The sequence below is a fragment of the Salvia miltiorrhiza genome, chromosome 2 (genome assembly GCF_028751815.1).
Source record: "Salvia miltiorrhiza cultivar Shanhuang (shh) chromosome 2, IMPLAD_Smil_shh, whole genome shotgun sequence".
In the NCBI taxonomy this organism is placed as follows: Eukaryota; Viridiplantae; Streptophyta; class Magnoliopsida; order Lamiales; family Lamiaceae; genus Salvia; species Salvia miltiorrhiza.
Window position 1 is genome coordinate 32,969,839 of NC_080388.1, and position 59,059 is coordinate 33,028,897.

General features: G+C 35.8%; 3 protein-coding genes and 1 long non-coding RNA gene across 8 annotated transcripts; 3 read left to right on the plus strand and 1 right to left on the minus strand.

The window, feature by feature from the left end:
- The first annotated feature begins 1,136 nt into the window (after positions 1-1,136).
- Positions 1,137-12,491, plus strand: LOC131012064 (increased DNA methylation 1). 5 transcript variants are annotated; one of them, XM_057939975.1, is made up of 10 exons: positions 1,291-1,586; positions 2,067-2,131; positions 3,721-5,991; positions 8,253-8,376; positions 8,829-8,911; positions 9,473-9,717; positions 10,183-10,269; positions 11,353-11,452; positions 11,534-11,735; positions 11,819-12,491. In XM_057939975.1, exons 3-10 carry the CDS (start codon positions 3,769-3,771, stop codon positions 12,397-12,399), a joined length of 3,645 nt encoding a protein of 1,214 aa, XP_057795958.1. In that variant the 5' UTR covers positions 1,291-1,586; positions 2,067-2,131; positions 3,721-3,768; the 3' UTR covers positions 12,400-12,491. The 5 variants fall into 5 exon arrangements, with proteins under 5 accessions (XP_057795955.1, XP_057795958.1, XP_057795956.1 ...); XM_057939973.1 differs by having other exon boundaries at positions 2,067-2,120; XM_057939974.1 differs by lacking the exon at positions 1,291-1,586 and adding an exon at positions 1,707-1,771 and having other exon boundaries at positions 2,067-2,120.
- Positions 12,492-13,255: 764 nt separating this feature from the next.
- On the plus strand, positions 13,256-17,897 carry LOC131012065 (probable beta-1,3-galactosyltransferase 14). Its single transcript, XM_057939977.1, has 7 exons — positions 13,256-13,956; positions 14,459-14,611; positions 14,690-14,772; positions 14,861-14,960; positions 15,690-15,803; positions 17,038-17,180; positions 17,564-17,897. Exons 1-7 carry the CDS (start codon positions 13,616-13,618, stop codon positions 17,656-17,658), a joined length of 1,029 nt encoding a protein of 342 aa, XP_057795960.1. The 5' UTR covers positions 13,256-13,615; the 3' UTR covers positions 17,659-17,897.
- A 17,482-nt stretch (positions 17,898-35,379) lies between these two features.
- On the plus strand, positions 35,380-40,614 carry LOC131012066 (TPR repeat-containing thioredoxin TTL1). Its single transcript, XM_057939978.1, has 7 exons — positions 35,380-36,685; positions 37,458-37,653; positions 37,756-37,940; positions 38,514-38,847; positions 38,943-39,147; positions 39,232-39,338; positions 39,835-40,614. The coding sequence occupies exons 1-7, from the start codon at positions 35,799-35,801 to the stop codon at positions 39,985-39,987; spliced, it is 2,067 nt and encodes a 688-aa protein (XP_057795961.1). The 5' UTR covers positions 35,380-35,798; the 3' UTR covers positions 39,988-40,614.
- Positions 40,615-50,396: 9,782 nt separating this feature from the next.
- Positions 50,397-54,404, minus strand: LOC131012067 (uncharacterized). The gene is made up of 4 exons (XR_009097178.1): positions 53,885-54,404; positions 52,640-52,832; positions 51,116-51,210; positions 50,397-50,506 (listed from the first exon to the last, which is right to left on the minus strand). It is a non-coding gene; the product is annotated as an uncharacterized LOC131012067 (long non-coding RNA).
- Between the last annotated feature and the right edge of the window lie 4,655 nt (positions 54,405-59,059).

Below are 59,059 nucleotides of genomic sequence, written 5' to 3' on the forward strand. Positions count from 1 at the left end.
AAAAAATCAACTCCACGACTCACCTTCCTTCGAGAACAACAGTAGAATCTTTTCTCCGGATTCTTATGAGTGTGTGAGGTCTCCTCGATAGCTGCGGCCACACAACTTTTGAAATCCACTTGCGTCTCTTGAGCTAGATGAGTTCGACATCATACTGAAGCTCTCTTTCCTCACTAACCTACTCCCTCATTGTTGCGAACGAAATTCCCCTCGAAATTCCAACTCCCTTACCTCGATAATCTGTCCCTGCGCGTGTCTCGTATGTGTTCATGAATTAGGGATTTAGGGGAAAAAATCGATACTTTGGATTATTATAAAAAACGACGTCGTTTTGTATTTAGTAAGTACGACGTCGTTTCATTCCATCGTCCGGCGTGTCTGCGTGGCATTTCCAACATCCACTTCAATTTTGCGTTTGGAGATTCAATTGGTCGTTGGAAAAATTAGAAAATAAACAAAGGTGATGTATTATGAGATTAATTTTAAAGGTGACGTGCGATACCATAATTTGGCAAAATTTAATGTATTTAGAAGTAATTATCCTTGTTACTAGTTATGCTTCTTTAAAATCTATTATGCAAGTATTTTGATGCAATTGTATGACAAAGTATTTATCGATATACCCAATGGATACGAAGTGTGCTAAATCAGTGGATATAAATAAATGAATTATAGATACCATACCATGATATACCAATCCTCCCAAATTCGTACGTACTTGAAGAGCTAACTAATGCAACGGTTGTTTCCTTAATTACTAAAAATAGCCAAATAGGGATTACTTTGTGCTTACTCAACAACAAGATCAAATACGTATGTAAAATTATACGTATCAAATTTATACAAACTTTGTGCATTTTGTTGCTTCACAAATTTTCATATCAGCCAACGTCTGTAATAGCATTAAATTTATACAAACTATACATCGGGAAAATCTCTAAAAATATTATACAAAGATTTATTTTCTTACTATTAACTACAAGAGTAAATGTCAAAATTGACCTCCAAAGTCATCATCAACCAAGAGTGCAAAGAGAAAAGACGAGAGCCAAAAAAAGAAAAATATAAAAAAACAACACCAAACGCTACTAAAATTAGTAATATCTGTAAGAAGCTGGGCTTCTATTAATGGGGGAAAAATTCAATGGAAAATAAAGAAATACGTAACGGAAATGGAGGGAGTTTTAAACCCCAAAAAGAAATAAATTACTGTAATTAATCTGAAGATAAGGACAAAAGAGGTTAGAGAGTGAGGGTAGCAGCTGAGGGGGTGGGTGGGGGTAAGGGTGGGGGTGGTTCCTGCTTGACAACTGTACTGAAATGAAATTGGAGCACTATTCGGCCATCCCAAAGCACCCTTTTTTTATTTTCTGTTTCTTTCTTTACTGTTTCTTTCACACACATTTTTGGCGTGTATGTGCGTGTGAGAAAAGAGTGTGGGAGACCCACTACAATGGACCCATTTCTTCCTCAGCCTTCGACGATTTTATACGTGGATTCTATCGCATTCTCCTAGCGCTCTGCGGTCCCTCCGTTTTAGATTCGGATGAACCCTAATTTTCACCGCGGCTGATGCAAATGTACAGGTGAGTTTTGTTGTTTTGAGCTGTGTTTTAACGGACACGGCTTCGCGGAGCTGGAATTTTGTCGAGTTGTGTTTGTTTATGATTTTGGTTGTTTGCATTTGTGGGCTCTGATTAGGAATGTGGGAATTCTGAGGTGGGATTCGCTGTTTTTTCCTTCTTTGTGTTCATTATGTGGCGCTTATTTGGTAGGTTTTTGTAATTGATCTTCGTTTCGTGTTTTTGTTTTTTTGATCTCGTAACTGTATGCGCGTGCGCAGTGTATGCATGAAAGTCCGTTTTTTTTTTCCCTCTCTAAGATAAAAGGGGGGAATTAGTGTGAATAAGCTTAAGAAGGTAAGCATTTCATGTTATGGCAGTTCACGTTGCCGTGTAGGATTGGATTGCCTTCCTAAATTCTGTAAATTTTGTAAAAAAATGATCTTATGTACGAAAAATTTGACGATTGGCGGCGATGATTTTATTGGTGATTGGTTACTTCAGGATCGAAGCACATTGCAGGCTAGATTGATGCGGGGGTCCTTGGAAATGGCATTGGTTAGTCTGACATATGTTTTCGTTTCTAGCATATTACTCTTGATGATGGTAATTGTGATACTAATAGTAAATGTGCGCCTTTGCTTATGATGTCGTGAATTGGATTTATTTTTGTGTGGCGGAGATTACCCTTTTAGTGGCTTTGTTGTATCACAGTTTGACATCAAAGTAATTCAATGATATTTGTGATAGTATTTATTAAAATAGAGTTAACTGAATTGATAAGATTACATTTATGGGGGTAAGAACATCATCCTATAGTGATCAGGTCTTAATTGCTAGATTTATAAGAATCCACTCGTAGAAATTTTAGACCGGTCAATTACGACTAAAAAGTTGATTTGGCTTGGTAATTGGAAAGTCAACCATGATGACATCACAATAAACCCGAATACTGAAAACGTGTCTCCAAAAATAGTATATAATTGTGAAAGCACCATCTAATATGAAACTATCAGCTGCCTTGGTCAAATGGTTGTTTCTCCTGTTCTGATGTTTGGTTTTACCTTCATGGATTACATGGACTGCTTATTTTAGAGCCTAAAAGGGCCATATAGCGGGACATTCCCATTGTGTGTATTCTCAAACTAAAATATTATGACATGTCAAATTAAAGTGAAACCTCTGTAAAGTGAGTGGTATGCGATTTGTGGTGATTGACTGAATTATTTTTCACTTTAATGAACACATCTATTCCTAGTGCACCTTTTGAATAGAAAATCAGTTCTTAACCGTAAAAGAGAAAAATTAATTACAACCAAGGAAGAGTTATTGTTCTCATCCTTTTTACTGTTAATATTCTGAATTGTTTAATACTTTTTGTCAAAGTTTTCTGGTCCCTGTTGGCGCATGCGCATCTATGTTGCGACTTAAAGAGGGCTGCTCTGTTTTTGGAAAAGGCTAGCCTGCAGTGTGTATACCACCAATTGCACTTATACTCCCTCCGTCCCAGCTTTTAATATCCAGTTGAGAGTGGCACAAGTTTTAATAAAGTAGTTGGATTATGTGAGTGTTAAAACAATTAAAATGGAGTAAGGGTCCGACCTACTTTTACTAAAAATAGAAATGGATACAAAAATATGGGACATCCAAAAATGGAAATATGGATACTAAAAGTTGGGACGGAGGGAGTATTAGATTAGCACATTCATCAGTTAAGCAGGCAGTAAGTTACATAAATAAACTGGTAGTGGTCGCTGTCATTAAACACTCACCAAATACAGAAACCCAATAAGTATCGTGTTCTCTTCTGGGAGAAACAGATTCTGATTTGTAGCAAAGTGATTCTCTTGACTCGTAAAGTTCTCTGTTGTAAAGTGAGGAACTGCGAGGATTAATGTAGGTTCCCCATTGGTAGTGGTCCGTTGACCGCTCCTTACTTTCCTATGCTGATTTGATTTTTCTGTCTGTGTGGATAGATTTTAGAGTTTTCTTATTATATAAATTTGTTACTTTAACTGTTTGGATCCTCCATGTTTTCTTATATTTAACCTTTTTCCTATTATAGTATGCAAGGTGTGATTTTTTTTGACGAAATTATCTAGGTTGTTTAACATTCTTAGTTCGGTTGCATATTAAGGGTGTTAATGTAATTTTGCAGTAAAGTAGCAGTTCTTTCTCTCCGAACAGCTATTTACTGAAGATTACAATGAGAGACGAGATGATGGTTGAATCCTCAACAATGTTATTCAGCAGAGAATTTGAGGATTTGCATGATGATGGTTTTGATGGATCTACAGATGAGCAAAGAATTTTCAGTGAGATCTTCTTTGGAAGTGATGGTAGTAGGAAGAAAGGATTTATGGTTTCTGAGGCTACTATTATACATTGCGACTGTATAAAGGGAACAGACATGTCACTTTGCTCAAACAGTGGAAAGTCATCATTAACCAGTCACAATTTTTATGCAAAAGAGGATTTTTCCAGAAAATGTCCTTTGGAATATCTATCGTCAATGAAAAGTAACCATGAGGTGAAATCATTAGTTGAAGATCATCCAGATGTGAAACTAGATTTGGGGGATACCTTGTGCGCTCAAGCTCCCTCAGAACGAGTGGTTTCAGACATATCTTTGGAAAACTCTATTTCTGCAGGTCACACGTTAACATATCGTGTAGTTGAATCGTCTGGTCAGGGTGTTATGTCTGGTAGCTATCAGCTGAAGCCGATTCCTTATCAGGGAAAAGTATGTGAACTTAGTGGTAGAGGTAGCTGTAAAAATAGGGTATCTAGCTTAGATCAAAATGATCAGAAGGAAGCTGTACATATAACTGTTACTTCTCCTATTTCTCAAGAGAGCTACGCAAGCAGGCTCCTAGCTACCGATCCATCTACCTCTGTTGCAAACAGAATTGGTACTCATCGACTAACTAAGCCTAAATGGAAGGATGCCTGCTTTTTGCAACTAGATGAAGATGAGTTGGCTATGCCAAAGGACATAAAAAATGATCCTCGCCCTCTTCTTCGTTATCACATCTATCGTTTGCTTAGAGCAGCCGGATGGCTGATTGGGAGGCGTAGAAGGAACAGTAAATATAATGGGATTGGAGAATACGTCTATAAGTGTCCAGGAGGAAGACCAATTCGTGAATTTCATAGGGCTTGGAATATGTGTGGTGAGAGTTTGTTGACTGATGCCAATTTGTGTTTGCAGACAAGTGATTGTATCCAGTGGGCTGATATGACTGAATTGTGGACTGATTTATCTCGTATAATACAACAAATTGATGATAAACTAAATATTTTAGAAGATATTTCTGCTATGGCTCATTTGTGGTGCCTTCTGGATCCTTTTGCAAATGTAGTTTTCATTGAGAAGACAATTCGTTTGCTGAAAGAAGGAATTACAGTAAAAGCAAATAGAAGTTCAGTGATTACTTCAGGTGCTGGGTCGGTTGTCAAATACCGGAAAATCTCCAGTTCAGGAAGAAGTTGCGTCGACCCAATGTCCCTTCAAAATTGTGGGTATGATGAGAGTAATCAAATTGATGTTGGTCTGTTTGATGTTCCAATCAGTTCTGGAGGGCTTCAATCACTTGAAGAGTTTGAGACTGTTTTCACTCACCAGGACTGCAGTACAAGTTCCCCAATTACTGACCAAATAATAGATAAGGAAGAAGTTGTTTTTGGCCAAGTGAGAAAGAGTCACAAAAAATCTAGAAAAATATCTGAAATGAAACTGAATGGATCTCATTTAAATGGTCAACCTATGGATGAAATAAATAGTGTTAGATGTGGATCTAAGAAATCAAAAGCATGTCGCCTTAATGACGATGATCTCCTAATTTCTGCCATTATGAAAACTAAAATATGTCGAACCACCAACAAATGGTCCACGCGCAAGTCTAAGCCTCTGAGGAAACGCAAGACCCGCAAAGGCAGCTGCAGGTTGCTGCCAAGGAGCCTCAAGAAGGGTGCAAAACATATTCTAGAAGGAAAGTGGTCTGCTGTTGGATTAAGAACAGTTTTATCATGGTTGATTCATTCTGGTGTTGTTTCTTTAAGTGAGGCAATCCAGTACAGGAATCTAAAAGATGATACCGTGATAAAAGATGGTCTAGTTACCAGGGATGGGATATTATGCAAATGTTGCAACACGATCTTTTCCATCTCAAAGTTCAAGATTCATGCTGGTTTCAGGTTAAATCGCCCTTGTGCCAATCTCTTCATGGAGTCTGGTAAGCCATTCACCTTATGCCAGCTTGAGGCATGGTCAGCTGAATACAAGGCAAGAAAAGTAGCCCCTCAAACTGAGCAAGTTGATGAGATGGATCAAAATGATGACAGCTGTGGGCGCTGTGGTGATGTTGGTGAATTAATATGTTGTGATAACTGTCCATCAGCATTCCATCAGGCATGCTTGTTTGAACAGGTTTGTGTTTGCTTTTCTTGACAGTGTCTTAATATAATTGATTTTATCTGATTTATTTTCAATTTCTATGAATGTCCTGTTTTGTTTCTTACAGGCATACTTTTATTTCAGTAATGATGATAATTTCTTAGTTGTTTTCCTGGAACTCAAACAAACATACTTCAATAATGTAATATAATTCAATAATGTAATATAAATGGTTAGGTAATGTCAAGCATCTTAGCCTCTTAGGTAATAATGTAATATAATTCAAATGAGTGCAGGCATTTATAGTATAAAATAATAACCATTTCAGCCTTCAGATCATGAGATGTACAGTGGATTCATGACTTTGTCGAATGAAGTCATGTTCCATGGTTCGAATCCCGTAGGTGGCAAAAATTCCATTTTTTTAATTCATACTTTTTCACAGTGAATTCATAATGTTTCATGGCGAATCCAGAGTGAACTCATTTTATATGATAAGTATGGTTTATATAATAACCACTCCCCCTATATATATGCTCTTCTTTTCCAAATCCTAAACGTAATTTTTATCATACTGTCATACATTATTTGAATATTTGGTCATATATTTTGCATTCACATTCCTTTTTGGTCGAATTTTGATATTTGTTACTTATCTCATAATTGCCTTTTTGATTTTGTCTCTTGAATAGTTATCATTCGAACTGAAATGAAATGAGTACTTTCAATATCATCATGGTTTTCCATCCATGGAATTCAGAATTTGGCCGCTTATACAAGAAAATAGGTATTAAAAAGTAAAATATTGTCATTTAAATTTGTTGAGGAAAATGATGCATGTAATCTTTGAAATTGTTGCAGCTCTAGAGCTTTGCACTACGGGCATGCTTTAGGAGTCCTTTAGAAGTGTTATGCCGATGACCTTCTGGATTTACTCTCTTACCTGCTTTTAACTTCTTAATACGATCTCCTCGTAATATACTTCTTAATTGCTTCTGACATGATGGCTTTAAAGAGCTCACTGTTGTGATGGGTGTCAATCTACCTAAATTATCTACTGTTAGAATAATTATCGTAATGAGCATTGGGGATTTGGCTTGTAAAACCTAAAATACGTACGAGCAAGATTTTTTTTTTTAAAGAAACTTAGTTTAAAGGGACATATTGCTTAAAACCTAGCAATCTAAACAATCGACATTATTCAATAGTAGAAGATGCTCTAGTTATTTCACCTTGATCAGGCAATCAATTGTTATTGCAAAGATAACTCATTTGATTAATTGCTTCCCTAACCGAATACCAACCCTATAGGCCCCATAACATTTAGTGATCCAACAATGTTAAGAATTAGGAAGATCAAATTCTTACTAGTGGACAACATTGGGTTAATCTGAGGTAGATTATCTATTGTCTTGGTGCGGATTAGACCGATTTACGAGGTGATGAAATTATGTTAATTGCTCTTTATGAAAACTAACAGACAATTACATGTTTCATGTTTTCATTGGCCATAAATATAATAGGATTCTCACATATCACCCAGGTACTTAATACCCTAGAATAATTGATACACATTAAATACAAGAAATTGATAAATACCTACGAATCATACAAGCGTTGGAAAAACAACTAGACTTCCCACTCAAATAGAGATTTCAGAATTCCTTATAAACAAGAAAAAAAAAATAGCTCCTAATTAATTCTTAAAAGTCTTCTAGACTGATTTTACCAGAAAAGGGAAGAAAAGTAGCCTGCTGCTCGCTGCCGCCATTGTAGAATTCTTTCCAAGATGGAGATGAAAGAGACAATTCCTTCTTTTTTCTATTTTCCTTGCGAGATATATGCAAAAAATTAATATTCCTTCAGTCTTTATTCTCAACCAAGCCTTTAATCCAAAGCCCAATATATCTTCTTCCTAGCAGCCAAAAAAAATTGATTCTTCAGTTATGCTTTACATTACCCTGCTTTTAGCTCAAATTGTCCAATTTTGGAAAATAACACAATACATAGAAAAATGGGTAGATCAAGCTTTATAAACATAAAAAATATTTGGGAAATTGATGATGTAACTCATAAAATGACGCTTCATGCTGTTTATTTCCTGAGATGCTTTTCTTTTGGTTCATAAAAATTGTGGTTTCATGCAAACCCTATCCCTCATTTTAACAGCATACCTGTTGGTTGTATGATTTGTCATCATTCTGCATGAGGAATTTTTCATTTTGTCCCTCTTTATTGTGCCTGTTGTACTAAGGTATAAACATGAGTAAGCTGATTGCTGCGCATTTCTTCAGGAGCTGCCTGAAGGAAATTGGTACTGTCCCCAATGCCGATGCCAAATTTGTGCAGATGCAGTCAGCGATAAAGAATCTTCACAACTCCATGGGGATCTGAAGTGCACTCAGTGTGAAGATAAATGTAATTTTCTTTAGATCTTGTGTGTGTTCTCTTTTATAGATTAGCCTGTGCAGGTTTAATCAATTATATTCTGATTATCCATCATTCGCCGTAGATAAATTTGGAAATTTGATTGACGGTTGTAGTTGCCAAAACCCAAATTTTCTTTTACATTTGTTTTTCTTTGGTTTGAAAGAGATTTCAATTGTATGATTATAATTAGACCTGTATATATGGTTAATTTTATAGCACTTATGAGCTTTCCTAGTAGGACTCTTGTGTAAATATAGGTGCATTGATCAGTCAATGAAAATATCGGAAAAGCTTTTCCCCATTATGTTTCTACATCTGATTTAACAAATAACAATGCTTATCACATGTCTGTTCGTTGATCTATTTCAACTTGTATTTGTGTTTTTCTGTTTGACTTTAGCTTGATTCCGAGAACATAATAGCTTAATGCTTCCAAACAGATCATGAAACTTGCATGCAGAGGAAGGGTATGGGAATTGGGTTGGTCTCAGACACCTGGTTTTGTGGAGATGGCTGTTACCAGGTAAAATATGTCCATTTGCTAATCATAGCCTGATCGTAGGTGGACATTGTGTATGGAGTGAACTGGTAATACTAATCTATACTTCTGCTTCACAAAGAGCGAGAAATTGAGAATAAGATAGAGTATATGGAGGAGGCACTAGGTTGTATTTCCTGTAGACATATCAGATATGGTTTCTTCTAGAACAAATTTGCAAAAGTTAGTAACAGAATACCCAAGTACCTTTTCAATTTTCATCCTCCTCACTTTCCGATTCCACTAACATGAAACATTCACCTGGACATCTCTTCAGAATGGCTGTAATAAAAACTAATTATTGTTAGATATGAATGCATTATTATATGTCTCGTATTTTGTGATATCTTGTTGAAATATCCATGCTTTATTTCTGTCCGAAGTGATCATAATTTTAAATTTAAGGTGCTATAGCATTAGTGAAGACATTGCAAGTGTTTAATCTACTTCAACTCTGAGCCTGCTTGCTTGGAGTTCTGTTTACCAAAGAAAGAAGCAAACTTTTATATTGCACATCACCAGTCATGTTTTGGTTGTTCAATGCAGGTCTACAATAGTCTTCAGTCACGTATTGGGTTGGAAAATCTTCTCTCTAATGGCTTCTCTTGGACGCTTTTGCGATGCATTCCCAGTGACCAAAAGGTTCATTCTGCACAGCGAGTTGTGGCTTTGAGGGCAGAATGCAACTCGAAGTTGTCTGTTGCAATCACGATCATGGAGGAATGTTTTCTCCCCATGGTGGATATAAAAACAGGGATAGACATGATACCTCAAGTAATATTCAACTGGGGGTAAGCACTATTATGGGCATACACCTGTCATCTGCAGTTACACATTTAGTTTCACTTTTTATTCCGTTTCCTGCATCTGCCTTGGCCACTCCACTGGTAGATAACGGGAATTCGAGAATCTTATACTGATACAAGTGAACTGAAGGGTGAAGATAATTAATAAGTTTGATTACGTTAATGTTATTGGTCCATCATTGTATTGTGGAAGAATGCTATTTGTTATTACACTTACGAGATGTTCTCACAATTATATAGTATCTGCTATAAAGAATCTGTATCCTTGAACTAATTAGATCAGTCTGTGATGTTATAATGCATTCTTACCATTCTTTTAGGTGGTTCTAGGTAATCTCGGACCTTAAAATATTATCTTGGGTGTTGCTCTTCCTTGAGTTAAAACAAAGTAGTATATTATTGTTATTATTATTGAAGTTCAAACTGAAAACTATGACTTTCTTCTTTCAGATCACAATTTGCACGTCTTAACTACAGTGGCTTCTATACTGTGGTTTTGGAAAAAGATGATGTTGTCCTGTGTGTAGCATCCATCAGGTAAAACTTTCTCTGGATTCTTTGGTTCTGGCATTTCCATCTGAAACGAAGTGAATATAACCATATTTGATTCGTATTCATGAAAATATTGTGATATTCGATTCAGTATTCAATTCGATTTGATTTCCATTTCGAGTTATTCAATTTGATTCGAGTATTCGATTCATTTTCCATGCTATTCGATTCGATTTGAAACTATTCGATTCAAAATTCTCAAAGGAAAAATATGTAAAATAATATTCTAAATATATTTACATTAACAAACGCATATCGAATCGAATATCTACGAATATCGAATGGAATATCATGTTTTCATATTCGTATTTGAATACTAATCGAATTGAATATTTGTAATCGAATACGAATATCGAAATTTCGAATCAAGCAAAAATGTTTGATTCGTTTACAGCCCTACCTTGGAGGGACTGTTTGACAGTGGTTATTAATGCAGCAACATGAAAGATCTATTTCTCGGCCATTCATTTCATTCTGTGCCAATCCTTGGAAAATGTAATCAACTTCAACTGTATTTACCAATCTCCCTGGTGTTAAAGCAATGTCAACTTCCTATATTTTGAGTCAGCTGCTGCTGTTAGTTGTTATACATGAATCCAATGCGATGCTCAAAATTGATGAACTTCAACTTTTATGTGGCGTTTCAGTTTGACTCTTATTTCCATTCTGACGATGTGAGCCAAATTCATTTGTCCTTGTCGATTTTTCAAATATTTTCAGAAAGTGAATGCTCTAGAATGTTCCATTCCTGTTGTAGACACCACTTTGGCTCCTTTGCTATCAAGGGATTTCATAAATTGATGATGCTCTTGACATCTTTTTGCAACTTTCGCCATTTAAAAACAGTCATTTTAATCTTGTCTGCTCACTTACGGAAAAAACATCATACTCCATATGTCGCGACAGGGCTTCATATTGCTTATCCATGATAGTTATCAGCCCAATATTATTGTTTCAGAACTCATCTTTGATATTTTGCTAATCATGTGCTGAATAATATAGTTCTTTAAAACGAAAAAAACTACGATCACAATTGCTATCTTCTTACAAGCTTTGACCTTGATGTAGAATCCACGGGGTGAAGGTTGCAGAGCTGCCTCTAGTTGCCACTTGCAGCAGATATCGTAGACAAGGAATGTGCCGCCGCCTAATCAATGCTATTGAAGAGGTAAGTTGGTGTGTATTTCACATTATTATCACAGTAAAGTTGACCAAGCATGGACTAACTTGACTCAATTTTGGGATTTAGATGCTTAAATCTTTGAAGGTTGAGAAGCTTGTTATATCTGCTATCCCCGATTTGGTGGATACGTGGACCCTGGGGTTTGGCTTCGAACGTTTGGAAGAGGAAGAGAGACAAAGTCTCAGTAAAACCAACCTTATGGTTTTTCCTGGAGCAGTGTGGCTGAAGAAGATGTTGTATGACAACTGCAACATGGATGAGCGAAATGGTGAGTTGAGCTTCATCAATTTTTACAAGCATTATTTTTGTCTCTCAAGCAATTCCACAAACCCCCTATTTTGTACAAATCAGGATCAGATGATTTGGATTCCATCCAAGTGGGAGCTCACGAAAGAGGATCAAATGCAGAACAAGAAGATTCTGTTGATAGCTTTGCTGCTAAAGAAGACTGCATCACGACAGCAGAGGCCTTGCAGTTTTGCAGGGGAAACATTCTAGACATTCTGCAAAATCCACCGTGCAGTACCCTCTATTTCGAGGGTCAAGATTCAAACCCACCAGGCCATAATTCTTTTGTCGAAGAAGCCAACAACGAGGCCGGACCTATTGAGGAGATGGAGCGCTGCATCTCGCTGAATCAACCATCAAGACTCGATGAACATCACAACTCATTCCTTGAAGATGCATGTGTTGCTAGGGATGAAGATCCGGAGAAGGCGCAATCTGGAAGAAGGCGGAATCCAGTAGTTTTTGTTGAGGAATTTTCATCGGAAGAGTCGAATTTGCAAGTGAGTAGCATTTTGTGTAATCCAGTTTTGAAAGTTTCACCGGAAGATCCGGTTGCCGTGCCGCCGGGTGGTAAACTAGATGTAGGTTGTGGGACAGAAGCTGAGGAAATTCATTCTGTTAGACAAAATATTGTCTTCTTGTAAAGAGTAGTAGTGCATTTATTAGAGCAGCTTAATTTATAAAAGTAGAAAAAATTGTCCATTTATTTATAAAATTAAAAATTAAATTTTCCGGAGATGAATTGCAGTGAATTTTCTGGATTCTTCAGTTCTTTGTAAAACAAAATTACCCGTCAGAATAAAAATAATTTCTCCTTTTAAATTTCTTATTTCTTTTTCCTCATTTTTATAAAATAAAATTTTACTTTTTTCTAATTTTTACTTTCACTTCAATAAGAGATAATATTATTTCTTCATTTTTATGATAATATTATCACTCTTTGAAGTGAAAAGAATGAATGAGAAATGGTCATTTTTTTATGAAGAAAATGAGGAAAAATAAAAAGGAAATTTTCACTTTAAGAAGTGATAATATTATCATTTTATTTTTGGTGTGACATCCCTCTTTGAAGTAAAAAGGTATGGCTCCTCCTTGAAGTGAAAAGGAGGAAAGAGAAATGGTGAAATTGTCTTTTGTAGAAAATGAGAGAAAAGTAGGGAATTTTTGTTATTCCTCTTTCTTTTATGATGACACAATTTTAATCTTTGATCTACCAAGAGACCTTTGATCAATCTGCCAAAGATTGATGGCTCCATTCACAGCTATCATCAAAGTTGTGCATGTACAAGTCCTATATAAGGGGAGATGCATCCCAAAAATGTGAATTAAAAATTGATGAAATATGGATCCAAATGATGTCAACAAAAACCTGTGTTATGGAGATGGTGTAATAAACATTCATACACATTGAAAACACACAAAATTCTGCACAAGGATTAAGGGGCACTTCTTCTGTACTCGGAAATTTTCTAGGTTTTTTTTCACTTCCTCACTTTTGTATTTTTCCTTCCAACGACTTTGTAACTGTTGTAGTAATGCGATTTTAACGTTTTATCTTAAAGTCGCTCAACTTCCCAAACCGCTTTCCCGTTCATTCCAACTCCCAAGATACAATTTCTGTAGCCTACAGCCTCTGCTACTCTTCTCCACTTCCCACTCAATTCTCTCTCTGTATCTACGTTAGAGGTTTCCACGGCAACTCACATTCCGTATTTGTGATCCCAGTTTTACCTCAAGTAGCTGCTTCACAGATCAGGGAAATCTGAAACGCAAACCCAAAACCTCCAAATATCAAATTCCCCTTTACTAATACAAAAGAAAAGGGAAAAAGGATAACACGTTCAATCTCCCAGCTCCAAAATGCCGTCTTCTCCCAAGGCATTCTACGCGCGCCCATCCTCCAACAACCGCAGATCCACGCTCATGATCATTATCTGTCTAATTCTCGGGCTTTCGGCCGTTATCGGGCTGTACGGCATGGTGCAATCGGGCCGGAGCAATGGATGCGGTGATGTTAAGCCGCTATCAGTGTCTGTGACGTGGGATAAATCTTCCTCCCACAGTAGTGGCGGCGGCGCCTTGCCTCAGAAGCGTCACAAAGTTATGGGATTTGTGGGTGTTCAAACCGGGTTCGGATCGGCGGGCCGACGCCGGTCTCTGCGTAGGACTTGGTTTCCCTCTGATCACCAGGGGCTTCGACGGTATTCACTATGATTTCCTTTTTATTTCGTGTTCAAGTTGCATTTTGCCCTATGATGCCTGCATTTACCGTAGAACCTATAATGAGTACTTGGAGTAATCGTTTTCTACTGAATGTGTTCCTTCCAGAAATGGATAGCTTTTCCTTCTTTTTTATAATTATTGTTTGTGCTTATGGTGTTATCGGTAAAGATCGGATCTGAGGAATTTAGTCCATTCTATGCAAATGTGGAAGAGGCACACTCCGGTGCATCCGCTCTAATTAAATCATGATTGTTATTAATAAATTCTAATTGTGGATTAAGCTAATTGGGGTTGGTGAACCCTAATTGGGGTGGTAGTAAGTACACAAGTTTTTGCCAATGTTGGAAAATGGTTATTCTCATTGGATGCGGCTGAGGAGCCAGTATTGCGGAGAACACTCTGATTTTTCCCATTGGGAGTTGCTTCTCTTTATGTTATACAAATTGGTTGTTTTGTTACTCACTTGGGATTTAATGGTAGGTTAGAAGAAAGCACCGGTTTGGTTTTCAGATTTATTATTGGTAGAACCAACGATAGATCGAAGATGTCAGCTCTTAAGGAGGAGGTCACCAAGTATGATGATTTCTTGCTGATAGATATTGAAGAGGAGTACAGTAAGCTCCCATACAAAACGTTAGTTCTGACTTATTACAATGGATTCTGAGCTCGTGGACTGTATGATTGATCTGATTTTTGTCTTTATTTTCACAGCTTGGCTTTCTTCAAAGCTGCTTATGCTCTTTATGAGTCTGATTTCTACGTCAAGGCTGATGATGACATATATTTACGACCAGGTGAGTAGTTTCAGGAATCTGAGATAGGCATTTTCAACTCTTGACTTGGTGTAGACAAGTTCAACTTTAGCTTTTGCTTTTCATGCAGATCGTCTTTCCTTGCTTCTAGCTAAAGAGCGGTCTCATTCACAAACATACCTCGGGTGCATGAAGAAGGGACCTGTGTTTACTGATCCAAAGTTAAAATGGTTTGTTCCATATTTGTTATCAATTGCTCGTTTGATCTGAATGCTGGGTTTCTTAATGCTATAATACTGTTTTATTGCTACTAATAGTAATGTATCTCGTTATTCAGAACATAATACCTTCATACTAGCCTAGTTCTTACGTTTAAGTATCCTAGATGATTTTGATGAATCTGCATAGAGAAGGAACATGAAAGTTGAACAACTATTGATATGTTGTATCACTATGTGAATGTAGACTAACAACTATTGTTGTAAATAAGTTGGTGTATTATTTTATTCCCCCAACTTCTGAGCCTTCTAGCTGAAGTGTCCCTTTTACTTATAAAGATAATAAATATGTACTTCATTATTTTTGTATCTTTGAAGTTCGAAGGATTATCATTAAGTTTTCTTGTTATAAGTTTCCTCTGGGTACACAAAGACAGAATCCTCTATGAATTGAAGTTCTTAATGAGGTTGGCTGCATGTAAATCAAGAAAGTCTGAGAATAGTATGGGGGGGCTAAAGAAGGGAAAACAAATCTTATTCTCACTGTGTCAGTGTTATGGAACTTTGCTACAGAATATTATTTATACATCCAAAGTTGTCATGCCTTTGTTGTGAACCTTGAAGGGATCCGTATATGCGACAGAGTATTTTTTTTCCACTACACTCGTAACGTAGATATAAGGAAATAACTATAAGTTTTTCACTGTCAATATAAGTAGTTTGATCTCTTTAATTTTACAGGTATGAACCTCTTGGACATTTGCTTGGGAAGGAGTACTTTCTTCACGCATATGGTCCAATTTATGCCCTTTCTGCAGATGTTGTCGCAAGCTTGGTTGCATTAAGAAATGACAGGCTAGTGCATTTCCAACTAATTTCCATTTTCCACTAATACCTTCTTCAGATATGCATCTAAATTTGTTGTGAATCTTGTGATATAATGTTATACTCCCTCCTATTCAAAATATATGTCTTTCTAGCTTTGTGCACACAAATTAAGAAAATTCCTTTCTGACCAAAATTACCCCTAATAAATTATGAATTTGTAATTAATGAAGAGTGAAAAATGTGAGTTTTGAGGTGAGCTACTAAGGGGGAATTTACTTTTGAAGATTGATAGATAAAAATAGTTAGGATAATCCTTTGTTTACTTAGATGGATTGAAACTTTGGGATATCCCAAGGCCCTTGATTATTTCTATCATTTAAGCTAGTTTTGCTTGATTCTTATCCCATTGAAAGGGTGGGATTGGAGAAATCCTACTATTGAGGATAAAAATACTCAATCATGCATTTTATCAATCATGCAAAGTAAACGCCCCTAAGAGTAATAATGGAATCAGGATTGAAAAAAACTTAGAACAATGTTTATTTTGAAAAAAATTGAAAATGTCCAAAATGGCATTTATTTTGAATAAGGAGTATAATATTTTCCTTGTTTTCCTTTTTAGCATCTCTTTTACATGTAAACTAGAAAGATGGTGTATTCCTGTGTGTGCATTGGGGGATGCGGGTGTTGGTATAAGAGAATTCGCCTATAATGAAGAGGAAAATTTGCTTAAAATTGTTTATATTAGATGATTATAGTATGGCTGGCAAATGATTTAAGTGACAAAACTGCTGCAACTTTGTTGTCATTCTTGCTACCCAAAAGATGTGGCAGTTTAAAATTGATTATTGAATAGGACATTGCCATCTTATTGAGATATATTCTTTTGTCTGCTTAACCCTAGTTAAAATTGGGGAATGAAGAAGTCTCCTTGTTTTGTAATTTTCTTCAGTTACTATCACAAAGAACCGTGCACAGATGTAAGGTCTGCAATACCAACTCAGTATTGAAAATATAATTAAAATTTAGGAGAAATGTGAGAGTAAAATGAGATCCGACCAAGGGGGTGTGTGGAAGCACATCAAAGAACTATACTGGTTATATACATCTGCCTGGTTGAGTTGAATCACGAGTACCAATCTTGCAATTGAAGCCTACTTTGTCTTATTTGCTTTATGTGGAGATCCATTTAATTAATTACATAAGTTAATCCTTTGTATACCACAAAAGTTGACTTATATAAATTTATATGTGATTACAGTTTCCGAATGTTTAGCAATGAGGATGTAACCATTGGTTCGTGGATGCTTGCAATGAATGTCAATCACGAGGACAGTAAGCTACTATGTCAGGCGGAGTGTACGGCCTCATCTATTGCTGTATGGGACATTCCTAAATGTTCAGGTACGTACATTCTGGGAGGGCTACCTAGAACAACGTTCTTTTAAGTTCAACTGACTAGCTTTAAGCTTCTTAATTATGACTCTACTTGAATGTTTGATGGTTTTACTGGTTATGCATCACATTTACAAGCGTAACAAATATTGCTATAGATTTCTGTATTAGATGACCACCACAGATACATATTGCTCTTCTTATGTGAACTTCACCGAGGCATTACATTTGGCAACACCGCTTTCTTGTGTTTGCTCATGTCTCACCTGGACCTAATGCCATAGAATTGATTACTTATAAATTCTTTTTCAGTAAACTTTAATAACGCACGAGGGTAAATTACATCTGTTAGCACGACCATTCTTGTTTATGGCCGTAATTGTTGTGTGTAGGGTTGTGCAATCCCGAGAAGAGGATGCTGGAACTCCATGAGCAAGACACTTGCTCGAAAAGTGCAACTCTCCCATCCGATGAAGACGAAAAGTGATGTTCTTCTACATACAAAATTCAGATGATGACCTTGTGCAGCTCTGTACCATATATTCTGCAGAAAAGAAAAGAAAAGCTTCTGGGCCGTTGATTGTCCTGATGAAAAATGAGAATTTTTGTCACAGGATTTTTACATTGTTAGAAGATGTAGGTGGTGGTGGTGGTGGAATTGCCCAAAACTTTCATTTGTATCATATTTCACTCTTTCTATGAAAATACTACACATTTTCTGGTCAACAATCATCATCACTTATGACAGTCTACCTCTTTCTTAGATTTCTTCCACTTGCTTCACAAAGTCGAAACATTCTTATCATATATAATTAAGAGGTACACTCTAGTGCATGAGGATGCACGGTGCATCTCTTCTAATTAAATCATTGTTTTTATTCATAAAAATCCTAATTCAATATTAATGCACCCTATATCTAATTCAATATTAATGCACCCTATATGTAGAATTGTAAATGAATAGAGCTACTCACAAGCTATTCGAGATTTAGCTCGAGAAAAGCTCATTCGGAGTTTGATTCGATAGTAAACAAGCTGATGATTCAATAGTAAACAAGCCGAGTTCGACAATTTTATCCAGCCGAGCTCAAGCCTGACATCACTCTTCTTGTTAAACTCGCGAACATGTTTGCGAGCCTGTTCACAAACCTTCAATCGAACCTTCAATCAAGTTCGTACACGAGCTTTAAACGAGGCGAACTCGAGTAACATATTAATTAAGAAGTTTTTCCTAAATTTTTAACCAATTTAAGCTCGAACATCATGTATATGAACATTTAACGAGCCAAGCTTGAGTTCAAGCTCGAATTCAATATTATTGAGTGTCACACGAGCTGAACTCCAACCGAACTCGAGCTCGGTAACTGGGTGACGAGCCGAGCTCGAACAACAAGATAAGAGCTCGAATCAAACTCGAGCCGAGCTCGAACACCTGAAACACCCGAATATTTAAAAGAGCCGAGCTCGAACCCCCCAGTATTCGACTCGACTCGACTCGTTTACAGCCCTACCTATATGTGATCAAATAAATGATATAGCTGATGAGTTTAACCTTTTTTTTCTTTTTATTATAACTTTTTTCAACAGCAACTTACAAAAAACAAATAGCATTTTAACTATGGAGCTGCATAAAAAAGAAAATAAGAAACTGTATAAATATAAATCTCCAATTCAATTTTTTGAAGAAAAAAAAAATCTCCAATTCAATATTCATTAATTATTCAGCCACTTAATTCGTGGGCCTAATGCTCTAACGGCCCAATACAAAACCTAGATTTGGGCCGCAAGCCCATTATATAATGCATCAAAATCTGTAAATTTCTTAAGAAATGTGGATATAAAATCTAGAATCGTTCGTCACCAAAGGTTGGGACCCCTTTTGGTGATGGCATGTGTGTGAGACCTCCTTTATAAATTGAATCTAAAAAAAGTTCCAGAACTGTCAAACAAATTTCATAAAATATAGTTTTATTTATTACTAGGATAAAATCTAAGAAAAGAATAATTTTTTGAAAAACAAAACTCCCATCCTGTATTGTTGAACAGTAGGTATTGATGTAATGGAAAAGTATCATCAAACTCACAGTCACAGTAGTTGATTTGTATATTTTTGAGCGAAGTACTTGAATGTGTTCAAACTTTCATTATCTTAATTACATATATTAACATGCTTACCACTAATTAGCATCAAAATATATAAGTTAAATATTACAAAAATATTAGTAATATATTTTTAGTCTAGCTCTAGCTCACTCATTTATTAACGAACTTGTTTATGAAGTAACATACATAATAATATCAAACTCAGATTGAACCCGTAATGTATATGTAAGTTTCGTTAAACAAGATCGAACAAGTATTTATCAAAACTCGAAACATAAATAGTTTGTGAATAACTTGACTCAAAATATTTACATCTCTATTAACGAATTACAGTAAAACTTTTATAAATTAATAGTCTTGGGACTTAAAAAATTACTCATAATTTAGAGAAATTTTAATATATTGATAAATTTATAATAATATTAATTTATAATAATATTAATTTATAAAGTACTTTCTTAATTTTGTGTATTATGATTTTAGAACAAATTATAATGTGTAAAAACAAATAATAGTTAAATATTTAAATGTATTTAAATTAAATAGATTCATGCATGTTTAATTAAATAAATTCATGTATCTATCTTTTCATTGTCACTAATTAAATTTTTTCTTGCATCAATCGATCAGTATCTAAATTAAATATTTTCATAAACCTGCAAATTCAATGTAACTAATTAAATATATTCATATATCAACACATACATTATCTAAAAGTTTTAACAAGTTACCGTAACATTTATAGCTATGCTCAGTTTTCTATCCCATAATGACTCACTTTTTTTTTCATTTGTCTCATTAATAATATTTTTAGAAAGGAAAATCATCTTCTCTCACAAAAAATTATGGGTTCCACCATTTTCTCTCACTTTTATCCTTTAAAGTATTTTCTTCCTAATAATATTTGAAATAGTAATGAGTCATTATCAATTAGATGGATATAGTAGTATTTTAAGAAATTTTGACATGACCTATAAATTTATTATGGGATTTTTTAAAAAGTTATTATTTTAATATTTTATTAAAATTGATGATTTTTTATACTAGTTCAAATCGAAATTGAAGAAGTTTATTAATTTAAAAAATTAGTACTAGTATTACATAATTCAATATTATTTTAAAAAGATTTTATTGTATATAGTCTAAAATTAAAATTAAGAGTAAAATTTTGAAGTAGCCAAAATGAAGCATAAAACACAATTTATGGCCACACAATGAAAAAACATAAAATTTGGCATTTTTTATTGATTTGGACGTTTTTACCCTTAATGAGGCGGACCGGGTAGGATCAGGCGCGCGGGTCGCGTGCCGGGTCGGGTTAGACACTTATGGCACTATTAGTGCCATAAGTGTCAAGATTTTACTTTGGTTTTATTTTGGATTTTCGTTGGGACTTTCGACACTATTAATGCCAAAAATGCCAACAGAAATCCAAAATAAAACCAAGTAAAATGGTCATTTTGGCACTTATGGCACTAATAGTGCCATACATGCAACAGAAACAACAGTAATAGAATCAAGAAATCATCGAATACTCTCGGCCACAATAATCACTAGGTGGGGTGTGTGTGTGGTTTGTATTATTTATAATGTAATTTCATAAAAAAAAAAAAGAAATCATAAATGGATTATCTAAACCCTAAATGGATAATCTAAACCATAAATCGAACATCTAAACCCTAAATGGAACATTTAAACCCTACGGGGAAGTGTTTAAAATGATTCTTTTGGCACTTATGGCACTAATAAGTGCCAACGAAAATCCAAAATAAAACCAAGTAAAAAAATGATGCGTGCGGGCGCTGGCTTTTCCCCGCGAGCGCGCAACTCACCCATAAGCTTCCAACGGCCGCACAATCATCTAACGGTCACGCAATCACCCCAGCGGCCGAGTAAAAATGGCAAATTAGGCATACCACCTAATTAATGGCCATATTTTGATGTTTTAAGATTAGGGGCCAAAAATTAAGTTTCAATTTTCATTATGACCATTTGACTACATTGTTTCTTAAAATTAATGTGGTGTAGAAATGGGCGTCCGCAACACATCTACTGCTTTCACGTGCTCCATTTCCGTCTTTTTATGTTCAACTGTTGAGGGGATAATTGTTGCAGACGATCTAATACTAATAAAATTTAAAAATTAGACCTATAGTATCTAATTAGACATTTTAATACTCCCTCCGTCCCATTCATTATAAGTGAGACTTTTTTTTGGCACAAAAACTAAAAAGATGTATTTTGTGTGTAGGTGAAAAAGTAAAAAAGTGTTTAAATGATAAAAAATTTACCCGAAAAAAAAAGAGTCTCACTTATGGTGGGACACCCAAAATAAAAAGAGTCTCACTTATAATAGGACGGAGGGATTATATACTAATGTGAGAGTGTGTACATGTTTTTGTGATAAAATCATGGAGTATTTTCTCACCCCATTTGACATTTGAGATAAAGTCATGCTCTTTAATTTTTTACAAATTAGTACATAATGTCCTTAAGGGACACCAACGTTAGTGCGAATTCTTATCTGTGAACAGTGAAGTTTAGGGTTCAAATCCATCCTCAAATAAAATAAAATAAAAATAATATATTATATTTTAATTTATATTACGAGGCTCATATTCCGACGATGAAGAGTCCAGGTGGCACACCAGGTTTAAAGTGACAACACTACTATGAGGTCATACGTGTCTTTTCACACCAAATTCTTTATATCATGTGAATTTTTAAATGTAAACTAGTATATGCCCATTCGTGCGATGCACGACAGATATCGAAATTAAATGATAAATTTAAATAATAAATAAATAAATAAAATAATATAATAATATAAAAAATACAAAATATGTTTTAAAATAAATTATAATAATTCACATCAATTACTCAATAAAATTTTGAATTTAAAAATATAAATTTTCAATTTATACAAAGTGTACTGATATTATAGTTATTAAATAAATTTCAAAATGATTCGATAATGAAAATTTGCATTATGCATATTATTATATAGCATTATTAATCATAATAAATATTTTTCACATATAAACATAAATAAAAAGTTGTAAATTTTTAATGAGGAGATAGAAAATAAAATATTTTAAATTTTTCATAACTTATTCATTTTAAATTCATTTTTGATAATTTTTATACTATATTAAATTTAAGATACATATTGATTTTTTTTCATGAATCAAATTTGATGATGTTTAGAAAAATAATTAAATTATAAAAAAAATAAAAAGAAAAAATAGTAAAAATTTTGGTGGAAGAAGAGAGAGAAAAAGAGAAGGAAAACATGGAGGGAAAAAACTCCTCTTTTATATATTATATAGATTTTAGAACTTGTGATATTATTGAAAAATATCATAATGTAGTGTATGAATTTATTAAAAATCTACATATATATATATATATGGAAGAGTTCAATGGAGACCACTCCCTATATAGAGAATGAAGACCAAATCAGAGTCATTGATCTCACCAAAATCAATGAATCAGATTCATCCGAATTCTTCAAATTTAGAAAATCCCGTAAATTTCTCATTTTCCAATTCTGGGAACCAACGAACATTACTATGAACTTACGAACATAAATATGTTTATTTGTATGTTCATTTGTTTTTAAACGAACATATCGACGAACATTAGTATGTTCATTTGTTTTTTTATACGAACACATCGGTGAACATTAGTATGTTCGCAAGTTCATAATAATGTTCGTTGATTCCCAGAATTGGAAAATGAGAAATTTACGGGATTTTCTAATCTTGAAGAATTCAGATTAATCTGATTCATTGATTTTTGTGAGATCAATGGCTCTGATTTGGTCTCTATTCTCTATATTGGGAAGTGGTCTCCATTGAAGCTTTTTTTTTTTTTTGATCGGACAAAGTAATGTTAGAAGTTAGCAGTTAGTACTCCAAACAATCCAAGAAATCACCAAGCCCACCTTTTTTTTTTTTTTTTTTTGATCAGAAAAAATTTCATTAAGATAACTGTGGTACCAGGGGTACCTAAAAATTCAAACAAGAAGAGAGAAAAAAGGAATCAGAACACCAAGAAATGAAGCTCGATTCCTTTGCAACAATACCAAAAGATTTATTCCAACTCCAAATTCTTCCTTTAATTTCCAGCATCAAATTTTGGATCCCCCACGTTTTCCCTTCAAATCTGCTCTCGTTACGTCGTTTCCAAAGAAGCCACACCGTGCAAATCCAGACCGCCTTGAGCATGTTACCGCTCTTCTTTCCTTTCCCAAGATGAATGAACCAATTGTAGTGCTGCTCCAGCTTCATGGGTCTCGCTGAAAAGATACCAATCCACTTCTGGATCTCATCCCACACTTGTTGAACTTTATGACAGTGCAGGAACAAGTGGTTTACTGTCTCTTCACTAGCCACACACCCATTACACCAAGACTCCTCAACATTCACTGCCACGTTTCTCTTAATCAAATTATCACACGTAGCTAACCTGTTTCTCAGACATCTCCAAGCGTGGACTTTGGCCTTATGAGGGATGGGTGACTTCCACACCGTTGCCAGAAGATCTACTGGAGTGTTAGTTGTGGGCTCTTCAATTATTGTAGGTGCAATAATTTGATACGCAGATTTTGTCGAGAATTCTCCATCTTTAGTCGCCTTCCAAGTCCACTTATCCTTCTTACCTGCACAAGGAGCAAAATCAGACAAGTACTCGCTCAAGGACTCGATCGCCCCCCTCTCCCTCTCAAACAGCTCCCTACGCCAAAGAAACTCCCACTCCCATTTACCCTCAACCCACCTGCCCGACTCCCCGATGGACGCCTCCTTATTACCACATAACTGGAACAATCTAGGGAAGACAAAACGTAACGGTTTTTGTCCCACCCACCTGTCTCCCCAGAACTTGGTATCAAACCCATCACCCACTAGACGTGATAAGTTTTGAACAAACCAATTCTCGGCCGACCCCCCACAACCTTCAACAATCTTTGGCCACCATCCCCCTTTCGGATGCCTCTTCCCCAACCTCAACCTACCCTCTTCCCCCCACTCCACCTCCCCAAAAATAGATCTCACCACCCTTGCCCACAGAGACTCCCTTTCTTGAAGGTACCTCCAAACCCATTTCACCACCAAGACTCGATTAAACTCCTCTAAATTTCTAAAGCCCAACCCACCTTCATCAAATTTAGAACAAAGATCACTCCATTTAATCCAAGCCAAAGACTTCGATTCACCATTCCCTCCCCATAAAAACTTGACAAAGATAGAATTGACACGTCTCACGATGGTTTTAGGCATGAGAGAGAAGGAGAGCTGATAGATAGGAATGGCTTGCAACACCGCTTTAACCAAAGTAATACGACCAGCTAAAGACAAATTCCTCACCTTCCAATCTACCACTTTTTTTTTGATTTTATCGGCAATGTTATTCCAATCACCGACGTTATTGCATCGGCCCCCGATTTTGATACCAAGATACTTGAAAGGCAATGAGCCAACTTTGCATTCCAGAATATCAGTCATCCTTCTTACCTTCACCTCCTCGACCCCCACTCCAATCAAACTGCTTTTTTCGTAATTCACCTTCAACCCCGAAACACCAAGCCCACCTTATCTCTCCAAACACCAAATTCGCTTCCAATGGGGATCGAACCCGAGTCTCATCACCGAGTCTCAACACAATGGTCTTCATTGAAACTGACCCTATATATCAAATTATGGTATGTTTTTTGAATATTATTTTACTATATATTTGAACGATGTAAAGAAGAAAATAATTTACTATTGAAGATGTTAGATTTTGTGGGTGTCTTGATCTATTCATGTCCTTAGTATTTTAGGTTAAATTTTCATATTTGAGTTCACTATTACATAATTTTGTAAAATATTTATTCTTCATGCCAAAAAAAAAAAGATGTTAGGTTTTATAGGATAAATACTGAAAAGATAAGACAAACTGAAATACTGGACCACCTCAGGTGTACTTATGATTATGAATGTTAAATTTAAGAGTGAATAGTAAGAATGTGAAATAATATAATTAATTTAATAGGTAGTATAGGCTACGATAACTCCACCCTAGCTATTTATATTCTTGTTGTGTGGGGGCGTTACGGCTACTCAATTCGTGTTATTAATGACAAATTTTAATATCAACCCTCGCCTTATAATTTAGAGTCAATATGATTTGCTTAGAATAATATCCTTGAAATGCATGTGTTGTCTAACATGTTGATATGACTCTAATTTGGAATTGTATCGAATAATGCTACTTTGATGAGTATGAGAGCATTTCGAGCGAGAGCAAATTTGTTTAAAAAATTGAATTATTTATTCTAACGAAAAAACAAAAACGTCTAATCCGAAACAACTAGACCACCCCTAGATAGATAGTAACATCTTATAGATACATGATCATTTAGAGAGTAACATAGATGTGCACAATTTTGTTTTAAATGAACAAATATCCGTCCAACTATAAGTTAGATCCTTTTTTGAACATAAGAATTAAAAAAGATGTATTTTATATATATGTGAAAAAGTGAAAAATGTGTTTGAAGAATAAAACTTTTATCCAAAAAAAAGAGTTTCACTTATAGTGGGACATCAAAAATAGAGAGAGTCTCACTTATAGTGGGACGGAAGGAGTAATTACTACATTCGTTCACAAAACATACTCCTGAAAAGGGACGATACGAGTTTTAATAAAAATAGTTAATGTATTGTGGGTGGAGAAAGAGTCTCACTTAAAAAATAGTGTAATAAAGATAATTAATTGTATTGTGAATAAAAAAAGGGTCCATCATGTGATGTAAATTTTCGAAAATTGAAAAGGATTAATTTTTGTGGACGTTTAAAAATGACAAAAATGGACTATATTTTATGGACAGAGAGAATATTAAATAAAAATCAACTAACAATTGTCCGAATAAAATTCAATGAAATTTATTCGATGTGATTGGATGCGAGCCATTACGAGCATCTCTAGCGGGACTCTTGCTCGCAGCTCGAGCTCCGCCCTTCGAGCCTTCACTCTGTTGCCCTATTGTGCGGCTCGAGAGATGTTCCTAAGCTTTGCGTTCGATTTTAGTGTGTTTATGTATGACGCGTGTTATGCATGATCCTACATTAAAAGAATTTTTTTTAACTGTTGTTTGTCGATTTTTAATTTTTATTTTATTTCTTTTATATTTATCTATAAATATTACTTCATCTGTCTCATTAAAAGTAACATGTATTTTATTTTGGACCGTTTCACTATAAGTGACCTGTTTCCATAAATAAAAAAAATTTCATCTTTAAAAAAATATAGATCCTACCATTTTGAACAAATTCCCTTATCCTTAATTCCCATTCCATGTCATCGTCCAAGTGCTAGTGTGTCACGAGATCAAGAGATTAAATACTACTCCATCCGTCCCAATGTTAGTGGCCACTTTCTTTTCGGCACGGAGATTAAAAAATTGAGTGTGCCCCACCAAAATTAATGAGTTAATTAAGAGACTTTCTTCCTCCTTTCACTTTCTTCTTCCTGCCCACCTTTCATCCACCGCCTCCCTCCTCCAGCAAAGTCGCCGCCATCCGCCTTGTCTCTCTGTCTGTCACGCCAAACACCCTTAAATTAGAACACACCCCCAATTTCAATTTCTGTCAAATCACTAAACATTCTTTCACCATTTTTTAATTTTAATTTTGAAATCGAATTACAACCACTCATCAAGCAGAGAAAGAGAACCTTTTCTGCAAGATTTTGTTACTATCTTCATCACCATTTTCATCCCCAAAAAAAGAAGTACATCAAGAATCTTGAAGAAGCCGAAAGCGGCAGTCTCTTCGACTTCAACCCGACGTGAGTTGAGTCAGGCGAACACCATGAATTCAATCATCAACAAATCAGTGGCGAACAACCACCACCACCGACCACCCTCAGATCTAGGCAAAGCCGGCGTCAAGCAGCGGAGCTGGAACAGTGGTCGTGGTGCAGCGGGGAAGGAGATGGCGGTCTCAGCTGCCGCCTGAAAGCCCTAGCCCCTAAATCGCGCCACCTCTTTAAGGGGAAAGGGCTGCGGCCTGAAAGAGGGGGAGACAGAGAGATGCGAGAGGGGAAAGAGACGGCGGTCGCGGCGCAGCGACGACGCCGCCGTCGACCGGAGAGTGCAGATGAGAGGGAAAGGGAGAGGGTGCTACAGTTGTGTGTGTGTGTTTGTGTATATGTTTTTATTTAAAGAGTGTTTAAGTTTAATCAGAAACTTTAATTAAATTAATTAATTAGACTTAATTAAAGTAAATATTTCTATTTTGAAAAAGTGATCATTTTTAGTGGGACAAACAAAAATGAAAAGATGGTCACTTTTATTGGAACGGATGGAGTAGTAATTATTACTCCCTCCGTCCACAATTTAAAGTCCTAATTGCTTTTAAATTTTTGTCCACAAATTAAAGTCCTATTATGTTTTTTGTACTTTTTTACTCTTCTTCTTTTCTTATATTTACTACCCTTTGGCACTAATGGACCCACCTTAAAACACATTTACCATTTTTATATTATATATTTACTACATTTTACCACTAATGGATCCACTTATAACACATTTATCACTTTAGTCAACTATCCTTATATTTCATCCATACCACATTTTTCCGCTTTCTTAATCTCCGTGCCCACACCAAAGTGGGGCTTTAAATTGTGGACGAACAGAGTAAAATATTGTTTTTAAAATATAATGTAATAGTACTGCTAAAATAGGAAATGAGACAGTAATTAGGAAGAAGATGATTGGTGGTGAGCTGGCAGGGAATGGCCAGTCCTCTGGCACGACCAGAGAGGGATGATGGCTGCCCTCTCCGCTGTCACAATCTCCCAGTTGCCGGAATATTTGTTGACGCCGGCTGTCAGTCACCGGAATATTCCTCACGCCGTAGGCTTAGCTGGACGCCATTTCCTACTTCTTAGGGTTCCCTCAATGGCCCAGCTGGCACGCCACTTTCACGCACATGGCCAGCTGCCACTGTCCCCACCTACTTTTACCATCCTGTCCCTCCTCTATTCCCCCATTCAAAACCGGATCCGGGGTTAAATTCGGAAACTCGCCTTTTCACCCCAATTTAATATTTTTCTGGCGTACGAATTTCAATTTATTTGAGTTGTATGTGGATTTTTTTTTCGTCGGTAATGTCTTATTTTATCTATTTTTCTTCTTTTCATTAATGCAGCTGTATAAGTATTTTATTTACGCATGTATACTTATAACACATTTCATGAAATATCGTTGATGTTAGCATTTTTTTTTCAAAATATATAATATATTTAAAATCATTGTGGAAGTTATTAAATTTATAAATTATAGTATATTCAAAGCTGGATTCATGCCTTTCTTCCTTTAACTTTGAAGAGATGAATACAAATAAGGCTTTGATGTCTTGTTTATTTGGAAATTTAGTTCCCAATAGCAATTTACAAAGTTGAGATATTATAATTTTAAAAAAAAATACTTACGTGGACTATATGCGATGGTATTCACGAATACAGAAATGGGTGATACATAGAGCCTAGTTATATAGACATAATATTAGGAATGTGATTAATTATTTGATTTTTATTCGCTGCGCAAATGCCATCATTCTATATGTTCGTGTTGAAAAATAAAGAAAATAAAAAGGAAAGAATGATAATAATTCTTCTGACACAAACATTATTTGGCCTATATTTTATGTTCTCGTTTCCCAAAAGTAAAGCAGGAATTAATAGACCGAAATAAAAATAATTGAAAAGTGATGATCGTGTAAGAGTAAGATTATCAAATTATCCACACAAATTGAAGATGGATGAAAAATGGGAGGCAATTAACCAATACGCAAATACCCTATGTAAAAGTGGGACCATATTATGCGCCCATGCCTGGTCCACTTTGCGTCTTTGCCTTTGACATTTTTATGTCATTTTAGTCTTTCTACAAAAAAAAAGTCCTTATTAATATTTAATTTTATAATTAGTATATCTCATTAATATTTATCAATATTAATATTATTCGACTTAACAATCAATCAAATTAAGTTAATTAAAAATTATAATAAAATAAAATCATTATTCCATCCACACAACCCACTTAATTATAACCTTTAATATTTTTATCTTGTCAATATCGTCATTTAGACCCACCGCTCAACATTTAAAAATACAGTATAAATGTTACTCTTATTCCACTCACTACACTCAACTAATTTATTAAAATCGTGTCATTAACAAATAAATATTTTTTTTGGTGGATAAATGAAGTAATAAACACTATAAATAAAAATACATATGACATTCCAAAATTTTTACAATCTTCAATATTTGAAGATTTCTAAAATATCAATTAGTTAATCAGAATAATGAAGTTAGGGTTCAACCACCTAGACCCTTATGTGTGTGTGCGCGCGCATGTACCCATCCCAAATCATTAAAATTCAAAAGTGATTTTACTACTCATTTTTATCTCAAACATGTGTAATATACTTGCTAATTACTTTAGCATGCTTGAATTTATAAATACAAGTTGTCACTAATTGATTATCTGTTACAATAATAAAATTGACATTACAAAGTAAATATTAATATTAAACAGATTAAATAATAAAAGATTGAAAAATTTAGAAAATTCCACCTAAGCACATTAATCAATTGTTAGGACCAATTTATAATTTATATACTCGTACATATCTCAAATTCGATTAAAAAAACTTATAAATTTGTTCTCGTCTTGAACTTATATAGTAATACCCGCTAATTACCAAACACATTTAAAATAATTAATTATTTGCGTCAATAAAATCCCGACATTTCAAAGTAACAATTCATAATAAATAATATGTCGCTACTTAGTCTTTTTCATTTCAAATCTCTATAATAACACCCGCTAACTTAAATCCGACTATCATTTCACTAACCTATTTTTATTCGGCACAATTAATTAGAACAGTGTAAAAGTGCGTGAGCTAATATATATATATATATATATATATATATATATATATATTTGATAAATTATATAAGTAAATAAAGAAATATAATGACTGCACCACGATAGACTCAAACCCGAGACCTCAGACACTAAGCATTAACTACCTACTAATATTTAGTATTAGTATAGTATAAAAGTGTTTGAACCAAATATAATGTAGCAGTATAAAATAATTATTCAAAAATCATAAGTATTTTATTTTTGGGTTAATTGCCGCTAAATCCATATACTTTTTCAATTTTCGGTTTTTTCCCATGACAAAAAAAATCTACTTTAAAATCCATGAATTGAAAAATTGATTGGAAATTTTTCCCGCGTTCGATTTTCGGCCAGTGGCGAAATGAGTCAGATCATATGTGGCGCAATTTAATCCAATCAGATCTTATGTGGCGAAATGAGTCCGAATTTCGTTCAAAATCTGATCCTATGTGGTGAAATTGATCTACATTTGAAAGACCCTCGTTTCAAAATCAAATCATAATTTTGTTCAATTTTGTGATTTCGACTGATCGGATTGCACTAATCTTCCATCAATGGCGATGCCAAAACCCTCGAAAACATCGGCGGAAATCGAGGATATAATCTTGAGGAAAATATTTTTGGTGTCGCTTGTCGATTCAATGGAGGAAAATTCTCGTGTTACTTATCTAGAGGTTACAGCAACAAAGATGATGAAAGGGTAAGGAGCTTAGATTATCGCGAGAATCGATGGAGAACGTCCTAATCGATCATCTCTCTGGGAGCTTCCCCACTACCGAGCCGCCATTCCAGTATCTAGTGAACAGCTACCGCCGCGCTTACGAAGAGGGAAAGAAAATCGCGTCGATGAAAGATAAGAACGTGAGGTCGTAGATGGAATTGGTAGTGAAACAAACCAAAAAATTGGTCATTTGTGTAATCCTGATTGATTTTCAAATTATGATACGAACAAATCGAGTGTTACGTACTCCGCTGTTGCCTTTGATCTTTGTGGAGGTTGGGGGTAATCTTCGTCTCCACTGGGTTTTCTTGAGGAATTTTTAAGGGATGCTGATTATCAATCGATTGAGCCTGCTATGAAACGGTTGTATGAGGATTTGAGAGGGAGTGTTTTGAAGGTTTCAACGTTGGGGAATTTTCAGCAGCATAGGAATTTTCAGCCGGATTTTGAACGAAATTCTGACTCATTTCGCCACATAGGATCTGATTGGATTAAATTGCACCACATAGGATCTGACTCATTTTGCTGGTGGCCGGAAATCAGATGCGAGGAAAATTTCCAATCGATTTTTCAATTCATGGATTTTAAAATAGATTTTTTTGTCATGGGAAGAAACCGAAAATTGAAAAAGTATATGGAGTTAGCGGCAATTAACCCTTTGTTTTTACGCTCCATGCATATATGCATAGTGTGTGCGTTATTTATACAAAAATACTACTCCATACTACTACCATTTACCAAAATTGATCTAATTAGAGCATAGCTCCCAATGTGGTTTCACGAGCAATTTGTTCATTTCATTATATAGCTGAAAATAATTTATCTTAATTTATCGAATGGTTTGAAAAGAGATGAACTTTTATTTTTGTTAATTTGGTGAGCACGAATGATGAATTTGGCCACCTAGACAAAGGTACATTTGTTTTTGGGTGTTATTACAAATACTATTCATTTGCATGCATGGGGGCGTGTACGATAGTAAAAGAAAATTTTCATCACTGTAGACTGCAGTAATAATGATGATGGTTGAGTCTAACATTAACACCAAGCGCAGAAAGTCGCATTCTTCTCTCTCTCTCACTCTCTCGCATAGTCTGCATTATTTTTCACGCACGCATCTTACTCCCTTCGTCCCATCAGTTTTGACACGTGTTTTTTTTTGGGCTGTTCCACGAATTTTGACAAAAATTCAAATAAGATACAACGTAACTTTATCACTTTTATTATCTTCTCTCTTCTATTTTATTACTTTTATAATTTATTAACTACACACTTAAAACACTAATCTATAATTCCTTAATTTCCATGTCGAAACCAAACGTGTCAAGATTTGTGGGACGGAGGGAGTAAAAAATATAATCAATAATTTTTGAAAAATATAATTTTTATATATATATATTATTTTTATTTATATTCCACTTTATATTACAAATATTAAATAAATTATATTAATCTAATTTAAATTTAGTAAGTAGAATAATATTTTGTAAATTATTAGATTAATTACTAGTATTTTTTTTATTAAGGGTTAATTATAGTTGATAGCCTTACATTTCAGCAAGTTTTAGTTTATAGCTTTATTTTTTGTATAGCCTGAACTTTGAGAAATTGTTTAATTATAGCCACAATCACATCATAACTATGACATTAGCTATTCTTTGTCGAAATTACATATGAAACAATGACTGATTTTCACGAAATTAGAGTCTAATGTATTATACACAAAAACATATTTTCAACATTAGGTAGCCCAATGTCATCAAACCACCGATGAAGTCGGAATCGTGTCTGAAAGTTGGCATCGTTTTACTAATTTTTTGGTGCGATTCCAACTACGCTGGTGGTCTGATGATGATGTGCTAACTATTGTTCAAAACATCTTTTCATGTAGAATACATTAGACTCTAGTTTCGTGGCAATTGAGCATCATTATAATTGTAATTATGATAAAGAATAGATTACTAACATAACTTTTGTGTAATTATGACTATAATTAAATAATTTCTCAAAATTCAGATTATACAAAACATAAATTAAAATTGAGGTTATAAACTAAAATTCGTTAAAAATACAAGCTATAAACTATAATTAACCCTTTTATTAATTTCCCTCAAAGAATGTATGTTAATAGTTGAAGGAGAATATTATTTTATTTCGCATTTTGAGTCATAACGAGTTTCTAAAATTACACGTAATAGATGATTAGAAAACTTTTTGAATTTTTTGAATACACACAACAATTTAAAAGTTTAATAGATTAAATCTACATAGCTAATTAGCTATTAATGGAAAGATGGAATGTCATTTTGGGGTCAAATTATTTGTATTTGGCACGAACACGAATATCTTTAATAAAGAACAAGTAAGATCAATTTGACTAGTGATACCCCGTCTATCTATTAAGTAAATATTTGCACCTTTTAATTTATTAACATTAATTCTTCTTGCATAACATTTTAAAAATTTATTAAGTATTTTATTTAGAAAAGGTTAATCGATGAATTTAATTTATTTACTTTGACATGCATTTATTGTAATTTTCCCATGCAAAAAGAAAGACAGAGCATTTTTTCAATAGATATCTCCTATTATCTGTTGGACTATTGTAAAGTAGGGATGAGACTAAGTAAAAATCGCATATTATTGTGAGAATTGAGAATCGTGGACACATAAATTAAATTAGATGAACAAGAAGTGACAAGATGATGAATAACTAAATAGAACATATATCCATGATTGAAAATTATTTATTACAATTATTCATGTATTACATTAGATGTTCACTCAAATAACTTATTATTCATGAATTTTATGTATTTGGGAATAGTTTTCAATTTTCATGAAAAATAGTGATTATCGCTAATACTTAGCTTTGCAAATACTATTTGCAAAGCTAAGGAAAACATACTCCATCCATTCCATTACAAATGTCCCACTTTTCATAATGACATGTCACATTCTTGTTTGGCAATATATTATCTCTCTATACCTAATATTTAAATGATTTGCACCAATCCATTTTATCTATTTTCTACTCATTTTTTAATCTCCGTGTTCAAAAGTAATGAGACATTTGTAATGGAATGGATGATATATTTATTTAAAGGATGACTAGTTTTGAATTTGTAAAGTTGAAGGTTAAAGTCATATTGATACTATAAGAGAGCACTTTTGAAATAGTCATTTTGAAAAAGAAAACACAATATTTGACCACTAATTGAAAAAAACACAAAATCTAGTAATTTATTAAGTGTACAGACTGTTTTGTCCTTGTCCTTAATTAGAGCGGATCTGATTCGAGTCGAATTCAGGTTTGCGTTGCCAATCGGAAAATAAAAATATAAGTAAATTGGTATTTTTGGCACTATTTGTGCCATGCACGAATGGTATTAGTGACCATAAGAGAGAGTATATGACACTAATGACACTAATATGACCATGAGTACCATTCGTGCAACACTACATAAGAGTATATATGACACTAGTGACACTAATATGACCATAAGTACTATTCGTGCAACACCCTAAATGGATAATCTAGAAAATATTCAAAATGGTCATATAACTGTACTCGTCTAAATAATATCAGCACACGGGTCATATAAGTATCGTGCAACACTACATAAGACTAAGTATATGACACTAATAGTGCCATGTGTGTCTAACCCGCGCGCAAACCGAATTCGATCCGTTCTAATTAAGAACAAAACAGTACCAAAACGTAAAAAAATGGTCAAATTTTGTGTTTTTTCAATTTGTTGTCAAATATTGTATTTCTTTTTTCAAAATGACCATACTAGTATATTATTTTTTGATATAATCTAATAAAATATTGGTATAATTATCGTTATCTTTCTAAATTTTGACTTGTTTGAGAAATATTTATTACTACTCCTCAAGCAATCCTGGATATGAAATTGCAAGGAAATCCATTTATAAAATTTAGTCAACCAACTAGTCAGTTAAAGTGTGAAGATTTTAAATTACAAACATCAACTATTCAATTATGACATTGTATATTTTTTATGTAACAATATTACATTGTTGATATTTGATTGTTGGTTTCTTGAGATTAAATTGATGTGAAATTATAAATCAAATACTAGTATTATAAAACTAATTCTACCCCCTTTACAGGAAATATTTTACACTAAAAAACTGCATAGTATTTTCACATTTTCAAAAGTTAACTGTATAGTTTTTGGTGGGAGAAACTACACACAAATGATTTAAATGAAGCAATTAATCCGAAACTCCATTAATGAGAGTGGGAATCCCAACATATCATCAAAATCACAAAACGAAATAAAAATTAACCGAATCAATAATCAATAATTACAATAATAGCAAGACGTAGAGAGAGAGAAAGAGGATTGAAAATAATAATAATAATAATAAATAAAAGTGGGAGTGGGAAGAGTAAGCGAGAGTTAATGGAGGTATAGAGAGATAGAAGAGAGAGAAAGCTGTTCTCGTGAAGCAGCTGATGCTGGTGAACTCAAGAGGCTTTGCTTTTCCTTCGCCTCTCTCTCTCTCTTCTCCTCGGTCAAGCCGGTCCTTCATTTCTCTCTCAAAAAAAAAAAAAACTGGTTTCTCTCTCTCTCTCTAACTCACATTCATTCATCCTTTTGCTTCACCCTTTTAAATTCACGAGATCCCCATCTATTCCTCTCTTTCCCTCTCTTCATGTCTGCTTCCAATACATCTCTCTCGTTTTATCTTCTTCCTCTATGATTCTAGTACATATTAATACAATTTAGCACAATTATACATACACAAACAAACACACACATTTATATTATATTTATAAATATATAGAGAGAGAGGGAGAAGCAAAATGTCGTCATTTTCCGGTAAACCTACGTCGGAGCTAGGGTTAGAAGCGCTCTCCAATGGGCTGAGAAATACGTTGACTATTTACAAAGAGGAAAACGGCGTTAATGTAAACAAACCGGACTTCCGAGAACTCGAAACGGGCTCGCCCGTTTCACCGCTCCGGACCCGGCCCGGCAGCGGGCAGGCCGCCACCACTACCAGCAGCAGCTCCAGCTCCTCCGGCTCTGTTTCGGGCCGGGCTTCTGCCGGGCCCATCCCCCAAAAGCCCAATTCCAGCCACTCCGGCGAGCTCTCCGTCGAGAGCTCGCCCTCCACGGCCCGAAACATCAGGTCCGGCCACACCCGCTCCCGCTCCTGCGGCTCCCACCATCTGATTTTCTCCGGTTCCGTCAGCTCCCCGCCGCCCGCGAACGTGGCGCCCACCGGCAACATCTGCCCCTCGGGCCGGATCCTGAAAACCGCCATGGCGGCCCGGCCCGCGAAGCCCGACGTTCTTGGGTCCGGGGGGCGCTACGGCCACGGCAGCATAATGCGGGGTGGGCTCGCGTCAAAACCGGGCCAGGACGGTGGGCCCGCGGGCTTTTCGAGAGGGCTAATGGTCGGCGGCGAGCCGGCGAAGAAAGCCGGGTTGCGAGGCAATAATGATCCGGAGGAATTGAAGAGAATTGGAAATGATTGCTACAAAAACGGCCATTTCGCGGAGGCGTTGAGTCTCTACGACAAGGCAATCGCGATGTCGCCTAGCAATGCGGCATACCATTTCAACCGCGCCGCCGCGCTGATGGGGCTCCGGCGCTTTGTGGAGGCGGTGAGGGAATGTGAGGAGGCGATTAGGTTGGATCCGGGGTATGTTAAGGCGCATCACCGATTGGGGTCTTTGCTTCTAAGGTGAGTTCATTGATGAATAAAGTTTCAATCTTTATTGCATTTATTACAAATTTAGTTTGTTTGTTTTTTTGCTTATTGTGTTAGATCTGGTAGACTTGTGACATGGATATGTTTAGTATGTAGATATGCTGATCTACATTGATGAAAGTGGTTGTGTTGGTAGCCTTTTAGTTCCCTTTGCTTAAATATATTTGATTGTGTTGTGAATTTGGTTGAGCTGGTTTTGAAATTGTTCATGTATAGATCTGCATTGAATCTGTTTGATTCTTTGTATACATTACTTTGATGGTTTAAACTGTTTGTTTCATTGTGGTTAAGTCGACTGTGGGTGTATTGAAGTTTTTGTCGTGTAAATGGATGGCGTGGCCTTATGGTGATGTGGTTAATTGTTGAGTTGTGGACCCCGAACATAAGAAACAATACCTCTAATTATGATTGCACACTAGCGGCGATCCAACTGTTGTTAGTAAGGATGTTTTAGTTAGTATTGGAGAATCATAATTGGCTGGTGCTTCTTATAGAGAGCCGCATTATTTCCTATAACTGTGAAAATTATAGTGCTAAATCCCTGGCTTAGCAACACCCCCATACGTAGTATCCTGGGTAACCAATTCTTGTGTGTTTTCTTGCTTTTCTAATTGCTGTGCTTTGTGTATATGCAGCTTTGCTGTTTTTCGTGTAGTACATATTGGTTTTGTTCTGTAAAGTGCTTTGCCGCTTTGTGTTTATTATGATGTTGTGTAAGCAAGCATCTAATTCCTCGGCAGCACAGTTTAGGACAGGTCGAGAGTGCTAGGAAGTACATTTGTTTTTCGGGGCACCAACTGGATCCCGTTGAGATGCAGAAGTTGCAGTTGGTCGAGAAGCATCTGAGTAGATGCAACGAAGCCCGGAGAGTTGGCGACTGGAGAGGCACATTGAGGGAAGCTGATGCTGCCATTGCTTCTGGAGCTGATGCTTCGCCTCAGGTTGATAAATCTCTAATCTTCTTGATAGGTTCTAGTTTTAGAAAGTGGAATGTGTTGAAGAAGATTGTTACTCATTTCAGCTGATTGAATTTGAATTTGCAGCTGTGTGCGTGTAGGGCAGAAGCTCTATTGAAGCTCCACCAACTAGATGATGCTTTCTCAGCTCATTCGAACATTCTGATATCCGAACCGTCTATCAATCTCAATCCGTCACTCAAGATTTTTGGGATGCTTTTAGAAGCGTATCTGCTCTTCGTTAGAACTCAAGTCGAGTTGGCAAGAGGAAGGTGAGCTCTAATCATTTTCCGAAATCTTCTAGGTTGCATTTCAATCGATTTATGATCATTAGTAGCAAATCCATTTGTGGTGGTTCCGGAATATAGAATCCATCAGAATTAGTTTGGGTTAATCATAGTTTATGACCGCCTGTTTGATTTATAACCTTGATTTCAATTTAATTTTAAAATTGCACAAACTTTGCAAAATTGTTTAATTACGGCCTGTGCCAAAAATGCCGGCGTGTCTGACTAAGACCACCCGTTAAACATATTTCTCGAGCCGGGATGTCAAAAGAATGAAGCTTCGGCGCAAGAAACATAATTTACGGGTGAGCCTTAATAAATTTATAATGCCAATCTTTTAGGGGGGCATATTTAAGCAATTTTGCAAAGTTCAGGCTATTTTAAAAGTAAAATGAGTTAAGGTCATAAATCAAATCAAATGAGCGCTAAAGTTCAAGTCATGAACTATATGATTAATACAATTAGTTTTCAAGCGAGTTTGGAATTAGAATCCATTCATTTCAAGTCCCTAAAAATGAAAAACAATCACCAAATGGACCAATGTATGATTGTTTGCAGGTACGATAGTGCTCTTACAGCCATTGAGAAAGCTGGGAAGATAGACCCTCATAATGCTGAAATGTCGAAGCTTCTCAACACCGTGAGGTTGGTGTGTCGAGCTCGTGCTCGTGGGAATGATCTTTTCAAGTCGGAAAGGTTCACCGAGGCCTGCTCAGCATATGGGGAAGGCCTCAGACTTGACCCTTCTAATTCCGTACTCTACTGCAATCGAGCAGCTTGTTGGTTCAAGCTCGGTCAGTGGGAACGATCAGTAGACGATTGCAATCAAGCTCTTCGTATCCAGCCGACTTACCTCAAAGCTCTACTACGAAGGGCTTCGTCTAACAGCAAGGTACGATGACCTCTTTCTATATTCTTTGGCTTCTTTCAATGCACACAAACTAAAAATTTCATTTTCTGAATGCGATTGAATGTCATTGATTATAGCTTGAACGCTGGAGTGAAGCTGTGAGAGATTACGAGGTCTTGAGAAGGGAACTCCCGGATGACAATGAAGTTGCAGAATCTCTATTTCACGCCCAAGTTGCACTGAAGAAATCACGCGGAGAAGATGTGTACAACATGAAATTTGGTGGAGACGTGGAGTCCGTTTCTGGCCTCGAGCAGTTCAGAGCTGCAATTTCATCGTCTGGTAAGTGCTTCCTTTCCATCAACAACACCACGATATATGGTGACTGTACAACGATGCAATTATTGAACACAATCGAAAATGTAGGTGCATCGGTTGTCCATTTCAGATTAGGGACCAATCTACAATGCAAGCACATATCTCCGTACGTAGACACATTATGCAGCCGGTATCCTTCAATCAATTTTCTCCAGGTAAGCAACTTGTACTGAAATATAGGGTTAATTATAAACCTTAGAGCTTGTTTGATTTATGTTTTCAACTTCAATTCGTTTTTAAAACTGTCTGAACTTTGCTAAATTGTTTCACTATGGCCCGTGTCAAAAATTCCATCTTCAAAAATGTGACTGTGATCACCGGTAAAACATGTTTCTCGAGCTGGGGTGTTGAAAGAATGAAGCCACGATGCAAGAAACATGTTTTTACGGGTGAGCCTAGACAGATTTATAATGCCAGGATTTCTGACAAAACGATCTTTGCTATTCTGAAAAATCTATTGAAGTTGAGGTTGTAAATTAAACATGCGCTAAAAGTTCAAGAACATAAATTATAATTATCCCCTGAAATATATCTTTATTTTCCCAAGTCAATGTTGTCATGTGATAGCTACCATAATCTGCATGCTTCATCTGACCCCCACAAAAACACGCGCTCACAAATCAAATTTTGCCCATTTCTCTCTAATTTCAGGTGGATATCGAAGAGGGCCATGCCATTGCACACGCGGAGAATGTTAGAATAGTCCCGACTTTCAAGATATACAAAAAGGGGATCCGGGTGAAGGAAATGGTGTGCCCGAGTCCAGAAGTTCTAGAATCATCGGTGAGGCATTACAGTATTTAGAGGTTCATGGATATTCAACTCTTGTCTGCCTGTGTATGGTGCTCTCTTCCTCATCCATCCCAAACCACCACCCTTACCTCAACCCATCACTACCCGTGGCCTAACTAGAGCCCGTTGCAAGATGAAAAAGATCCGCAGGGACCGGCCATATAAGCCAAATGCCACCAGAATCCAGTCAAAACTACACATAGCATAGTTGTTCCCTTTTGCTTGTTTTCATTCATTCATTCATTCGTCTCGTTCCATCTTCCACCACTCTCTTCCTCGTGTCGTATAAACTTGTTTGGAGATTGTGCCTTACTATATTCCTATAGGCTGGTGATTATTTGGTGAGGGAAGGAGAGAAATGTACATGCATATATGAAGAGAGAGAGAGAGATATATACACACACAATGCAGGCGCCCATTGAAGGAAATGGTTCTGGTTGGTATGATATCTTTTGGTTTGTAACAAGGAAGATGAATACGATATATCGCTGTCCCATTTTTTATTTTAATTTCTTTTGAAACTATTAAATCAATAAAATTTGTTAAATTCTTTCTCCATTTTTTCAGCATTCTTGTAATGATCTTGTACAAGACAAGACCACTGGTTATTTGGATTAGTTTCTCTTTTGTTATTTTTAATTCAAATAGAATATAGCTACTCAAGGCTAATTTTTTAGTGCACGTAGGATTTTTGGTATATTTGCAAAAGTTTATTGGATACAATCGTAAATACTTGTATATGTCGATATATTTCATTATATAAATGAATAATTGATGGATTTCGTGAGGCATAAAATCTAAGAAACTCCAATTTTCCAATGCACAAGAAAGTAATGAGTTTATCTAATGTTGATGAAGAATAAGAGTAGTAAGCCTTTACATTTGCATAAATTATTGAAGCAGCAGAAAATAGAGCCGTTACAAAACCACTCCCAAACATGACGACGAAATTGATATAATGAGTTGTCGGTTTCATGCAATTTATTTCATGTCAAATTGGACATTACTGCTATTTTTATCAGTTGCACAAATCAGCAAATTTGTCGCCACTCAACCGACTCCGCATTACAATGCAAATAATTCATCCATATAAAATTATAGAATCAATGCAAATCACATAATCATATCTCTATATTTTTAATTTGTCTACGTTAGTACGTCCACATTTTTTTTTGTTTTAATAAATTCTTCTACACTTATATTTCATGCTTGTGGATATATTTTTAGTGTCGTTTGGTTCAAATAGGGGAATGAAAAAAAAGAGGCGGTCTTCTATACACTCGGGTGTACCGTACACTTCAGTTGTACCCGACCCAAAATTTGATCTAGTTGGACTATCCTGATCTATTTTTTTTTAAATGACACTAACACTAACATGATCTTGGAATGACACTAACACTATTTTGTTTTACAAATGACATTATTTCAAAAATAACATTAACACTATTTTATTTTACAAATGACACTATTTCGAAAATGACAAACACTACATGTAAATGACACTAACACTATATCGAAATGACACTAACACTTGATATTCGGGTAGGATAGTCCAGTTGGGTTAGATCCGGGGTCAAGATTTGGGTCGGGTACGACCCGGGTGTACCGTACACCCGGGTGTACAGGAAATTTTGTAGAAAAAGAATTGAATCAATTAAAGATATGGAATGAGAACAATAACTATTACTTTTATTTAGTGTTTAATTTAACAATATAAAGAAGTCACTGATAAGGGATTCACTTTCTTTTGCTTCCCCTCTATTTTGAGAGGTAACAAATTAGATGATTGGATTACCTCAAGTAAGGGTAATGGTTAACATATTATCCAAACCAAATAATAAGTAATGGATTCAATTAATTGAATCCCTTTCTAAACTCCAAAAACACCCAACCAAACATGGGCTTAGAGGTAATTTTTTTATTAGTCATATAAAATAGTGAAAATTAATAATTATTTTTAGATTGAGTTTTAATAAATTATAATTAATTTTTCGTTTTTGAATAGAATTACTCTCTCATTTCCTCTCTCTTATACGTAAAGAAACATAACTTTTTTCTCTTTTCCTTACTTTCACACATTCTCTCTAAACCCTAGTTCCTCAGTTGCGCTTCCATCGATGTTCTCTCTCTTTCTCTCTCGTTGTTCTCTCTCTGACGAGTCTCCCTCTCTTCGATGAATTTCAAGAGTTCCAAAACTTTCAGATCTATGAGAATGATGATATGTAAATCTAAATATAAGAATACTTGAAATGAAATGGTACAAATTCAACAATCCATTCTAAGATTTGTTGTGTCAAGAAGCCAATGCGGCCATAATCACCACCATTCATGCCAAGAAGGTAAAGAAAATAATTTTCAACCATTCTAGGATTTCACCTCCGCTGTTGAGCGTCGCTTTCCCTTTCTCTCAAGTGATACAAAAAAGTCAATTCGTACCATTCGTGCCAGAATGGAGTAATTTCTATCGTAGGGTGGACATTTCCAGGGATGATATTTATGTTCATGTTTTAGTGGAATCCATTTGTGTCTCAGTTCATTCAATCTCAATAACTGATGACAACTTTTGTGCATGAGACAAATTGCAAACAATTAACTACTATGTATATGCAAAACCCTTATTTAATTAGATTAATCATTTTCAAGAATTTATGTGATGTCCCTATAACTATGTAACCCTGTTAGGTCCGGAGGGTCTCGAATAGGTGTATGGGGGGATACACCTATGGGCTATTTTCACAATTTCCTCTAAAAACAGAGGGATCTCAAGAATGAAATCAAAATGAAACTTTACACGCAAACTATGACGCCTGTTGACTGAAAACAGTTTTGACCAAACAAGGTTGACGTCTGATACTGAAAACTCTTCAGTAAGGAGTTATCAATTAAGTCACTGGAACTTAACTGATGCACGTAAGGGCTTCAGTCGAGTTTGCTAAAACAGAGATGATATAAGTCTTCCTGACTATCAGATGATAGATCAGTCAGACTGATATCACACGCAGCGGAAATAAACTTGTTTCGTAATAGCCTCGGTTGAGCACGTTGTTAGTCTTAGGTTTCTCTTTGCAGTTATTCAGTATTCAGTTTATCAACAGTAAGAACACAGATAAGAATGTAAAGACTGAAAGCTGTAAATAACACAAAGAATTTTACGTGGTTCGGAAAACACTTTCCTACATCCACGGTCGGTTGATCAGACCAACAATCCACTCCGCAAGTGCTTAACTGGTGCACTGCAAACTGAACCGTGTGCTTGCTGGGTGCACACAACCGTTTCACTGAAGAGACCTTACTTCAGTACCCACGCTTCACTCGTGTCGGATTTCTCAATCCTAGCACGACCTTGCACTAGGATCTCACGGAGTCAGAGTACCTTCCTGAACTCCTTTTCACTCAAACACTCGGTTTCTTTCTCACGAAAGGAGGTTTGAAAAACTTGCCAACTAAACTTCAAAGAACAAGTTCTTTGGAGCAAGTTTTGACCTGGGCTTCTGGGTAAACAGATATATGCCTAAGGTCTAAGAGAATGTGTGTAATCAGTAGTGACTGATTTTGGCTTTGGAATTCTTTTCTTCGATTCAAGCTTTGGGGAGATTAAGCTTTGGGCTGAGTAGCAATTTTGGCAGAGCTTCAGCTTAGGTCGTTGAATCGGTGAAGATTGAAGTTGATCCTCGAGCGCTATTTATTGGAGAGGTCTTGAATAGATCCGTTGGCGAAGAACGTCTTCAAGATTTCTTCCGTTGGAGAGCAATTCGAATTTGGGCTGAGGCTTCAATCTTCTTGGTTCCTTGTTTGGTGGAAACGGCTCTCTTGAGGGACAAGAGACGTGACGTCTCTGATAAAGTAGCCACCAAATAGGAATGACCTCTGCAGAGAGGGATGATCCTGAGATCTCTGCATTTAATGCGGCTGTACTGTGTAAGCACGTGGCTTCCTTTGAACGTTGGAAGTTCAGTCTGAGGAAGAATGTTTAACTGATACTTGACTTTAGTATCAGTCTGCTGAGTCCTCGAAGCACGCATTAAGTAATCAGTTCTGAACTGATTCTTCAACTGATACTTCAGTTGGTATCTTCAGTCTTCAGTCCTTCAGTCTTCAGTCTTCAGTCTTCAGAACTGCTAACTAAACTAGAAACGAACTCTAACACTTGAGTTCAAAACAGTTCTAGTCTATTACAAATTAAACCTAAGGATTTTGGTATCATCAAAATAAAACCTGATATTCCATGGGGTTCCCAACAATTTCCCCCTTTTTGATGATGCCAAAACCTTACAGCGTTCTAAGCAAAACAAAGACTGAACTCAGAGCACAAGTTCTAAAACAGGGTGAAAACAGTTCCCCCTTAACAATAGAACCTAATAACTTGTACTTCAGAGTTATGAACACAACAGTTCAAAACAGGAACGAGGACAAAGACATAAAACCATAATCGGAGCCTGGACAAAAAGTTATTGTCTTCAGGTTGAGATCAAAAAGAAGTTCTTTTCATTTCAATAATCTGACTGATGAGACATCAGTCGAGGTACAGAGCACACTTACATTGGAGTACAAAAGTAAATACAAAAACTCATGGGAAAACCTATGGACTCCAGCAGTCTGCTTGGCTGCGCCTTGAACTTCTTGATCTTCATCTTCTGTCTTCAGTCTTCATGTTCCTAAGCTTGTTCTATTCCCACTTGTTTTCCTTCAACTTGAGGCCTTTACTGGAACGTCCTCCTTTCTACTTCTGGTGATCCTTTTGCTGTCCCATCTTCAGTCAAGAAAGAAAATGCAGAAAAAACCTTTGAGAAGGTTTTTCTCTGACTTCCTACTTTTCCCCCTTTTTGGCAACATCAAAAAGAGAGCTGATGATGGAGGCAATGATCGGATGGGACTTCAACTCCGACTCTCAAGCACTCGTGGGAGGACTTGAGAAGGGGAAGAGGTCCCGAGATTCAGAAGGAAGATGACGCCAGTGGAGAGGTGGAGAGATGAGAAGGGAGACGGAGAAGTGAATGAGATGTAGAGATGGAGAAAAGCAAAGTGAAGGAAGGAAAAGTATGTATAGCATCTTAGAAATAATCATGAGATGCAGCTATACATACTATCCGGAGGGCGAGGAGATAGACGAGGAAGGGTGGGAAATAGGAGTGCAAGTAGAAGGGAGGAGAAACGAAGGAAATGCATGGCGAGGCTTTGATGAAAGAATTAGATCAAAGTGCGCCTCGTCATACATGGAGGAAAGAGAAGGTGAGGATGAAAATCGAATTAGTGGTAGTCGTGAGGACTAGCACTGTCGATGTTGCGCTGGCTGACAACGAGCTCCTGCTCATTGTTGTTGCACCACATGGAAGCTTCATAAAAAGGTGAGAAGCTCGCCTGAGGAATAGGTGAAGTCCGTCTGCTTGAGACAGGTACTTCAAGCCATATGGTCCGGGCATGAGGATGGAAGACGCTCGCGTCGATGGATACAAGTGAGAACAGCGCAAGCTTTGACGTCGGAGGGACGTTGAGTTCCAGTGGAAGGGTCCGGTGAAGACCAAGTATGTGAGCGTCATTCTTCCACTCCATGACTTTGCAGTCATCGAATTCTCCTAAGTCGGAACAGAAATTTTCTCTGCAATTTTGAAAGAATTTGAAATTTTCTCACAGTGAAGGCTGTGGAGAGTTGTTAGTTGATGCAGAAAACTATCGAAGACACCGAGGTATAAATAAACACAAATACCAAGTGAGAAGATGAAAAGGTTTTTGAAAACTGTGCCTAAAATGTTTTTGAAGAAAAATTCACGTCCGCCGTCACTACAGGAAACAGAAGCTTCAAAAGGTGAGATATATCATGTCGAGTGATATTCTCAAGGAGTTTGACCACATAGGCAAAAAGGTTGGAAATATTTTTGGTAAAGATCAGGGCAGATCACATCAAATCAAATCAAATCAAATCAAATCTTAATCAAATCCTCGTCTTCCAAAGATATTCCATGACCCAACAATCAAGACAAATCAGTTAAAGATTTTGAAAGGAACTGATCAGTCAGAGAAGGATTTTGATTTGGAAACACATAAATCTTGACTGAAATAACTGATTTTAAATAGTAAGCTTAAAACAATACTTACTAATCGACTGATCATTGTAGTCAGTCGATACCACTTGATCCTGGTTGACTCATCAGGATGAGTTTTCTTCATTGCTTTCCACGTCAGCAGTCGTAGAACAGCAGTTGGTTGACCACCAGTCATCATGACTGTTTGAGAGAAGTCTTCAAACACAACATCACTCTTCAGGGTTGATGAGGCCGGTCCTTCCATAGAGATCGTTGAACCTTTCTTCTGGAAGAGCTTTGGTCAGTAAGTCTGCTCTCTGAATTGTGGTCGGAATCCATTCAACAGAGATATCCTTCTTTTCGACGTGATCACGTATGAAGTGATGTCGAATAGCAATATGCTTGACTCTGGTGTGATGAACTGGATTCTGGGATATTGCAATAGCACTGGAGCTGTCGCAATAGATTGGGACTTCATTTTCTTCGATCCCATAGTCCTTCAATTGGTGGACTAACCATATGAGTTGTGAACAGCAGTTTCCCGGAGCAACATATTCAGCTTCAGTTGTGGAGGTGGCGACTGAAGTCTGCTTCTTTGAAAACCAAGAGATGAGCTTGTTGCCTAGGAATTGACAGGTTCCGGATGTTGATTTGCGATTAATTTTGCATCCTACAAAATCTGAGTCTAAATATCCGGTGAGCTTGAATATCCGGTCAGCTGGGTACCACAATCCTAAATTGGGTGTGCCTTTAAGATATCGCAAGATCCGCTTTGCAGCATCCATGTGAGCTTCCTTTGGATCTGACTGATATCTCGCACAAACCCCGACCACAAACGCAATATCTGGTCTGCTAGCAGTCAAATACAGCAATGATCCAATGATTTCTTTGTACTTGGTTGAAGATACAAATTTCCCTTCTGATCATGGATCCACTTTCCAGTTTGTATTCATTGGGATCTTGACTGATTTCATGTGCTGAATACCGAACTTGGCGATCAGTTCCTTGGCGTACTTGGACTGATTGATCAGTATTCTTTCGCTGGTCAGCTTGACTTGCAATCCAAGAAAGAAATTCATTTATCCCATCGTGGACATTTGGAACTTGTTGGTCATGATGTCAGCGAACTTCTTGCACATACATAGTCTACAATTTTCAACTGTAGTCTATTATGTTTAATAGACTACATTTCTCAACTGTAGTTAATTTATTTCGAACTGTAGTGTATGAATACCTTTGTCTACAGTTTTAATGCATAACCATAGTCTATATTTTTGAAAGACTACATTTTCGTTGTTATACACTACAGTTAAAAACCGCAGTCCTTATGAAGTATAGGCTACGGTTTCAACCATAGTTATTTTTTATTCATCATAGTCTATGAGTAGAAAGGACTACAATGTAGAAGAATACACTATAGTTTTACAGCCATAGTTTATTCCTATTACTACAGTGTTAAAATCGTAGTAACATATTGTAGTTCACACATATTTTAAAATCCTAGAATCCAAAAAATGAAATTAAAATACCATAAATTTCATTTGCTTTCAAAATCAAAATATTTAATCAAACAATCTTGTAGCAAGTATTAATACAATTGTCATACCTTAAAATGACCACAAAGTATAAAGTATCAAGTAGATATCATCAATACTATTATCTCGATTCAAAATTTAAAGTATCAAGTATCGACTTATTGCATAGCTAAAACGAAAATATATCATACTAGCTATATGTGTTCCATCAACAAACTTGTCCACTCAATAAAAAATTCATCAATATTCTATCGATCATAAGTGCGATTATCTTATTTATTAACAATAAAAAATTTAAATATTAACACTTTTTATACAAACGAAAAAATTAACTTAAATTTGAATAAGTGAAATAAGATAAATTTCTTACAAGTAAACGTGGAGAGCTGGAACCACTCTCTATAGCATTTTCGATAATGTCCTTCATGAATTGCAATATAATAAATTCACATTGTTTCAAATCGGGTTGTAATGGACACTATCTTAAAATAGACAGTGTTAGAAAAATAATCACAAGTGTATTGATAAAAATACAACAAAATATAATGAATAAATTACCTTCATGATTTTTCAAGTTAATTGTTTCTTACCTCTTTTTTGTAATTTTGAACTGAACATGAAAATTACCCTTCAAAATATATTAGCATATATTAGTTCTCCAAATAATAAAATCTATATGTAACTATAATAAATGAAATCTTACGTGTTCACAATAGTATTCCAAGTTGTATCACAGATACGATGATCGAGAGGATAAAAAAAATAAGTTATTTCTTTGTGAGGATCAACTACGATAAGAATCCAATTTGCCCTATCTATATATAAAAATTATATATTAGACAAATTTAGAAAATCAACTAAAATAACAATGATGAGACAATTAAGAATAAGGAAATAATACTTACCCTACATTGCACGTGCATATAACTAATTGATCGGAGGATACATTTTGAAGCCTGTTTGTCAAAGCATGTGCTCGTACATCATGCTTGAGGTTGGGTAGATATGATATAACAAATGGATCCACAAAGCAAAACAGATCAACAACACTACTGTTCTTCAATTTATTATGTAAGTGCCCGATATAAAGATAAAATGTATCACAACTACAAATACTTGTACCTTACATTACAGATTGGTTGGGGCGTTCTTACATCATCAGAGCCACGTAAAAAGAAAAAATGATAGTTTTCAATTATAAATACAGGTTCCCAAAATTTCGTCAAATCCATATTAATGCACTTGTACTTTTTCTTCTCATAAAGGGGCTTCATATCTGCAAATTTAAAAGAGTTTCTTATTATTCTCCTTCTCCACCACCGTTTGCAGAAAATAAGGGAGATGGATTATGACCACCAAGGTTGCACGGCAATATCGATGATTCTGCTGTTTCTGACGGCCATAGCCGTTTTCCCTTATTACATGCAGCCTGAGCCTCCAACTACAAATACTTGTGCCTTACATATTAACATATAAAAAGGCAAATACTTACCACATGTAGATTACTATGCAATTTTCTCATATTGGCTCTAATTCACAAAATGGAAAGATGTCATCGGTATGCACGTATACCTCAAAAGGCTTACCAAAGATGTGAAAGTCAAATGGCACAAATTAATGCTTCACCATTCATCAAGTGCTTGTCAACATACCTGTACAACACTTTCAAGGATATGTGCAAAGAATAAAAAAATATCACTTTTATTTCATTATCTACTTTGTATCTTGCTTCTTTTGAAGCCGGAGAAGTAAATTCCAATGGTCTTGCAACACCCTATATAAATGATTTTTTTTATTATATGAAAATAAAATTAAATATCAAACCTTTATTGCATCAACTTTGTCGATCAACACCACTTCATCAACATCATTTTTCTCTTTCTTGTAATTTTCTTCATCCATCGAGAAATAAGGTTTCTTAAATTAATAGATTAATTTCCATTTTCTTCTATATCTTTATCTTTCTCTTTTTCATCTTCAACTTGAGAAACTCTTTCTTGTAGCTAGGTTGTTTACCAAGTTAGCATACTTTTCAATCAACTTGAGAAGGAGTAATGTTACTACCAACCGCCCTAACACACCTCGAGTGTTCAAACTTCTTTAGTGCATAGGAAAACACATCTGCTTCCAACATGTTAGTGCCGATTCTCTTTCATGCTTTAGCCATATGCAATCATCCTTTTAGTTAGTAAGATCAATTCATATTAGTATGACAATTATAATGCAAAAAACAAACTAAAACGCATGTGTCAAATTTACAAACACTACACCAAATTCGCTCATAGATAACGGATTTTATCCGTTATCTATGTGCGAAAACATCCGTAATATATAATGGTGTAATGTATGTGGATTTCATACATAACGGAGATTTAAGCGTTATCTATTCTATTATACATAACGGATTATATCCGTTATCTATAGTATTATATCCGTTATCTATTCTATTATACATAACGATTGTTTATATATACATAACGGAGATTTAAGCGTTATCTATTCTATTATACATAACGGATTATATCCGTTATCTATAGTATTATATCCGTTATCTATAGTATTATACATAACGTTTCAAACCGTCATGAAAGTTTAATATTCACTGTTATGTACACACCTATACATAACGGTTTTTTGATATTAATAACGTTTGGTAATCCGTTATGTATAACGTTTTTGACCGTAATTAGATTTCTATTTCTCCGTTATCTATTAATTTATACATAACAATATAAATGATAAAACCAACAATAATAATATTATATATTCTCCAAAATATTTAATTTTATATTATTATCATAAAAAAGAATTCATACAAGATTTGAATATAGCCAAAATTCAACAACTGCTTTATCTATACTATTATGCCTTACAAAAATACTAAATATGCAACTAGCTAGCCATATGGTACAACATTTCTTGTGAATTCACAAGCCTCTTCAGCTCAACGTACGGCTCATTTAATCCACCACAAACCTGCCACAAAATCATACAAAGAGCCAACCAAGAATCACAATATAGAGCATCATGATAAACACTTAAAAAGCATATCAAAGTGATTGGTAAAATGGACAAAACCTATTAGAACTATCGAAAACTTTTCAAAACCAATATCCTTTGATAACAATATGATGTTAGATCAGTTACATAAATATTATCTCATCCAGGGTTGGATTGTTGAAGTGAAAAATAAATGACAAGGACGCCAAAATGCAATATGACTATGACCAGTGGTATAACGTCTAGCGTCTGGATGAAGCAAGGGAGAGTAGCTTAATTTCTAATCAATCAGACCATGCTCAGCCTTTGAAGCAAGGGAGCGTCTGTGTCAACCTATTTTTCTTAAGCTTGTTAAGTTGGCTGCTACAGTGCTGCTGAAGATAGTCTAGCAGAATCAGTAATAAACATATCCAAACTTCTGAAATATTTATTGTTTTCAACCAATATTAGCTCAATCACACCTCAAGTCACACATGATGGTCTATTTCTAAATTATCTTAAAAACTCAAAAACCCCAAATAAGGAAAGAAACAAAAACACAGAGTAAGAGTAAAGAGAGATAGAGAGAGAGGCCAATGAACTGACCTTCAGAGGTCGTCTTCAATAGAGCATAATGCTTCTATAGACCAATACCAATAATACATAATTCAAGAACGACTGCGACGTTGGTGCATTAATTCCTACAATTTACAACAATAGCATATAGATAAACAACTTCTACTAAAGTCATAATCACAGTGGCCAATCCAGCATAATTATATGAGCAAAACAGTATAAATTTTGCTTCCCACACAATTGCGTTGAAATAAAACACAAGCACAATGTATTAGAAACTCAATAACAACAACATCGAGATTAACATCACAACTGGAATTGATAAACCATTAAGAGAATATTATAAAAAGGGAGACCTCTATTGGCCATCACAATTCTAAAACACCCTTCTGCTTCAATTCAAGAATCCCTAGAAAGATGAAAAAGGGAAAGAGAACTTACTAACCAACCAAAAAATCTGCTTCTGCAATGTATTTTGGTTGAGTTTTTGATCAAATTTGAGATTTGATCACTTACAGTGGGAGATTTGGCTTCATTAGTGCCTTGCTGCAACCTTATCTTTTCTTTGCAGCACATATATTACACTATAAGATAGAGATGAGCAGAACCGGCGTTGATAGGATATAGATTAGATTGGCACTAGAAGGGAAGACCTACCAACACCGCAAGTCTGAAGCCTTATCTAAGAAGCCTTATGAAAGCCAGAATATCAGAGGCACCATCTGCAACTCTGGAGTTGCTCAAAATCATTGCACGATGTGACCTAGTTGCTCCTTCTAGTTCAGAGACCTATTATCACCATAAGGCAACGAGAACTAGTAATATTTATTCTAGATTCAGCATACAACTCATGATGGTTACCTGAGAAAACAAGACTTCAGTCAGGTACAATCAAAAGAGTATCTATGTAACAACATTTTGAACTCCCTCATTTTGAAAGCCAAAGCTTCATCTTAGCTTTGACTCTTTCAGCTGGTGTCTATTATACTAATTAAGAACAGTACAATCAATGGAATCCACAAAGAATCAATAGAAAATAAGTATAAATTCTAATGCAATATATTCAGCTAGAAGCTTCATATATCCATGTCTAAATACAATATTAGAACTTGAAGAAACCGTTATGTATGAAGCGTTATGTATGTGCATTTTTGTAGTAGTGAATTGAGGTAATCTCGTCCGGTCTTATGATGATAATATCAAGCAATATAATATTAAGCAACTATATTTAGCATAAATATATCTATATTTAAAACGTTATATAACACCATTGACCTGATATATATTCAAAAATAAAGTACAAATTAACATGATAGCATATCTAGTTGAAATCTTGGTATAAGATCAGTCCATATTAATGTAATTACTAATAATTTCAAGTTGAAAGCAGGAAGAAGCCATCGCCACAGCAACAAATGGAATGGAACAAGCCATTCCCCAACCTACTCTCCATATCCACTACCTAGATACATGCTTATTTATAGTATTTACATAACCATGGCTTCCACTTGAGCCATGGTTTACAAAATAAAAGCAACAGGATATGAAACTCACCTTGAAGCAAAGCCTTTCCGGGCGCAATGTCCCTCAGAACAGCAAAGCCTCGATTAATTTCAGTCATAAGTTACAGCTGGTGGAGTAGCTGCTGTAGGGTATGGCGAGAAACATTCTTTTTCCACTTTTAATTTTGATGGAGTACCTTGCTCCCAATTTCTTCAACTCTACACTTTTGTCCACCTCTCAGCACCTAACACAAAAAATGAAATTTAAATCACACTGAAAATCGAGCAAAGTTGAAGCAATTATTACCCAAAGTCGAAGCCAAAACGAAGGCAATTGTGGAAATTCTACAACTAAAGAAGTTGAAATCTAGAAATATATAGAAATGCTTCAATAACATTTACATGATATATAAGGAATGCAACCAACAACAACAGACATAAAATAGAATTACTTTCCTTCATGTGAGTAAATAAATTTCATTGCTTCAAACGGTCTCAAAGTGCCAAGTTTATACAACAATTTCGATTTCCAGAGCTCCCTCTAGTCCAGATAAAGGAAGATGCCTCTTCATTGTCTCCACTCTAACCATCAAGCATGCATCATAATCTTCCTTCAATATTCATGACACAAACCAAGCAAAAGAAAAATTAATAATAAAAGAATTCGTGTAGTAAGGATCTACTAGATCTTTGGCTGCAGTCTGCACTGGAAAATGTAAGATCTCAAGCTTTAGAATTAACATGCAGACAAGGAAAAACATATAGAAGAAAAAAGTTGCCTCTTTGTTAGTATATAAGTCCAATTTCAAAAGTTATACTAATAAAAACCAACTCCATATCAACATACGATAATAAAGATATTAATGGGCCATTGATATAATCTCCATGTTTATCCAATGTAGTTGCTCAACATTTCCCATCTCCAACAAATGAATTATTTATACAGCATTACTTTAATTACTGCTATGTGCAAGAGTTTTAAAGCATATTCAATCAAATCAAACAGCACAAAAATATTTGACATTTATTCTTTTTCCAGGCATGTTAACCAAAATTTTAAGAAGAATCACTGAAGTCAAGCATTTCAGGAATCAAGCAGAATGATAAAGCCATTAATAAATCAAAATGAAATAACAAATCTCAAAATGTCGCATTAAAGTTTTAGAAAATTCGGATTCAATCTATCTATTCAATAATAATAGAGGAGATTATTGGAACGAAATCAAAGAAGCCCTCAATCAAGCACCATCCCAGTAAGAATATAACAGAAGGATGGAGTTTGAGAATAGAGATTTACTTATTCGAGAAATAAGAACAGAATGTTCTGCCCTCTTTCAACAAATAGTTGAAAGCAGTGGCTGACCGGAGCGGAGGTCGTCGGCGTCAACACTATGGTTTGGGAATTTCAATTTTAGGGACTTTAGGTGAGAGGAAGAATTTGGGGATTTAGGGATTTTAGGGCTTCACCGACGTGCGCGAAGAAGAGGGTGCTGGCGGCGGTGAAACGGCGGCAGGCGGACGAACGGCGACGGGCGGACGAACGACACAGAGAAGATTGTAAAAAATTTCACCTGAAACGCTCACCTCGTCGTCGACGACAGCAGAGGGAGTCAGAGGATGGCGCTGCGGAGGGCTTGGTGGCGGAGGCGTCAGTTGTGCGATGGTGGGGTGGGACGACCGTTGGTGCGACGGTGGGGTGGGGTAGGACGGCAGGTGGAGAGACGGTGGGGTGGGGTGGGACGTCAGGTGGCGCGACGGTCGGGTGGGGCGGCAGGTGGCGGTGCGAAGCTGCTGTGTTTTCTGCTTTTTAGAGGGAATTGATACTTGGGAGTGAAAATTTGAGAGGGAATACTTAGGCGTGAAAATTTGAGCAGGACTTAGGGTGAATCTCTGTTTACTCAATTTTTTTTTCATTTGTTTCACTTTTATTATTAATTATTAATCAATTCTTGATATTTAGGTTTTTAATAATATTTTTAGATTTTATATATCTGTTACTTAATGAAAAAAAAATTATGAATTTTAATTTTTTAAAGTCTGTATTTACAAATAGATTCATATTATAGAATAATCAATTTAGTTTTTATTTTTAAATATAATATAATAAAAAAAAATTAAAAATAATGTTTATACATAACAGTTTTCAAAGCGCTTATACATAACGGTTTAATAAACCGTTATAAATAATACTCATATATAACGTTTTTCGTAACGTCGGAATAACCGTTATAAAAAGATGATCATAGATAACGGTCGGCTTAACGGTTTTGTAATACCGTTATGTATGTAACTAATAGATAACGCTCAAAGATAACGGTTTAACTCAAACCGTTATCTAAGCGTTTAGACAACACTACATAGATAACGGTTTTTCGTCAAAACCGTTATCTTTTCCAAAAATGCGCTCATACATAACGGTTTTTAGAAAAAACCGTTATGTATGAGGTGTTATGTATGTGCATTTTTGTAGTAGTGAAATCTTCTCCATAGTCTTCTTTAACTTCTATCTCGCCACTCTTAACCACTCATGCTTTCTTCCACATGATCAATATTTTAAAGTACGTTTTGTAAGGCAAAACGTTTTTCCTCCGCCTTACAAGGCGTAAGTTTCGAAACGGAGCAATGCGGAATAAAGAAACGAAATTTATAAAAAAATGCATAAAGTATACCTAATATCATAAAACACATAAGAACATAGCAAATATTCCAAAACACATAAAAAATCATAGCAAATATTCCAAAACACATAAGTTCTTAACTGCTAATAAGTCTTTAAAATCTTAAATTAAATTCGAATAGATGAAGAGGAGTGCAGAGAGTTGACACTAGTTGCCGCTAGGTTTTTCAATTTTTAATACCTTTTGACCTTTTATTTTTATTTTAATATGTTAATTACACTTAAATTATAAAAAGCCATTTAAGTTAGGGTTCAATTTAACTAAGCCCATCTAATGTCCGAAAGCCTAGTCCAATTAAATTCAGAAAATATAACTAGGGTTTGACGTGGGCGCCTTGCAGTGCCTTACACCACCTTGGACCGCCTCGGCGAGGCGGAAGCGCACGTTCAGGGGGAGGGGGTAAACGGCGCATGAGATGCGGGATTCTGCCGAACCTCTTTGAAGTGGCGTTTAAGTGGCATATTTTTTTTATTTTTTAAAACATTGCACATGATAGTGCTATCTATATCATCTTGGTCGCATAATTCATCCTTCTACAATTATCATAGATCAAGCTTAAGTAAATATTTGACCATAATGTTATAAAAACAAAACAAAACAAAACAAAAAGATGAACTATTTTTCTCATGAATGCTCACTACCAGATCTTAGGTTGGTTGAGATAGTCTGTTTGCGGGGGAATTTCATAGTCTTCCCATCATTAAACCGTAGTGAAAATTTTACAGTAGCTACCTATATGATCTTAGTATCTATCCATAAAATTTCAGCCCAATCAGACCCGTTTACTGTGATAATAAATTTAACAAATTTACTATTCAGAACATTGAAACTTTGCGGCAAAAATAATTTTCTGGAGGATTTCATGGTCTTCCCGTCATCAAAAAGTAATGAAAATTTTACAATAGCTACCTAAATGTTCCTAGTATCTATCCATCAAATTTTAGCCCAATTGGACGTCGTTTACTATAACAATAAATTTTTATCGTGACAATAGAATATAAAGCCCTAGTATCTTCACTTGAACAGAAAACCATCTCACTTCACAATCGTAATCAAATACAAACAAATAAAAAATGTAACAAAAAATGTACCATTTTTTTCCAGCCAAACTCGCATAACGTGTTCGTTAAAGTCTATGTGCATGGGTAGATATTCTTCTTGGGCAAGATATACTCTTTATATATCTTATATATCCATTGTCGTCATTTTGTATTTGCAGATTCTAAGCATTCTGATTTCCAATTCTTATCCACATCATATGCGATCTAATAAACAAGTGAAGAACTTAGAAAGTTTCTACCACATGTAAGTAACCCCATATTCAAAATATAAATAATGCATACTAGTAACTCCATACTAGTAAAACTCCACATGAAAGTTTCTACCGTATTTCACGGTTTGATTTGGTTTTAATGCTAACCAAACCGCTAACACACGACTTTCCCATTAACTCCATACTTTTTTTTGAAACCCCTATTAACTTCATACTAATATAGGATCCATTCGTGCGATGCACGATGAAGATCGAAATTAAATGACATATTAAAATAAATAAATATAAATATTAAACATAATCAAAATATAAACAAATACAAAATATGAAGAATAAAATAAAATAATCCACAACAATTACTTAATAAAACTCAGAATTTGAAAACGTATATATTGAACTTTGTATAAATGTAATTATATTTATAGTTATTATAAAATTTTCCTCTTTTTGTGGGGCGAACTCGAGCTTCTTTTATGCGTCCGATTCATGACAAGATTGTGAATAAATTTTCCAGATGGCGTGGGAAGCATTTATCGATGGCGGGTCGGATATGTCTTGCTAAATCTGTTATTCAGAGTTCTCTAACTCACTCGATGATGATTTACAGGTGGCCTCGCTCGCTGTTGAAGGAGTTAGATGCACATTGTCGCAACTTTATCTGGACTGGGAATGCTCATAAGAAGCCCAACTGCACGGTGGCTTGGGCTAGAATTTGTGCTATCAAAGAGGAAGGTGGGCTGGATGTTAGATCTTTCTCTATGATAAATCGTTGCTTTCTCATGAAACGGGCTTGGAAAGTGATTTGTGGTACGGATTTTGGTTATGACATCATGCGCGACAGATATCTCACGCCGTTCGGTCAGACTAAAGCGGTAGCTGCCCCTTCCTCGATCTGGATGAGCCTCCGCAACGAAATTCCTCAATTAATCAGTTATACTTATTGTAGTGTCGGTAATGGCCAATTGGTTAACTTCTGGACTGATGATTGGCTGGGGTTTCTGATTGCTGATAAATGTGGTGTGCCTCACTTCATGCGAGATTTTCTTACTCAGTCGGTTGCTGAGTACTTTTATGATGGTATCTGGCATTTTACTCAAAGTTTTGTGGATACCTTCCCTGAGATTGTTTGTAAGATCCTTCTTGCTCCGGTTGGTGATGAATCTGACATTCGATATTGGAAGTCGTCTCTTCATGGGAATGTTACTTCGGCCCTGGCTTTTTCTCATCAATGTCACAGATTTCCTAAAGTCAAATGGGGGACTTGGCTTTGGGAGAAGCATATTCCGGTACGTCGTTCTCTGGTTAGTTGGAGGATCCTTCATGGCAGAATGCCAACTTTTGACAGACTTATTCAGCATGGTTTGATTATGCCTAATCGTTGCGTTTTTTGTATGGCGGAGGGGGAGTCCATGGATCATATTTTTTGGCAGTGCTCGAAGGTGCGCCCTCTTTGGCACAAGTTTTTGGATTGGTTTCAGCAAACTCAGATGTTGGATGCTTCGGACCTTCACAGTTTCTTTGTTCATGCTTGGAATCAGAAGATGAGTTCTCAGATTGCTTGCTTCTGGAAAGCAGGAATCATTACTTTGATTTGGAGTTTGTGGAGTCAACGGAACAGATGCATTTTTGAGGATGAGAGCTTTGCCCATATGCGTATCCTGCAGGCGGTCAAGGTAACTTTTTTGGATATGGAGAATAATTTCACTAAATTAGGTTCAATGCATAATTCTTGTGATGATCTTTTGGTGGTTAAAAAGATTGGGGTCAGACCGCGGGCGTCTCCTCCTCCGGAGTTTATCAATGTTTATTGGTGGCCTCCCGTCAATAATTGGATTAAGGTTAATACCGACGGCTCGGCGCTAGGTGCTCCTGGCAAGATCGGTGCCGGAGGTGTCTTCAGAGATAAGTTCAGTTGGGTTAGGGGTTGCTTTCATGTGAAAGGCGGCATCGGTTTTGCGTTTGAAGCTGAACTTCTTGCTGTGATTACGGCAATTCAGATTGCTCATGCAAGACACTGGCGTCAACTTTGGATTGAGTCTGACTCAACCTATATCGTGCATCTCCTGCATGAGAGATCAACCTCGGTTCCGTGGCGCTTTGCGGCTGTTTGGAAAAGGATTCTTTTGCTCCTAAAGGATTTCCAAATTCAAATTTCTCATATCTATCGCGAGGGGAATAAAGTGGCTGATATTTTAGCCGCAGACGAGCGACATGAGGGCTGGTGGCCGCATGAGATTGAGGTGATTCATGATGCTGTTAGACTGGATATTTCTTGTCATAGTCATATTCGGATCGCAGGTTAGCTGGAATTTTATGTTTGGATGGCGATCGTGGGAGTTTTGGAGGGGATGCATTGATGAGCTGCGCTGCGGCTTTGGTTTTTGGAGTTGCTTTTGCCGTGGTCATTGATTGTTGGGCAGATCGCGCAATCGGAGTTTTCACAGCGTTTTAGTTTCCGGCGACGACCTCAATCCGACTGAAACTATTCGTTTTATTTCATAGGTTTTTGTTTGGGTGGTAA

Excerpts from the sequence above, each read along its gene's own strand:
- LOC131012066 (XM_057939978.1), top strand. The coding sequence starts at position 35,799 with ATGTCGTCATTTTCCGGTAAACCTACGTCGGAGCTAGGGTTAGAAGCG. Across the intron at positions 37,654-37,755 it reads GAGCTGATGCTTCGCCTCAG|CTGTGTGCGTGTAGGGCAGA; the intron begins GTTGATAAATCT and ends TTGAATTTGCAG. Across the intron at positions 39,148-39,231 it reads AGCTGCAATTTCATCGTCTG|GTGCATCGGTTGTCCATTTC; the intron begins GTAAGTGCTTCC and ends TCGAAAATGTAG.
- LOC131012064 (XM_057939972.1), top strand. The coding sequence starts at position 3,769 with ATGAGAGACGAGATGATGGTTGAATCCTCAACAATGTTATTCAGCAGA. Across the intron at positions 8,912-9,472 it reads GTGGAGATGGCTGTTACCAG|GTCTACAATAGTCTTCAGTC; the intron begins GTAAAATATGTC and ends TGTTCAATGCAG. Across the intron at positions 11,736-11,818 it reads CAACATGGATGAGCGAAATG|GATCAGATGATTTGGATTCC; the intron begins GTGAGTTGAGCT and ends TGTACAAATCAG.
- LOC131012065 (XM_057939977.1), top strand. The coding sequence starts at position 13,616 with ATGCCGTCTTCTCCCAAGGCATTCTACGCGCGCCCATCCTCCAACAAC. Across the intron at positions 14,961-15,689 it reads ACTGATCCAAAGTTAAAATG|GTATGAACCTCTTGGACATT; the intron begins GTTTGTTCCATA and ends TTAATTTTACAG. Across the intron at positions 15,804-17,037 it reads GTTGCATTAAGAAATGACAG|TTTCCGAATGTTTAGCAATG; the intron begins GCTAGTGCATTT and ends ATGTGATTACAG.